We start from the raw sequence: 72,089 nt of genomic DNA on the forward strand, positions 1-72,089 counted from the left end.
CCGAGATATATTGCCATGCAACTTTCTACTGTTTTGTTTACTATGACACGCTTCATAATTGTGATATTGCTTTGCATGATCATGTAGTTGACATAGTATTTGTGGCAAAGCCACCTTTCATAATTCTTTCATACATGTCACTCTTGAGTCATTGCACATCCCGGTACACCGCTGGAGGCATTCATATAGAGTCATATTTTGTTCTAAGTATCGAGTTGTAATTCTTGAGTTGTAAGTAAATAAAAGTGTGACGATCTTCATTATTAGAGCATTGCCCCATGTGAGTAAGAAAAATAAAAGAGGCCAAAGAAGCCAACAAAAAAAGAGGCAAAAGAAGCCAAACAAAAAAATGAAAGAAAAAGAGAGAAGGGGCAATGTTACTATCCTTTTTCCACATGTGTGCTTCAAAGTAGCACCATGATCTTCATGATAGAGAGTCTCCTATGTAGTCACTTTCATATACTAGTGGAAAATTTTCATTATAGAACTTGGCTTGTATATTCCAACGATGGGCTTCCTGAAATGCCCTAGGTCTTCATGAGCAAGCAAGTTGGATACACACCAACTTAGTTTTCTTTTGAGCTTTCATAAACTTATAGCTCTAGTGCATCCGTTGCATGGCAATCCCTACTCACTCACATTGATATCTATTGATGGGCATCTCCATAGCCCGTTGATACGCCTGGTTGATGTGAGACTATCTCCTTCTTTTTTTGTCTTCTCCACAACCACCATATTCTATTCCACCTATAGTGATATATCCATGGCTCACGCTCATGTATTGCGTGAAAGTTGAAAAGGTTTGAGAACATCAAAAGTATGAAACAATTGCTTGGCTTGTCATCGGGGTTGTGCATGATTTGAGTATTTTGTGTTATGAAGATGGAGCATAGCCAGACTATATGATTTTGTAGCGATAAGCTTTCTTTGGCCATGTTATTTTGAGAAGACATAATTGCCTTGTTAGTATGCTTGAAGTATTATTGTTTTTATGTCAATATTAAACTTTTGTTTTGAACCTTATGGATCTGAACATTCATGCCACAATAAAGAAAATTACATGGATAAATATGTTAGGTAGCAATCCACTTCAAAAAATCTGTTTTTATCATTTATCTACTCGGGGACGAGCAGGAATTAAGCTTGGGGATGCTTGATACGTCTCCAATGTATCTATAATTTTTTATTATTCCATGCTATTATATTATCTGTTTTGGATGTTTTATATGCATTAATATGCTATTTTATATTGTTTTTGGGACTAACTTATTAACCTAGAGCCTAGTGCCAGTTTCTATTTTTTCCTTGTTTTCGAGCTTCGCAGAAAAGGAATGCCAAACAGAGTCCAAACAGAATAAAACTTTCACGATGATTTTTCTTGGACCAGAAGACACCCCGAAGACTTGGAGTTCATGTCAGAAGAGCCGCGAGGCGGCGGCATGGGGGGAGGGCGTGCCCTAGGGGGGGGGCTGCCTTGCCGCCTCCTCGGGACTCCTTTGACCTAACCCTTGGTCCTATATATTCACATATATTCCCAAACCACCAGAAGCATCCACGAAAACACTTTTCCACCGCCACAACCTTCTGTTCCCGTGAGATCCCATCTTGGGGCCTTTTCCGGCATCCTGCCGGAGGGGGATTCAATCACGGAGAGCATCTACATCAACCCTATTGCCCTTCCGATGAAGCGTGAGTAGTTTACCACAGACATACGGGTCCATAGCTAGTAGCTAGATGGCTTCTTCTCTCTCTTTGATTCTCAATATCATGTTCTCCTTGATGTTCTTGGAGATCTATCCGATGGAATCTTCTTTTGCGGTGTGTTTGTCGAGATCCGATGAATTTTGGATTTATGATCAGCTTATCTATGAATATTAAATCTTCTCTGAATTCTTATATGCATGATTTGATATCTTTGTATTTTTCTTCGAACTATCGGTTTGGTTTGGCCAACTAGATTGGTTTTTCATGCAATGGGAGAAGTACTTAGCTTTGGGTTCAATCTTGCGGTGTCCTCACCCAGTGACAAATTAGGGGTAGCGAGACACGTATTGTATTGTTGCCATCGAGGATAAAAAGATGGGTTTACATCATATTGCTTGAGTTTATTCCTCTACATCATGTCATCTTACTTAAGGCGTTACTCCGTTCTTTATGAACTTAATACTCTAGATGCATGCTGGATAGCGGTCGATGTGTGGAGTAATAGTAGTAGATGCAGGCGGGAGTCGGTCTACTGGACACGGACATGATGCCTATATTACATAATGATTGCCTTGGATATCGTCATAACTTTGCGCTTTTCTATCAATTGCTCGATAGTAATTTGTTCACCCACAGTATTATTTGCCTTCATGAGAGAAGCCTCTAGTGAAACCTATGCCCCCTGGGTCTATCTTCCATCATATTAGTTTCCTACTATTTTGCAATTTTTTATTTTCGGATCTATACACCAAAAAACCAAAAAATATTTACTTTATCTTTTGTTTAGTTTTATCTATCTCTATCAGATCTCACCTTTGCAAGTGACCATGAAGGGATTGACAACCCCTTTATCGCGTTGGGTGCAAGTGTTTGATTGTTTGTGCAAGTATTGGTGATTTGCGCGTTCTTCTCCTACTGGATTGATACATTGGTTCTCTAACTAAGGGAAATACTTATCTCTACTTTGCTGCATCACCCTTTTCTCTTCAAGGGAAAAACCAAGGCAAGCTCAAGAAGTAGCAACCACCAATCCAGCACCATAGTGAATTGATATGGAGGATCATCACCAGGGGGAAGGGCCACTTGGCCCGCCACAAGAAATAATAGCTGCAAAGAACATAAAAAACATATATTACAAAGAAATAATTCAATAAACATGTAAGATGATCGATTTGAAAGCTATCATTTGATAGAGTTGAAAGACTCAACCATATTTACCCCATAAAACTCCCTATCTTGGAAATAGAGTGGGAAACTCAAAGTGAAAAGTGAATTTGGGACAAACCAACTACAACCCATGACGGTAAGGAAGTAAGGAACCAACGGAGAAGACGATCGACCGAGAGGAAAGGGAGAAGGTGGCTATCGCTGGAAGAGCACCGAGGAGGAACAAAAGAAGAGGCGGCGCCGACGTGGGGGTATGAAGAAGGCTGGAGGAAACAGACCAGACGGGGGCAAAACGAGGGAAGGAGACGGGTGGAGGAACAAACGAAAAGGTAGAATAAGAAATCTAAAAAGTTTAAGGACTAAAGTGAAAAAGAAAAAAAAATAGAAAATGAGAAAGTGAAAACCGGGAAGCACTCAAGGTCTCCTCTCCTTACAACAGGTGTCGAACATAGAGCACGGCATAATAGTCTATCGTCTCATCACGACGCTATACTTGTTGCGCTCGGGCGCTACCCCAAGTGACCCCCGCTAGGGGTACCCCTTAACTAGCGATTTCTTCGATGATTTGGGTAGTTATATGTCGTAGTCCCTTTCAGCGCGTACGTATGTTCCTATGAGCCAGCCCATGTAGGCTCTTTTTTCAGACCGGTTTTGGGAACCTTCCAGAAGCTTCCGACCAATTTATTTCACCCAGTATTTTCTTTATTTCACCCAGTATTTTGTTTTCCTCTTTTTAGATTTTTTTCAAATTTTTGAACTTTATTAAATTCATGGACTTCTTTCAAAATTTGTGACTTTTTTCAAATTCATGAACTTCTGCAAATTCCCGAGCATATTTATGAATCCACGATTTTTTTTCAAATTCAAAAACTTTTTCAAGTTCGTAAACATTTTATCAAATTCATCACTTTTTCAATTTTCACGAAATATTTTCAAATTCCTAAAAAATTCAATTATACAAAAGAAATCGAGTTCATGAACATTTTTTTAGGATTGGTGAAGTATTTGTTTTCAAATTCGCAAACTTTTTACAAGTTCATGAACATTCAAAAAATTCTTCACGGATTTGATAAATTTTCATTAATTTGGTTTTTTTTGTGAATTCAAAATATGTTCATGGATGTTAAAAAGTTCACGGTTTTGGAAATTATTTATGTCTTCAAAAACTGTTCGTGACTTAAAAAATGTTGACGCATTTCAAAGTTGATCATAAATTCAAAATGTTTACTAATTTTAAAAATGTTCAGGACGTTGACAAATGTTCTGAATTAAACAAATGTCACAAATTTGAAATGCTATATGTCCTTAAAAAAATCAAAAGGACAAAATAAAACAGACTGGAAAAAGAAAAGGATAAAAAGAGAAGGAACGAAAAGGGAACAGATTAAAAACTGAAAAAACCTGTTAATAAAGAAGGGATGGAGAAAACCTTTTAAAATCGTCCCAAAACCAGGCAGATCTATGACCAAACAAGCTCCACTTCTCGGGACCTCCTAGTGGAGGCATTCTGTGTCAAACAGTCACGCGACGCACGCACGGAACCCCCGACTGGGCCGGCCCAATAGTGGGCGCTGCGATGTTAATGTTAAGAAAAATGCAAGCGTGCCAATCCGCTATTTCCTAGCCCAATTTCTTCTCTGTGTTTTAATTCCGCAAAAAGAAAGAGACGCTCTTGTGGTGATTCGAACCCGCGCGCCTCTGACAAAGTCTTGTTGGAGTAACCACTGCACCTTCCCAGCGGGATCTCTACAATGAGAACTTTTTCTTTTATTTGTTATATATTCTCCTGTTTACCTAGTTTCCTCCCTTTTTTCATTTTTTGTTTTCCTTTTTTTCCTTTTCCGTTTTTCTGTTTTCTTTTTTATCCTGGTTCATTGAATTATTTGCAAACTTTTTCTTTTGAAATTCCATGAACTTTTTTTCAAATTTGTGAACTTTTTCCCAAATCTATGAACTTTTTTTAAAATTTGGTGAACTTTTTTTAAATTCGATGAAATTATTTTTAATTTCTATGAACTTTTTTTCAAAATCATAGACTATTTTCAAATTAGATGAACTTGTTTTCAAATTCAATGAACTTTTTTCAAAATTAATGAACTTTTTTTTCAAAGAACAAAAAGTTTACGTTTAAATTCAATGAACTTTTTCGAATGTTTTGTGAACTATTTTTCGTTATTGATGAACTTTTTTCAGAATCATTGAACTTCTATTGAATAGGGCAAAGTATTTTTGCATGTTCAGAAACTTTTTCTGAAATCTGTGATGTTTCAGTTTTTTTAAAGGAAATTATGTAACAGCGGCTTTAATAGCTTTTAAAGGTTTCGTGCTGTACTTAATCACTTCTAACCGCACGTCCGAGTGGTTAGCCGAACACAGTACGCTGTGTGGGTTGTGAGTTCAATGGCCCGCAGTGGCGCTATTTCTGGATAGTGTTCGCGCTTTTTTTGTGCGGTGCCCCTTCGTGGGACGGCCCGCCACGCGCTGTAGCGAAAGCCGCGTCTCCTAATCGGCGCCTGCAGCGCCGACTAGGAGCTCCCTGCCAATCCTGCCAAGATTCGACCAGTGCACCTCCATGTGGCGTAGGAGAGGAGCTAACCCATAGATCTCAAAAGCGTTGGTGCTAAATGTGAAGCGTGCTAATATAAGAATTAGTACCAACAAAGAATCCGGACAGTTTTTTGATTTTCTCAAACTTTTCTTTGAAATTATGAATTTATTTAACAAACGAGCAATGTTTCAAAAATACAATAATTTTTTGAACAACTCGGACAAATTTCCGAATTTCAAAAAATCAAACAAAACGCATGAACATTTTTCGACAGATTGTTTTTGACATTCCTGAATATTTCCCGAAAACCCAAAAATTTATAGAATCTTGAGAACAAAAACTTGATAATGGGAACAATTTTTCAAAAGCACAAACATGTTTTGTAATTCTCAAACATTCTTGAAAAACTCACACAATTATTGAATTGTGAGAGTAATATTTGATAATGGGAACATATTTTGAATTGCTGATTAATTTTTGAAAACCACAGACATTTTCTTAAATTTCCTAATATTTTTTGAAAGCACGAACAATATTTGAATTCGTGAGATAGTTTTAAATATTTGAACAACAACGTCACTAGCCACCATAATTACCGAGATTAGATATCTAAAATGGCAGCCCATTGTGTATCAACAATAAGCTGCAAACAGATAAATTTCTAGTTTTCTCAGAATTTGTGAACAAAAATTCAAAATAGGAATTATTTTTAAAAAATTGAAGGAAAACATTCTGAGCATTTGTATATAAATAACTTTTTTAAAAGGAATGAATAGAAAAGAGAAAAATAAACAAAGAAAATATAAAAACGAAAAAATGGAGTGCAAAAAGAAAAACGAAAAATAAAAAAATAAAAATAAACAGAAAAACATTCGGAAACCTTCTAGAAGGTTCCTAAAACCAGAAAAACCGGTTGGAAACCTCCTAGAACGCTCCCAAAACCGGGTGGTGCTGGTTTTTAGGCATTTTTTACTGATAATTGGGCCGGCCTATGTCGCTTGTTGGTCGATTGCTCTGTGCAAATCAGCTACAATCGAGAGCAACTAGTTAACGAGCGCTCCCTCGGGAGCCTCGCAACGATCAGTGCCATTTGGCGCGCGCTCAGCCATTCGCCACGTGTCGCGTTATGGACGCTTCCTCCGGATTTTATTATTTTTATTTTTACGCGCGCGTTTTCTGCTTTTTAAACTTTTTTTTTACGTTTTGGTTTTCCCCCGGTCTTCCTTAGCTTTTCGATAATTTTTTTTTTGAAAAAGAAAATGTTTGCGCGAAAAAACGCGTCTTCTTTTTTTTTCTTTCGCGAAAGTCACGTTTTTTCTTCCGCGAGAGGCATGGATGTGCTTTAGCGAGAGTCACGGCCGTGCCTTTCGGAAACAGGAAAAAAAAACACGTTTTCTGTTTTTTTCCTTTAGCGGAGTCACGGTTTTGCTTCCGCCAGAGGCACGGTTGTGCTTTCGCGAGAGTCACGGCCGTGCCTCTCGGAAAGGGAAAAACAAAATGCGTTTTCTTTTTTTTTTCTTTCGCGCGAATCACGGTTTTGCTTCCGCGAGAGGCACGGTTGTGCTTTCGCGAGAGTCACGGCTGTGCCTCTCGGAAAGGAAAAAATACGCGTTTTCTGTTTTTTTTTCTATCGCGAGAGTCACGGCCGTGCCTCTCGGAAACGAAAAAAAAAACGCGTTTTCTGTTTTTTTTCTTCCACGAGAGTCACGGTTTTGCTTCCATGAGAGGCACGGTTGTGATTTTGCGAGAGGCACGGGCGTGCCTTTTTCGGAAAGGGAAAAAACTGTGCTCCCGGTTCGGTTTTTTCACCCGGTTTTTTAGTCTGTTTTTTAAGAAATGTTCGTTAAAACCTATCAACATGGTATCTAGTTTTGAAGATCTCGACGCGAGGAATCCAATGGTGAAAACGGTTCGAGATTTGGACGCACGGTTTAAGAGATAAAACTTTTGAATAAACGGATCTACGAAAAAAGGAAAAACTCCCAGGTTGCGACAAGTGGCGCGCTGCATGTGCATCACTTGTCGCGACATGGAAAAGTGGAGTGTTCTTTGCAACGAGTACTCCTTAATTAGTGATTTGGGCTACAATCTGCTGCAGATAGGATTTTCCCACTTCTCCAACTAACTCCCGCTAATATAGGCCAGTCCGCTAGACATGGTTTGAGGAAAGTACAACCGTTTTATTATTTGATCAACCATCAGCAGAAGCAAATACAAGGGGTACACTAATTACTAAGACCGAGGAAATCGCAATTAATACAAAAACAACTAATTGGAAAGAAGGGGTGCTCCTATACCCTACTGTTTCCTGGCCTCGGCACATTTTCAATTTTTGACCATCAAAAATATTGCGGGTGCTGGGTTTCGAACACAAAACCTCACTGTTTACTTCAAAACGCAGTTAACAACTAGGACAACTCACATGCCGTGCCTACAAATGCTTCCTTGCGATTTTTATTCTGTATCTTCTGGAATCTATTTTTTTACGAGTTTTTTGGCTGGTTTTTCATTGGTTTTTACTCGGTTTTTTTTGTTTTCTTTTTCATTTTTATTTTCTTTTCTTTAAAGTATATGAACTTTTCCAACTATGAAACTTTTTTCCAAATCGATCAACTTTTCTGAAATTCATACAAAAAATCAAAATCCGGTGAACTAAATTTGAATTAGTGTACTTTCCTAAAATTGATGCAATTATTTCAAATTTGTGCAATTTTTAAAAAGTAGATGAAACAGTTTTGAATACGTTTGTTTAAAAAGATAAAAATGGATGAACTTTTTTTGAATTCGTGTTTTTTAAATATAGACAAACTTTTTAAAATTCGTGAACTTTTTTATCAAAATCGACAAACTTTCTTCAAATCCATGATTTTTTTTCAAAATCTGGTGAATTTTTTAATTCCAAATCGATGAACACATTTCAAGCTAGTGAACTATTTTTGAAAATTGATGAAAACTTTTTCAAAAAATGATGAACTTTTTTTTTCAAATTTGTGAAGTATTCTTCAAAACTGATGAACTGTTTTCCTAAATCGTTGAACCTATTTCAAAACTGTGAACCTTTCTTTAAAATTAATGAACTTTTTTCAAATTCTATGAACCTTTTTTAAATGCATGATCTTTTAGCTCGTGAACTTTTATTAAAATGTACCAAATTACTCCAAACTTTTTCAAATCAATGTACTTTTTTCCTAATTCTTGAACTTTTCTAAAGTTCACAAACATTTTTTATTTCCGCAATTTTTTCCAATTTCTATAAACCTTTTTTAAAATCCATGGTTATTTTCACTAGTTTTAAGAATTCATTTTTTATTTTATGCTTCATTATTATATAAATTATGTTGGGTATATAATAGTATATGTTGACTTAAGAAAGGGTCAAATAGTGATGTTTCCTTCCAATGGACAATTAAATTAGCACGACCTAGTGGTTATTGGCTACAGCCAACCATGTCCCATCTATGGTTTGAGTCCTGCTTTCCACCAATAAATGTGAGTAATTTGACCTGTTTCCTTTGTTGCTTTGCGTTTTCTGTGTTTCGGAGCAGCTTACTGGGCCGGCCGCTACATGCCTCCTATGAGCACCAATTGGTGTAAGAGGCACTGCAGGCGCCGAACAGGAGGGGAGCTCCTACATGTCTCCTGTTTCAAATTCGATGAACTTTTTTCAAGTTCACAAACTTTCTCTAATTTTACGAACTTTTCTTTTGAATTCATGGTTTATGCGAATGCGTTTTCACATTCATGTTTTCTTTATTCAAATATATTTTATAGTGGGTATATATTAGTTTATCTTTAATGTTTGTACTGAATGAAAGATCAAAGAGCACTGTTTTCCTTAAGAAATCAAGTAACTGACATTGCTGCAGTGGTTAGCGCGTGTTGCGTCGACTTGGGCTTTTGTAGTCCGAGTCCCACTTCGCGTCCGTGCAGGCACCCGCTTCACGAACCGGCGCCTACAACGCTCAATAGGAGCTCTCCTCCTATATGGCGCAGCACGCTCCAGGGAGCGGACGCGCGCGCACACCCCACTGCCCCCCACGCACCAATTTTGGGTCGGGCCATGAGCGGCAGCGGTGAGCCCCCTATTTTCTTGTTTCTTTTTTTCTTTTTTCTTTTTTTAGATAATTCAGGACTTTGAAAACTTTCCAAAATATTTTTTTTTGCAAATTTCATAAAATTTCATGGAGCCAAAAAATGTCCCTGACTTCGAATAATGTTCAAGAATTTGAGAAAAATGTTGATGATTTTAAAAAAATGTCCATGAATTTGGATATTGATGAAAACATTTATTATAAGGACAAATTTTGAATTTGATGAACATTTTTTTGTTCACTAAATTCCAGGGGGCGCCCTACGCGCCATATAATTAGGATCCACCGAACAGGAGCCGCCCCTTTACTACAGCAGTCATGCCTGGGCCTGGGGAACGACATGCGGGCTGGCACACTACGGCCTGTATAGGAGGATACGTGCCGTGCTGGGCACATTTCTGTGTCGTGACGTTCTGGTTGTGATGGAGGCCCAATCCACACACTACATGATAGAAGCCCACGATTTTACTTTCATCGGGTTGTTGTTGTTCCTCTTCCTCTGTCTCTCTCTCCTTCGTGGTGTCGTCGCCTCTCATCCAAGCTTTAGCGAGGGAAGGGATTCAGGCCGTGATGGTGGGGAAAGGAGGCGAGGCCGCGGCGTCGGCGCAGCACAAGGAGGAGCACGAGGAAGACGGCGACATGGTTGGCGTGGTGAAGCTGATCAGCGCCGAGGGTTTCGAGTTCGTCATCGACAAGAAGGCAGCCATGGTCTCCAACACCCTCAGGAACATGCTCACCTCACCTGGTATCCTTCCTACCCTTTGCTCCATCCGTCCATCCATCGATCAATCGATCTGTATTACTAACTAATCGAATTGAAATCGATGAGCGTTAAGGTGGCTTCGCGGAGACGCGCGAGGGCGAGGTGAGGTTCCCGGAGATCAGCACCGCGATCCTAGAGAAGATCTGCCAGTACTTCTACTGGTCGCTCCACTACGCCAGGTAAATCCCTTCCTTCAGATTCGCCTTCCCCCCTCTGTACGTCCAGATTATCAATCAAATAAGCTTAATTTTTGTTTGTGGGGATAAATTTGCTTAATAACTGCTCACCCTAAGTAGTGTCGATACATCAGCCCCAATTAGATAACTCTGTCTGTGCAAGCAAGGCCGTGAAACAATCAGATTTAGGTGCCTGTGGCTTGCACTTGTTTGTCCTCCCAACCATCGTCCTGTTTTATTTGTTTATTTATCGATTGCTTGAACTAAGATCCATCACAGAGTGCTCTTACAAATCTTGCCAACAATCATACGGCCTGTCTGGCTCCCATTCATGTATGTTGCAGGTTTCTTTTGTTTAAATGTTTCGTGTGTAAATGTCCAGAACTTCAGAATAAGTGCGATGACCTAGAAAGCATATTTGTGTCCGAAAATTTAAAGTTACTTATTGTTTGCTCGTTCGTTACTGTAAACGAACCAAATTAAATGCTTAGGGCATCTCCAACGGCAAACATGATGCCCCACTTGTCGGGTAATCCAACGGTATCCCTCAATTGTCCGCCACTTTGTCCAATGGAGAGAGGAGAGAGAAGGGGAAGAGAGGAAAAGTGGGTTTATTGTGGGGTCAGAGTGGCCCTATGCTGAGTTGGCGGTGTCTGCGGACATGTCCGGACTCCCCTACTCCGCCCCTCGATCTGGGGGACGTCCGGACAGAAGTAGGGGATACCGTTGGTGGGCTTTTTTTTACGGACAGGCCAGTCCGGACATAAAGAGGAAATAATAGCTTTTTATGACTTCTTTTCAGAATTTTGAGAAAAAATCTCTATATATGATTTGTTTACAGAATGATATTTAGGAGCAGAACCAATTGAATGGTTCCCATGTATTCCCTCTCTTAACTTTTATGGTTCATCAAACTTGGTCGGTGGTTAAACTTATGAAGCATGTGAAGTTTATGCTCCAGCATCCCAGTCAATTATTTCATGCTTACAAATGGCACACTAGGTGTTTTGTGGAATACATCACACAACTTCAAAATAACAGATATCAGAATATTTACCATCCAGGCATTTACCTTAGACTATACTATATATCATGCACATGAGTTGCCCATATACTTTCTTTTCTGTTGCATTCCTCGTGCTATTATTTGTCTTTCCTGTCTTATTAGTGGGTCACTGGTCATGCATACATCTCAGGATTTCTGGTGTTATTTTTACTGTAACTAAATTATGACTTCTTGGATTATTTTGTCATTTGTGGTGGCAAAGCAAGAATTTAACTGTGTGTAATATGATGTTTTCTACTCCCTCCGTCCCATAATATAAAGAGCGTTTTTGACACTAGTGTAGTGCCAAAAACGCTCTTATATTATGGGACGGAGGGAGTAACTCTTAATCCTTTCTAATTGCTTACTGCTTTTGTGAACAACTTCTCCATTCACATGTCCATTTGAGTAAGAATCATTTTTTGTTCTGGAATGAAGGTCACATGCTCTGTATCATTTGTGTGAAGTCACCTCTTATACACTACTACAACAATCACGACACGCCAACAACACATGCAGCTTTTGCATCAAGCTACAAATACGATATGGTTCCTACCACCTAAGCTACTCTGTCTCTGTTGTAGCTGTACCAAACCTAGAAATTTTTTGTTAACCGAGGTGTTCATGGAATGATATAACTCAATAACTGTGCAATGTAACCTTAAATGTTTTCTGCCTTACGTCTTGATAGGTCCTCTTAACTTTTAATCCAGAATTTGTCAGGGTAAATTCAGTTGTGTCTTAAGTTTTTCATCTGATTATGAGGCACTTAAGTTTTGTTTTATTTTTACTACAGAGGTTACCTAGAGTTGTATGCTGACTATCGTTCACAAGCTGTATTGTTCTGAAGAATTCTGCTGAAAACTGGATAGTCTACCAGGGCGCGGGGGCAGGTTGTACCATAGAGTTTTCGGTAGAGCAGGTTCTGTGCCAGGAAAAACGGCATTCCTCCAAATATCCAGCACTTACTCGTGCTTTCCAAGCTAACTAACAGTTGTTACTTGAGTTAGTGAAAAAAGGCGTGCTTAGGCACTAGACAACAATAGGATGCCTAGTGCTTAATAATGCTAGGATTGTGCTTAGGCGAGGCAATTTAGCCTTGCAAAACAGACAATTAATAGCACTTTTTTCCTCGGTTGGAGTAGAATGCATGCCCCTTGCACTTGGTTCTCTGTTCAAATGAGATTTTGATGAAAACTCCATATTAACATTTGGTGTGTACAGGAGAAGAGATTTTCCCGTGATTAGAGGAGAATTTGGTGTGTTTTTCACATACTCCCTACAAACAACAAACAACAACAACAAAGCCTTTAGTCCCAAACAAGTTGGGGTAAGCTAGAGGTGAAACCCATAAGATCTCGCGACCAACTCATGGCTTTGGCACATGGATAGCAAGCTTCCATGCACCCCTGTCCATAGCTAGTTCTTTGGTGATACTCCAATCCTTCAGGTCTCTCTTAACGGACTCCTCCCATGTCAAATTCGGTCTACCCCGACCTCTCTTGACATTCTCCGCACGCTTTAGCCGTTCGCTATGCACTGGAGCTTCTGGAGGCCTGCGCTGAATATGCCCAAACCATCTCAGACGATGTTGGACAAGCTCTCAAAATTCTTGTCTTAAATTTGTCTAGATGTAGATGTATCTAATATTAAAACATGACTTGATACATCCGTATTTAGACAAATTTAAGACAAGAATTTTGGGACGGAGGGAGTATATTGCAGATTCCACCTTGACTTTTGGTAGTGCCTTGCATTAAGAAAGAGAAGCAGTGTACTGATAAGCCGTGTATTAAGTGGTGTGTTTAGTTGTACTAGTAGTGAATGCGACGTTTGCGTATCTCATCCGTTGCGTTTCTTTGACGACTCCATTGTTTTGTTTGTAGTGGGAAGGAGACGGCGGAGTTCCCGATCGAGCCAGAAATAACGCTGGAGCTGATGATGGCTGCAAACTACCTCGACACTTAGCCTGGAAAATTGCATGGTTGTTGGCAAGATGAATCCATCGTCCATTTGGGTTCATTCAGTAGAAAATGCGATGTTCCACCATTGTGCTTGCCTTGTCTCAGTACATGGGTTTATAGTAAACTAAAACTACTAAGGTTGCGATGGATGTATTGCGCAGTTAGTAGCATGAATCTGTCGTTACTGGACTTACAGCTTGGCCGGGATCAGATCTTGTTGTTGTGTCATATCAATCAAAACTGAGGCGCGACCAGATCTTATCAGCTGTATCATCTGTTGGACTGTGATCAGCTGCGCACATGTCGCTTGTTTCTACATCGCACTCACAAAGATTCCACGCAAGTGATGCAACTGGATTACATCGATTTGTCTAGACCATTAGCCAGCGCAGAACGTTGTGACCTGGGGCGGCTGCTACAACTCTCATCCAACGTTATTAATACTTGTTGCGTCTCATAGTGGTTCTTGCCGTCATGGGCATGACAGTGATCCTACCAGTTCTTCCTTCTGATAGTAGTTTTATCATCACAGTTGATGTCGATGCCGCAACGCACAAAAACTGTTGTATGCACACATGATTGGAAATGTGATGTAGCCGCATTAGAGCATCTCCAGCCGTTGGAGCCCCCAAGAACACCACCGAACCAAAAAAGTTGGTGTCTTCAGAGGCCAAATGCTTTATCTGGCCGAAATAGGAGTGCATGGGGAGGGCATCTTCCCAGCCACACCCCACCTCAACAAAAAGTTTGTGAGAAAAATGATTAAGTGGGCCAAGAAAAAAGACATGTGGGGGATTCGTTGAAACTTCCGCCGACGCCCCCAAGAGCCCTCCAACGCGCTGGGTTTCGCCTGGGTTTGACGGCGCCGATGCTATTTTGACGTCCTAGAGGAAGTGGCTGGGTCATTTTTCGGCAGAAAGCGTCGCCGAGTCTAAAAAGGTGTCCTGGAGGCGTTCTGAGGGGCGGGTGAAGATGCTTTTAACATCACAAGAAAAGCCATGACACCGTCTTCCTCTCCTCCAACTAGCCATGAATCAATGCTTGTCATACTTTTGGATCAATCTAATGTAATGTCCAATGGATATGATATAAGATGTACAAGTAGTCATCAATTAACGCTTCCCTCTTGATGCTAGCTTCTTGGGAGGCGTGGAATGAGTGCAACACAATTTTTTTTTTGGAAATTCCTCTTCCATCCCGAGCCTAATTATTTGTAGGATTAAGGATGAGGCGAACTTGTGGGTCGCGCTTAAGATGGCAACGGGTACACAACCCATCGGGTTTTGCTTGCCCAAAACCATCCCCATAAGAAAATCGCAAGTTCGTCCCCGTCCCCGTCACCATGCGCAGGGCTAGTTTTTTGCCCGTCCCCTAAATCCGTCAGGTTTTCTAAACTCACGGGGAACCCGTCCCCACGAGCAGTCAACGAAGACAGCAACATTTGAAAGAAATACATGAGCGTATTACAGCAGCAGGCGACGGCTGGGGGACCTAGGTTTAGGTTTAGATGTTGTGTTGTGCGGGAGAGAGAGACTTGAGGAACGAGTGACACTGCAGCGATCGAGGAAGAGGTTGGTTTGTACTCCAGGGCCTCGACACTGGGGGGCTTGGCTACTCGGGCACTGTGGCTTTGGGCCACGTGAGTCAAGATGGATCAATGCATTCTAAAAGCTGTATTTTGATGGGTATTGTCGGGTTTCAGGTTCGGGCAGTATTGAAATGGGTTTAAACCCGCGAAATATGTCGGGTTTTATAATGTACCCACCAGCAGCCCCGCGGGGATAGAAAGTCGTCCATCCACGCCCCCTAATAGGGTAAAAACCCGCGGGGATGCGGGTTTCGGGGCCCCATTGCCACTTGAGTTGTAGCTAGCCCTAAACACTCGAGTTCGATCATGCCGTGATAGTAGTCTTTGAAGTCTCTAGTGGTTCCTTTTCTTGTAATACCTTCTTAGTGTTGGGGAACGTAGTATTTCAAATTTTTTTCCTACGATCACGCAAGATCTATCTAGGAGAAGCATAGCAACGAGCAGGGAGAGTGTGTCCACGTACCCTCGTAGACCGAAAGCGGAAGCGTTTAGTAACACGGTTGATGTAGTCGAACGTCTTCGCGATCCAACCGATCCAAGTACCGAACGCACGGCACCTTCGCGATTTGCACACGTTCAGCTCGGTGACGTCCCTCGAACTCTTGATCCAGTTGAGGCCGAGGGAGAGTTTCGTCAGCACGACGGCGTGGTGACGGTGATGACGAAGTTACCGGCGCAGGGCTTCGCCTAAGCACTACGACGATATGACCAAGGTGTAAAACTGTGGAGGGGGGCACCACATACGTCTAAAGATCAACTTGTGTATCTATGGGGTACCCCCTCCCCCGTATATAAAGGAGGGGGGAAGAGGAGGCCGGCCCTAGAGGGGGCGCGCCAAAAGGGGGAGTCCTACTTGGACTCCCGGTCCAAGTAGGATTCGGTCCCCCCTTTCCTATTCCAACTAGGAGAAGGAAGGGAACGAGGAAGAGGGGAGAAGGAAGGAGGGGGGCGCCGCCCCTTCCTAGTCCAATTCGGACTAGTCCATGGGGGGGCACGGCCACCCCTTGACGCCCTTCTCTCCTTTCCCTTATGGCCCATTAAGGCCCAATACTTCCCCCGGCGAATTCCCGTAACTCTCCGGTACTCCGAAAAATACCCGAATCACTCGGAACCTTTCCCGATGTCCGAATATAGCCTTCCAATATATCGATCTTTACCTCTCGACCATTTCGAGACTCCTCGTCATGTCCGTGATCTCATCCGGGACTCCGAACAAACTTCGGTCATCAAATCACATAACTCATAATACAAATCGTCATCGAGCGTTAAGCGTGCGGACCCTACGGGTTCGAGAACTATGTAGACATGACCGAGACACATCTCCGGTCAATAACCAATAGCGGAACCTGGATGCTCATATTGGCTCCTACATATTCTACGAAGATCTTTATCGGTCAAACCGCATAACAACATACGTTGTTCCCTTTATCATCGGTATGTTACTTGTCCGAGATTCGATCGTCGGTATTATCATACCTAGTTCAATTTCGTTACCGACAAGTCTCTTTACTCGTTCCCTAATGCATCGTCCCGTAACTAACTCATTAGTCACATTGCTTGCAAGGCTTATAGTGATGTGCATTACCGAGAGGGCCCAAAGATACCTCTCCGATACACGGAGTGACAAATCCTAATCTCAATCTATGCCAACCCAACAAACACCTTTGGAGACACCTGTAGAGCATCTTTATAATCACCCAGTTACGTTGTGACGTTTGATAGCACACAAGGTGTTCCTCCGGTATTCGGGAGTTGCATAATCTCATAGTCAGAGGAACATTTATAAGTCATGAAGAAAGCAATAGCAATAAAACTCAACGATCATAATGCTAAGCTAACGGATGAGTCTTGTCCATCACATCATTCTATAATGATGTGATCCCGTTCATCAAATGACAACACATGTCTATGGTCAGGAAACTTAACCATCTTTGATTAACGAGCTAGTCTAGTAGAGGCATACTAGGGACACTTTGTTTTGTCTATGTATTCACACATGTATCAAGTTTCCGGTTAATACAATTCTAGCATGAATAATAAACATTTATCATGATATAAGGAAATAAAATAATAACTTTATTATTGCCTCTAGGGCATATTTCCTTCAGTCTCCCACTTGCAGTAGAGTCAATAATCTAGTTCACATCGCCATGTGATTTAACACCAATAGTTCACATCGTCATGTGATTTAACACTCTATAGTGCACATCGCCATGTCACCAATACCCAAAGGGTTTACTAGAGTCAATAATCTAGTTCACATCGCCATGTGATTAACACCCAAAGAGTACTAAGGTGTGATCATGTTTTGGTTGTGAGAGAGGTTTAGTCAATGGGTCTGCCACATTCAGAACCGTATGTATTTTACAAATTTCTATGTCTGCAATGCTCTGCACGGAGCTACTCTAGCTAAATGCTCTCACGTTTAATATGTATGCAGATTGAGACTCGGAGTCATCTAGATCGGTGTCAAAGCTTGCATCGACGCAACTCTTTAGGATGAACTCTTTATCACCTCCATAACCGAGAAATATCTCCTTAGTCTTCTAAGGATAATTTTGACCGCTGTCCAGTGATCTACTCCTAGATCACTATTGTACTCCCTTGCCAAACTCAGGGCAGGGTATACAATAAGTTTGGTACACAGCATGCCATACTTTATAGAACCTATGACTGAGGCATAGGGAATGACTTTTCATTCTCTTTCTATTTTCTACCGTGGTCGGGTTTTTGAGTCTTTACTCAACTTCACACCTTGCAACACAGGCAAGAACTCCTTCTTTGACTGTTTCATTTTGAACTACTTCAAAATCTTGTCAAGGTATGTACTCATTGGAAAAACTTATCAAGCGTCTTGATCTATCTCTATAGATCTTGATGCTCAATATGTAAGCAACTTCACCGAGGTCTTTCTTTGAAAATATCCTTTCAAACACTCCTTTATGCTTTTCAGAAAATTCTACATCATTTCCGATCAACAATATGTCATTCACATATACTTATCAGAAAGGCTGTAGTGCTCCCACTCACTTTCTTGTAAATACAGGCTTCACTGCAAGTATGTATAAAACTATATGCCTTGATCAACTCATCAAAGCGTATATTCCAACTCCGAGATGCTTGCACTAGTCCATAGATGGATCGCTGGAGTTTGCACACTTTGTTAGCACCTTTAGGATTGACAAAGCCTTCTTTGTTGCATCATATACAACTCTTCTTTAAGAAATCCATTAAGGAATGCAGTTTTGACATCCATTTGCCAGATTTCATAAAATGTGGCAATTGCTAACATGATTTGGACAGACTTAAGCATCGCTACGATTGAGAAAATCTCATCGTAGTCAACACCTTGAACTTGTCAAAAACCCTTTTCGACAATTCGAGCTTTGTAGATAGTAACACTACTATCAGCGTCTGTCTTCCTTTTGAAGATCCATTTATTCTCTATGGCTCGCCGATCATCGGGCAAGTCCACCAAAGTCCACACTTTGTTCTTATAGATGGATCCCATCTCAGATTTCATGGCCTCAAACCATTTTGCGGAATCTGGGCTCATCATCGCTTCCTCATAGTTCGTAGGTTCATCATGGTCTATTAACATGACTTCCAGAACAGGATTACCGTACCACTCTGGTACGGATCTTACTCTGGTTGACCTACGAGGTTCGGTAGTAACTTGATCAGAAGTTTCATGATCATCATCATTAGCTTCCTCACTAATTGGTGTAGGAATCATTGGAACTGATTTCTGTGATGAACTACTTTCCAATAAGGGAGCAGGTACAATTACCTCATCAAGTTCTACTTTCCTCCCACTCGCTTCTTTTGAGAGAAACTCCTTCTCTAGAAAGGATCCATTCTTAGCAATGAATGTCTTGCCTTCGGATCTGTGATAGAAGGTGTACCCAACAGTCTCTTTTGGGTATCCTATGAAGACACATTTCTCCGATTTGGGTTCGAGCTTATCAGGTTGAAGCTTTTTCACATAAGCATCGCAGCCCCAAACTTTAAGAAACAACAACTTGGGTTTCTTGCCAAACCACAGTTCATATGGTGTCGTCTCAACGGATTTAGACGGTGCCCTATTTAACGTGAATGCAGTTGTCTCTAATGCATAACCCCAAAACGATAGTGGTAAATTGGTAAGAGACATCATAGATCGCACCATATCTAATAAAGTACGGTTACGACGTTCAGACACACCATTATGCTGTGGTGTTCCAGGTGGCATGAGTTTGTGAAACTATTCCACATTGTTTTAATTGAAGGCCAAACTCGTAATTCAAATATTCGCTTCTGCGATTAGATCGTAAAAACTTTATTTTCTTGTTATGATGATTCTCCACTTCACTCTGAAATTCTTTGAACTTTTCAAAAGTTTCAGACTTATGTTTCATCAAGTAGATATACCCATATCTGCTCAAATCATCTGTGAAGGTCAGAAAATAACGATACCCGCCGCCAGCCTCAACACTCATTGGGTTGCATACATCAATATGTATTATTTCCAATAAGTCAGTTGCTCGCTCCATTGTTCCGGAGAACGGAGTCTTAGTCATCTTGCCCATGAGGCATGGTTCGCAAGCATCAAATGATTCATAATCAAGTGATTCCAAAAGCCCATCAGCATGGAGTTTCTTCATGCGCTTTACACCAATATGACCTAAACGGCAGTGCCACAAATAAGTTGCACTATCATTATTAACTTTTCATCTTTTGGCTTCAACATTATGAATATGTGTATCACTACGATCGAGATTCAATAAACCATTTATATTGAGTGTATGACCATAGAAGGTTTTATTCATGTAAATAAACAAATATTCTTTGACTTAAATGAATAACCGTATTGCAATAAACATGATCCAATCATATTCATGCTCAACGCAAACACCAAATAACATTTATTTTAGGTTCAACACTAATCCCGAAGGTAAAGGGAGTGTGCGATGGTGATCTTATCAACCTTGGAATCACTTTCAACACACATCATCACCTGACCCTTAACTAGACTCTGTTTATTTTGCAACTCCCGTTTCGAGTTACTACTGTTAGCAACTGAACCAGTATCAAATACCGAGGGGTTGCTATAAACACTAGTAAAGTACACATCAATAACATGTATATCCAATATACCTTTGTTCACTTTGCAATCCTTCTTATCCGCCAAGCATCTAGGGTAGTTCCACTTCCAGTGACCATTTTATTTGCAGTTGAAGCACTTAGTTTCAGGCTTAGGTCTAGCTTTGGGTTTCTTCACGGGAGTGACAACTTGCTTGCCATCCTTCTTGAAGTTCCCTTTCTTTCCCTTTGCCCTTTTTCCTGAAACTAGTGGTCTTGTTAACCATCAACACTTGATGTTTTTTCTTGATTTCTACCTTCACTAATTTCAGCATCGCGAAGAGCTCAGGAATTGTTTTTGTTATCCCTTGCATATTATAGTTCATCACAAAGTTCTAGTAACTTAGTGATAGTGACTAGAGAACTCTGTCAATCACTATCTTATCTAGAAGATTAACTCCCACTTGATTCAAGCGATTGTAGTACTCAGACATTCTGAGCACATGCTCACTCGTTGAGCTATTCTCCTCCATCTTGTAGGCAAAGTACTTGTCAGAGATCTCACACCTCTCGACATGGGCATGAGACTGAAATATCAATTTCATCTATTGGAACATCTCATATGCTCCGTGGAGTTCAAAACGTTTTTGAAGTCCCGGTTCTAAGCCATAAAGCATGGTGCACTAAACTATCAAGTAGTCATCATACTGAGCTTGTCAAACGTTCATAACGTTTGCATCTGCTCTTGCAATAGGTCTGTCACCTAGCGGTGCATCAAGGACATAATACTTCTGTGCAGCAATGAGGATAATCCTCAGATCACGGACCAAGTCCGCATCATTGCTACTATCATCTTTCAACTTATTTTTCTCTAGGAACATATCAAAAATAAACGGGGAGCTAATCGTGAGCTATTGATATACAACATAGATATGTGATAACCTACAAGTATAGGGGATCGCAACAGTTTTCGAGGGTAGAGTATTCAACCCAATTTATTGATTCGACACAAGGGGAGCCAAAGAATATTCTCAAGTATTAGCAGTTGAGTTGTCAATTCAACCACACCTGGATAACTTAATATCTGCAGCAAAGTATTTAGTAGCAAAGTAGTATGATAGTAGTGGTAAACAGTGGCAAAAGTAACAGTGATAGTTTTGTAGTGATTGTAACAGTAGCAACGGTAAAGTAAATAAGCGAAGAACAATATGTGAAAAGCTCGTAGGCATTGGATGGGTGATGGATAATTATGCCGGATGCGATTATTCATGCAACAGTTATAACATAGGGTGACACAGAACTAGCTCCAATTCATCAATGTAATGTAGGCATGTATTCCGAATATAGTCATACGTGCTTATGAAAAAGATTTTGCATGACATCTTTTGTCCTACCCTCCCGTGGCAGCGGGGTCCTATTGGAAACTAAGGGATATTAAGGCCTCCTTTTAATAGAGTACCGGACCAAAGCATTAACACATAGTGAATACATGAACTCCTCAAACTACGGTCATCACCGGGAGTGGTCCCGATTATTATCACTTCGGGGTTGCCGGATCATAACACATAGTAGGTGACTATAGACTTGCAAGATAGGATCAAGAACTCACATATATTCATGAAAACATAATAGGTTCAAATCTGAAATCATGGCACTCGGGCCCTAGTGACAAGCATTAAGCATAGCAAAGTCATAGCAACATCAATCTCAGAACATAGTGGATACTAGGGATCAAACCCTAACTAAACTAACTCGATTACATGATAAATCTCATCCAACCCATCATCGTCCAGCAAGCCTGTGGAATTACTCACGCACGGCGGTGAGCATCATGAAATTGGTGATGGAGGATGGTTGATGATGACGACGGCGATGGATTCCCCTCTCCGGAGCCCCGAACGGACTCCAAATCAGCCCTCCTGAGAGAGATTAGGGCTTGGTAGCGGCTCCGTATCGTAAAACGCGATGAATCCTTCTCTCTGATTTTTTTCTCCCCGAACACAAATATATAGAGTTGGAGTTGAGGTCGGTGGAGCACCAGGGGCCCACGAGGCAGGGGCACGCCCAGGGGGGCAGGCACGCCTCCCACCCTCGTGGACAGGGTGTGGCCCCCCTGGCCTTGATTCTTTCGTCAGTATTTTTTATTATTTCCAAAAATAATCTCTGTGAAGTTTCAGGTCATTCCGAGAACTTTTGTTTCTGCACAAAAATAACACCATGGCAATTCTGCTGAAAACAGCGTCAGTCCGGGTTAGTTCCATTCAAATCATGCAAGTTAGAGTCCAAAACAAGGGCAAAAGTGTTTGGAAAAGTAGATACGACGGAGACGTATCAAATCCCCCAAGCTTAAACCTTTGCTTGTCCTCAAGCAATTCAGTTGATAAACTGAAAGTAATAAAGAAAAACTTTTAAAACTCTGTTTGCTCTTGTTGTTGTAAATATGTAAAGCCAGCATTCAAGTTTTCAGCAAAGATTATAAACTAACCATATTCACAATAACATTTAGGTCTCATGTTTACTCATATCAATGGCATAATCAACTAGCGAGCAATAATAATAAATCTCGGATGACAACACTTTCTCAAAACAATCATAATATGATATAACAAGATGGTATCTCGCTAGCCCTTTGTGAGACCGCAAAACATAAATGCAGAGCACCTTTAAAGATCAAGGACTGACTAAACATTGTAATTCATGATAAAAGAGATCCAGTCATAGTCATACTCAATATAAATTAATAGTAATGGATGCAAATGACAGCGGTGCTCTCCAGCTGATGCTTTTTAATAAGACGGTGATGACTCAACATAAAAAGTAAATGGATAGGCCCTTCGCAGAGGGAAGCAGAGATTTGTAGAGGTACCAGAGCTCGATTTTTGAAATAGAGATAAATAATATTTTGAGTAGTATACTTTCATTGTCAACATAACAACCGTGAGATGGCGATATCTTCCATGCTACACACATTATAGGCGGTTCCCAAACAGAATGGTAAAGTTTATACTCCCCCTCCACCAACAAGCACACTCCACTGCTGGTCCGAAACAACGGGTACCGTCCAACTAACAACAATCCTGGGGGAGTTTTGTTTGCAATTATTTTGATTTGATTTTGCTTAAAGCATGGGACTGGGCATCTCGGTGACCAGCCATTTTCTTGTGAGTGAGGAGCGGAGTCCACTCCTCTTGAGAATAACCCGCCTAGCATGGAAGATACATACACCCTGGTTGATACATGAGCTATTCGAGCATACAAAACAGAATTTCATTTGAAAGTTTGGAGTTTGGCACATACAAATTTACTTGGAACGGCAGGTAGATACCACATATAGGTAGGTATGGTGGACTCATATGGAATAACTTTGGGGTTTAAGGGATTGGATGCACAAGCAGTATTCCCGCTTAGTACAAGTGAAGGCTAGAAAAAGACTGGGAAGCGACCAGCTAGAGAGCGACAACAGTCATGAACATGCATTAAAATTAATGAACATTGAGTGCAAGCATGAGTAGGATATAATCCACCATGAACATAAACATCGTGAAGGCTATGTTGATTTGTTTCAACTACATGTGTGAACATGTGCCAAGTCAAGTCACTTGAATCATTCAAAGGAGGATACCACCCTATCATACCACATCACAACCATTTTAATAGCATGTTGGCACGCAAGATAAACCATTATAAACTCCTAACTAATTAAGCATGACATAAGCAACTATAATCTCTAATTGTCATTGCAAACATGTTTATTCATAATAGGCTGAATCAGGAACGATGAACTAATCATATTTACAAAAACAAGAGAGGTCGAGTTCATACCAGCTTCTCTCATCTCAATCAGTTCAAATCGTCATTATTGCCTTTCACTTGCACGATCGAATGATGTGTAAAATAATAGTAGTGCACGTGCATTGGAATAAGCTGGAATCTGCAAGCATCTGATAAACAGGAGAAGACAAGGCAATATGGGCTCTTGGTTAAATCAACAATAATGCATATAAGAGCCACTTTAACATTTTCATTATGGTCTTCTCCTATCGACCCCCAAAGGAAAGAAAAGAAATAAAACTATTTACACGGGAAAGCTCCCAACAAACAAAAGAAGAACAGGAAATATTTTTGGGTTTTCTTTTTAATTACTACTACAAGCATGGAAAGTAAACTAGCTAAAAGCTACAACTATTTTTTTTATTTTTTTATTTTTCTTAAGGTTTTTCAAACACACAAGAAGAAAGCAAGAAAAAGAAAATAAACTAGCATGAATAGTACAATGAAAGAGTATGAGCACCGACAACTAGAATGAGTGTGTGAACATAAATATAATGTCGGTGAGAAATACGTACTCCCCCAAGCTTAGGCTTTTGGCCTAAGTTGGTCTATTGCCACGGCTGGCCTGGCGGATATCCAAAGTTATAGTTGGGGTCGTACTGAGATGCAGCGGCTATTGCATTGTGGGTTGTAGCTTGGAGGCGAGCTGCCCTCGTCCTCCTCTCGTACTCATTTGCCTCCTCCCTGGTTATGACATATCTCCCCTTTTCCTGAAAGTCAAAGAGAGTAAGAGCAGGGAGGACAATATTGACGGCGTGACGCATGTCAAAGATTAGTCGGTACTGGAGAGGTGGTTCATTCCTCTCAACAAACTGATGGTGAACCATGGCATTAAAATCTAGATAAGAAGGAGGCAATTCCATATCATAATCACGAATAGGTATACCAAGAAAATTAGCTAGACGGGTTGCATAAATTCCGCCAAAGAAATCTCCATTAATTCTATTATTATGCAACCTACGTGCAACAATGACTCCCAAATTATAATGTTTATCTCCTAACACAGCACTCCTGAGAACACTGAGATCAGGGACACACATGTGACATGCTTCATCCTTACCATTGATGCACCTACCTATGAAGAGAGCAAAATAATGTATAGCAGGAAAGTGAATGCTCTCTATGGTAGCTTGTGTTATATCTCTAGACTCCCCCACAGTTATACTAGCAAGAAAATCTCTAAACTCAGATTTGCGAGGCTCACTAGTGCTACCCCATTGTGGAAGTTTGCAAGCAGTATTAAAATCCTCTAAATCCATAGTATAAGAATTTTCATAAAGGTCAAACAGGACAGTTTGAGAATTGCGTGAAGATGAAAATTCAAACCTTCTCACAAAGGAATCAGTGAGATAGTGGTACTGACGGCACTTATCTGCCTCGAAGCTCACAAGATCAGCGCTACGCACATATGCGTTAAATTCTTCCTTGATTCCTGCTCGATCCATAAAGTCCTCTGACGGCCATTCACAAGCCTGCACTTGAGCTTCCCTCGGTGGTTCATCGTCCGCATCGCGTATTGCGAGCCTGGGTCCTTGCTTCCTTGAAGGATGTAACGCCCCGGATGTAACTTCCATATTTGTGACTCCAACTCTTGCCATTTTTGGCTATGTGTTATGATATTCCCTTCGTGGTCGGGTTTTGTCTTTCGTTTTGTATTTTGTTCATGTCATGCATCTCATATCATGTCATCATGTGCATCTCATTTGCATACGTGTTCGTCTCATGCATCCGAGCATTTTCCCCGTTGTCCGTTTTGCAATCCGGCACTCCCACATGCACCGGCGCACCCCTCTTGTCTCTTTTCGTGAGCGGGTGTTAAACATTCTCGGAATGGACCGAGGTTTGCCAAGTGGCCTTGGTATACCACCGGTAGACCACCTGTCAAGTTTCGTTCCATTTGGAGGTCGTTTGACGCTCCAACGGTTAACTGGATAACTGCAAAGGCCTTTTGTGTGCTGCAGCAAAAACCCCTCCAAACAACCCAATAACCCACCTAAGTCACTTCCATGCTCTCGGGCGTTCCATCACGATCATGTGGGCGAAAACCGCACTCCATTTGGAGTCTCCTAACTCCCTCTAGCTATAAATAGGTGATCCTCCCGGAATTTTCGCGCAGATCAAACCCTACCCCTTCCCCTCTCCACCGCCGGACGCGTCCGTCCGCGCTGGACAGATCGCCGCCGCCGCTCAGCAACAATCCCGCGCCGCCACTTGTCGCGCCGTCGCCTCCCACCGCGTCGCCTCCCGCGGCCCGTCGGGGCCCAGGCGGGGCCCGCCCGGTTCGATCCGGCCGCGCCGCCGCCCCTCGTCCTCCCGCTGTCGCCCGCGCCCCGAGGCGTTCCCCGCCGCCGCCTCGTCGCCTTCGCCGGCGCGCCCCGCCGCCGACCGCCGTCCGCCACCTCGACGTCCTCGCCCGCGCCGTCGCGGATCCCGCGCCTCGCCGGACCTCGCCGGCCGCCGCCGCTCCTCCTCGCCAGATCCCGCGCCCCCTCGTCTCCGGTGTCTCCCCCGAGCCCTCTCCGGCCGTCCCCGTCTGAACCCCGGCGAACCTCGGCTTCCGTGCCAGATCTAGATCGGAGAAGGTTGACCCCGAATTTTCCTCCAAGTCCCGAAGTTTTCACTTTATATTGCTTTGTTCATCGCATCATATCTCATTGTATACTGCTCCGTTTTGCGTGCATGATATACCAAAATGTTCATCACGAGATGCTCTTCATTTTGTTCCGTTGTGCCATGCTCGTTTGAGTCCATCTTGATGCCCAAATCTCTGGTACAAGAGTGCTATATGATGTTTACTGCTGTTACTTATCAGAACTTGATGCTTTGTTATTTTTGTTGCATTTGATGTGTGCATCTTATGGGCATGAGCTCTATAGGTGTTTTGTTCTATGTCATACCATCTTTACAGAGGTGTATGCCATGTATTTTTGTGATCTATGTGGTGACTAGCACAAGCATGCAAACTAGGCTTCGTGATGTTTCTGTTTTCAGGGACTTAGGATTTTTGCTAAGTCTGTTACTGCTGTTATTTTGTTGCCATATATCCATGTGTCTACAGTGAGATCCATGCTTCTTTTGGGCATGTTCAGTAAGGATGTTTTGTAGATATAGTTGTGCTCTATCCATCCATGCCCCTGTTTGCAATTATGGAGTGCCCTAGCATGTCTTAATCTTGCTCTACTTTTACTATAAAATATTCCTGGCAGATTGTTTACAAGATATTCAATTTTGCCAAGGTTGTTGTAGTTGATCCATACATGCTATGAACTTTCTCTTGCCATGAATAGTTTCTTTAACATTTCATCTTGCTGTAGGTATGCTTGTTTTGTCATGCATTGCTTTGTGATGAGTGAGTCAAGCTCACAAAGATGCCTTCATAATTCTGTTAATGCCATGCTCTGTTTTCTGCTAAGTCTGAAACCTGTTAATGAAACTTGCTATGTTTACATGGGTGCCATCATATCTTCTGTGCCTTTTTGGCTTATGGTAAATAAGGGACTTTTGTTCTATGCATTTAGTAGATTCATGCCATGCCTTGTGTTGCTATGTTAAGTTTCTGTAGCATGTTGTTTGCTTGCTCTGAACATTACTACCTGATGCTGTTTAAGCCATGGTCAGTATTTTCACCAAGTCTGTGAAGCTGATATCTTTTGCATTTTTGCCGTGCTTGTTTGAACCTGTTGTTGTGTGATCTAGCCGTAGCTCAGTGTTCATCTTTTGTCAAGCATCTCCTGTAGATCACTGTCATATGTTTTGTTGCTATGTTGGGGTGCTGTAGCATAGTTACTTGATGTATTCTAAGTGCTATCATTCTGTTAATCGCAGAATCGTGTCATTCTTGTTTTGCTTGCCATTTGCAAACCGTGCATCCGTTTCCGGTGATCTTTATATCGATTTCGACCGAAATCATCTCATCTTTCCAGTGGCATACTTGGTTTGCCAAGTTGCTGCCTTGTTCATCCTTTTTTTCCGGAGCACGCATATGCATCGCATATCATATCTCGCATATCATGCATGTATTGCATCATGTTGCTTGTGCATTTCCCGTGATTGATTGTGGTTCTATTGCTTGTGTTCTTGCTGTGGGTAGAGCCGGGAGACGAGTTCGTGAACGAGGAACCTGTCGAGTACGCTTACGAGGATCAAGCTTTCGACAACTCTGAGAACCTTGCAGGCAAGATGACCATACCCTCGAAATCACTTTTATCTTTGCTTTGCTAGTTGTTCGTTCTATTGCCATGCTGCGCTACCTACCACTTGCTATATCATGCCTCCCACATTGCCATGTCAAGCCTCTAACCATCCTTTCCTAGCAAACCGTTGTTTGGCTAAGTTACCGCTTTTGCTCAGCCCTTCTTATAGCGTTGCTAGTTGCAGGTGAAGTTGAAGTTGGTTCCATGTTGGAACATGGATATTTTGGAATATCACAATATCTCTTATTTAATTAATGCATCTATATATTTGGTAAATGGTGGAAGGCTCGGCCTTATGCCTGGTGTTTTGTTCCACTCTTGCCGCCCTAGTTTCCGTCATACCGGTGTTATATTCCTTGATTTTGCGTTCCTTACGCGGTTGGGTGATTTATGGGACCCCCTTGACAGTTCGCCTTGAATAAAACTCCTCCAGCAAGGCCCAACCTTGGTTTTACCATTTGACCACATACCACCTATACTTTTCCCTTGGGTTTTCGCGAGCCCGGGGGTCATCTTTATTTTAGACCCCCCCGGGCCAGTGCTCCTTCGAGTATTGGTCCGAACCGAGCTGCCTGCGGGGCCACCTTGGGGAAACTTGAGGGCTGGTTTTACTCGTAGCTAGTCTCATCCGGTGTTGCCCTGAGAACGAGATATGTGCAGCTCCTATCGGGATTTGTCGGCACATCGGGCGGCTTTGCTGGTCTTGTTTTACCATTGTCGAAATGTCTTGTAAATCAGGATTCCGAGACTGATCGGGTCTTCCCGGGAGAAGGTTTATCCTTCGTTGACCGTGAGAGCTTATAATGGGCTAAGTTGGGACACCCCTGCAGGGTATTATCTTTCGAAAGCCGTGCCCGCGGTTATGAGGCAGATGGGAATTTTTTAATGTTTGGTTGTAGAGAACTTGACACTTGACTTAATTAAAATACATCCACCGTGTGTGTAGCCGTGATGGTCTCTTTTCGGCGGAGTCTAGGAAGTGAACACGGTTTGAGTTATGCATGAACGTAAGTAGTTTCAGGATCACTTCTTGATCATTTCTAGCTTCGCGACCGTTGCGTTGCTTCTCTTCTCGCTCTCTTTTGCGTATGTTAGCCACCATATATGCTTAGTGCTTGCTGCAGCTCCACCTTTTTACGCCATCCTTTCCTATAAGCTTAAATAGTCTTGATCTCGCGGGTGTGAGATTGCTGAGTCCTCGTGACTCACATATTCTACCAAAACAGTTGCAGGTGCCGACGATGCCAGTGCAGATGACGCAACCGAGCTCAAGTGGGAGTTCGACGAGGAACGTGGTCGTTACTATGTTTCGTTTCCTGATGATCAGTAGTGGAGCCCAGTTGGGACGATCGGGGATCTAGCATTTGGGGTTATCTTATTTTCATTTGGATTTGACCGTAGTCGGTCTATGTGTGGATTTTGGATGATGTATGAATTAATTTATGTATTGTGTGAAGTGGCGATTGTAAGCCAACTCTCGTTATCCCATTCTTGTTCATTACATGGGATTGTGTGAAGATGACCCTTCTTGCGACAATACCTACAATGCGGTTATGCCTCTAAGTCGTGCCTCGACACGTGGGAGATATAGCCGCATCGTGGGCGTTATAAAGGACCTCCTTGGTACATTTTCCTAAACATATTTCTTCCTTTGAAAAATTTCTGAAATTTTTAGTAACTTCAAAATAAGAGTGAACCAAACTCAGCAAAATTGATAGCAGCTACTCCCACAAGTGCCTAGAGACTATATCATGCATTAGAACTACTTGGAACTATATAAATTTGACATGCAAGCTCAAGAACAGGGTCACCTAGGCAGCAAAAAATTGCAATGAATAAAGCACTAGAACAAAAACAAATTGGACCATTGGAGGAGTCACATACCAAGGAACAATCCCCCAAAGCAGTTTTGTGAGAGGAGCTTTGAGCAAGGAGATCGAAAATGCCAGCAAAATGAGCTAGAACTCGTGCTTGAGCTGGTTGGTGATTTTTTTGGGAGGAAGAAGGAGTGTGTGGTGTCTGGAATAAATGAAGGGGAGTCACCATGGGCCCACGAGGCAGGGGGCGCGCCTAGGGGGTGGGCGCGCCCTGGACCCTCGTGGCCAGGTGCTTGCTCCCCCTGCTGTGTTCTCAGTGCCAGATATTCTCAAATATTCCAGAAAAAATCATATTTCAATTTCGAGGCATTTGGAGAACTTTTATTTTCGGGGTATTTTTTATTGCACGGATAATTCAGAAAACAGGCAGAAAATACTATTTTACTTTATTTCTTCCAAATAACAGTAAGTAAAAGGAGGGTACAGAAGGTTGTGCTTTCTAACTTCATCCATCTCATGCTCATCAAAAGGAATCCACTAACAAGGTTGATCAAGTCTTGCTAACAAACTCATTCCGAGTCACATGAAACCGGAGAATTTTTTAATAACACTAAGTTACCTCAACGGGGATATGCACGTCCCCAATAATAAGAATATCATATTTCTTCTTGACAGTAGGTAGAGGAAATTCAAAACCTCCAAAAACAATCGATGGAATTTTTCCAATAGAGTTGATACTATGGGCTTGAGGTTGTTTCTTCGGAAAGTGTACCGTATGCTCATTACCATTAACATGAAAAGTGACATTGCCTTTGTTGCAATCAATAACAGCCCCGGCAGTATTCAAAAAGGGTCTTCCAAGAATAATAGACATACTATCGTCCTCGGGAATATCAAGAATAACAAAGTTCGTTAAAATAGTAACGTTTGCAACCACAACAGGCACATCCTCACAAATACCGACAGGTATAGCAGTTGATTTATCAGCCATTTGCAAAGATATTTCAGTAGGTGTCAACTTATTCAAATCAAGTCTACGATATAAAGAGAGAGGCATAACACTAACACCGGCTCCAAGATCATATAAGGCAGTTTTAACATAGTTTTTTTTAATGGAGCAAGGTATAGTTGGTACCCCTGGATCTCCAAGTTTCTTTGGTATTCCACCCGTAAAAGTATAACTAGCAAGCATGGTGGAAATTTCAGCTTCCGGTATCTTTCTTTTATTAGTAACAATTTCTTTCATATACTTAGCATAAGGATTCATTTTGAGCATATCAGTCAAACGCATACGCAAAAAGATAGGTCTAATCATTTTAGCAAAGCGCTCAAAATCCTCATCATCCTTTTTCTTGGATGGTTTAGGGGGAAAGGGCATGGGTTTCTGAACCCATGGTTCTCTTTCTTTACCGTGCTTCCTAGCAATAAAGCCTCTCTTATCATAACGGTGATTCTTTGATTGTGGGTTATCAAGATCAACAGCAGGTTCAATTTCTACATCGTTGTTATTGCTAGGTTGAGCATCAACATGAACATCATCATTAACATTATCACTAGGTTCATGTTCATCACCAGATTGTGTTTCAGCATCAGAAATAGAAATATCATTGAGATTCTCAGGTGTGTCAACAACAGGTTCACTAGCAGCATGCAAAGTCCTATCATTTTTCTTTTTCTTCCTCTTAGAAGGACTGGGTGCATCTAAATTATTTCTCTGAGAATCCTGCTCAATTCTCTTAGGGTGGCCCTCAGGATACAAAGGTTCCTGAGTCACTTTACCTCCTCTAGTTGCAACTCTAATAGCAAAGTCATTATTCTTACTATTCAATTCATTGAGCAAATCATTCTGAGCTTTGAGTACCTGTTCTACTTGAGTGGTAACCATAGAAGCATGTTTACTAATGAGCTTAAGTTCACCTCTAACTCTAGACATATAATCACTCAAGTGTTCAATCATATAAGTATTGTGTTTCAATTGTCTACCAAAATAAGAATTAAAATCTTCTTGCTTAACCATAAAATTATCAAACTCATCTAAGCATTGGCTAGCAAACTTAGTAGGAGGGATTTCAGCTTTATCATATCTATAGAGAGAATTTACCTTTACTACCTGTGTCGGGTTATCAACACCATGTATTTCTTCAGCAGGCGGTAAATTAAGACCATGTATTTCTTCAACAGGAGGTAAATTCTTAACATCTTTAGCTTTAATACCTTTTTCTTTCATAGATTTCTTTGCCTCTTGCATATCTTCAGGACTGAGAAATAGAACACCCCTTTTCTTCGGGTTTGGCTTAGGAGTTGGTTCAGGAAGTGTCCAATTGTTTTCATTTGTCAACATATTATTCAATAGAATTTCAGCTTGATCAACTGTTCTTTCCCTCAAAACACAACCAGCACAACTATCCAGGTGGTCTCCGGAAGCATCGGTTAGTCCATTGTAAAAGATATCAAGTACTTCATTTTTCTTAAGAGGATGATCAGCCAAAGCATTAAGTAATTGGAGAAGCCTCCCCCAAGCTTGTGGGAGACTCTCTTCTTCAATTTGCACAAAATTATATATTTCCCTTAAAGCAGCTTGTTTCTCATGAGCGGGGAAATATTTAGCAGAGAAGTAATAAATCATATCCTGGGGACTACGCACACAACCAGGATCAAGAAAATTAAACCATATCTTAGCATCACCCTTTAATGAGAACGGAAATATTTTAAGGATATAGTAGTAGCAAGTTTTCTCATCATTAGTGAATAGGGTGGCTATATCATTTAATTTAGTAAGATGTGCCACAACAGTTTCAGATTCATAGCCATAGAAAGGATCAGATTCAACCAAAGTAATTATATCAGGGTCGACAGAGAATTCATAATCCTTATCAGTAACAAAGATAGGTGAAGTAGCATAAGCAGGATCATATTTCATTCTAGCATTCAGAGATTTTTGTTTCAGCTTAGCTAGTAATTTCTTAAGATCACTTCTATCATTGCAGGCAAGAAAGTCTCTAGCAGTTTCTTCATCCATAACATAGCCCCCAGGCACAACAGGCAATTCATATCTAGGGGGAGAATCTTCATCATCACTTTCATCAATATTATCAGTTTCAATAATTTCATTCTCTCTAGCCCTAGCAAGTTATTCATCAAGAAATTCACCTAGTGGCACAGTAGTATCAAGCATAGAAGTAGTTTCATCATGAGTATCATGCATAGCAGAAGTGGCATCATCAATAACATGCGACATATCAGAATTAATAGCAGAAGCAGGCTTAGGTGTCGCAAGCTTACTCAAAACAGAAGGTGAATCAAGTGCAGAGCTAGATGGCAGTTCCTTACCTCCCCTCGTAGTTGAGGGATAAATTTTGGTTTTCTCGTCTTTCAAGTTCCTCATAGTGACCAGCAGATATAAATCCCAAGTGACTCAAAGAATAGAGCTATGCTCCCCGGCAACGGCGCCAGAAAATAGTCTTGATAACCCACAAGTATAGGGGGTCGCAACAGTTTTCGAGGGTAGAGTATTCAACCCAAATTTATTAATTCGACACAAGGGGAGCCAAAGAATATTCTCAAGTATTAGCAGTTGAGTTGTCAATTCAACTACACCTGGATAACTTAATATCTACAGCAAAGTATTTAGTAGCAAAGTAGTATGATAGTAGTGGTAACAGTGGCAAAAGTAACAGTGATAGTTTTGTAGTGATTGTAACAGTAGCAACGTTAAAGTAAATAAGCGAAGAACAATATGTGAAAAGCTCGTAGGCATTGGATGGGTGATGGATAATTATGCCGGATGCGATTATTCATGCAACTGTTATAACATAGGGTGACACAGAACTAGCTCCAATTCATCAATGTAATGTAGGCATGTATTCCGAATATATTCATACGTGCTTATGGAAAAGAACTTGCATGACATCTTTTGTCCTACCCTCCCGTGGCAGCGGGGTCCTATTGAAAACTAAGGGATATTAAGGCCTCCTTTTAATAGAGTACCGGACCAAAGCATTAACACATAGTGAATACATGAACTCCTCAAACTACGGTCATCACCGGGAGTGGTCCCGATTATTGTCACTTCGGGGTTGCCGGATCATAACACATAGTAGGTGACTATAGACTTGCAAGATAGGATCGAGAACTCACATATATTCATGAAAACATAATAGGTTCAGATCTGAAATCATGGCACTCGGGCCCTAGTGACAAGCATTAAGCATAGCAAAGTCATAGCAACATCAATCTCAGAACATAGTGGATACTAGGGATCAAACCCTAACAAAACTAACTCGATTACATGATAAATCTCATCCAACCCATCACTGTCCAGCAAGCCTACGATGGAATTACTCACGCACGGCGGTGAGCATCATGAAATTGGTGATGGAGGATGGTTGATGATGACGACGGCGACAGATTCCCCTTTACGGAGCCGCGAACGGACTCCAGATCAGCCCTCCCGAGAGAGATTAGGGCTTGGCGGCGGCTCCGTATCGTAAAACGTGATGAATCCTTCTCTCTGATTTTTTTCTCCCCGAACACGAATATATAGAGTTGGAGTTGAGGTCGGTGGAGCACCAGGGGGCCCACGAGGCAGGAGGGCGTGCCCAGGGGGGCAGGCGCGCCTCCCACCCTTGTGGATAGGGTGTGGCCCCCCTGGCCTTGATTCTCTCGCCAGTATTTTTTATTATTTCCAAAAATAATCTCCGTGAAGTTTCAGGTAATTCCGAGAACTTTTGTTTCCGCACAAAAATAACACCATGGTAATTCTGCTGAAAACAGCGCCAGTCCGGGTTAGTTCCATTCAAATCATACAAGTTAGAGTCCAAAACAAGGGCCAAAGTGTTTGGAAAAGTAGATACGATGGAGACGTATCAATATGCAAAACTACCAAGACTAAGTTCATGATAAATTAAAGTTCAATTAATCATATTACTTAAGAACGCCCACTTAGATAGACATCCCTCTAATCATCTAAGTGATCACGTGATCCATATCAACTAAACCATGTCCGATCATCACGTGAGATGGAGTAGCTTTCAATGGTGAACGCCACTATGTTGATCATATCTACTATATGATTTACGCTCGACCTTTCGGTCTCAGTGTTCCGAGGCCATATCTGCATATGCTAGGCTCGTCAAGTTTAACCCGAGTATTCTGCGTGTGCAAAAATGGCTTGCACCTGTTGTATGTGAACGTAAAGCTTATCACACCCGATCCTCATGTGGTGTCTCGGCACGACGAACTGTCGCAACGGTGCATACTCAGGGAGAACACTTATACCTTGAAATTTAGTGAGAGATCATCTTATAATGCTACCGCCGTACTAAGCAAAATAAGATGCATAAAGGATAAACATCACATGCAATCAATATAAGTGTTATGATATGGCCATCATCATCTTGTGCCTTTGATCTCCATCTCCAAAGCACCGTCATGATCACCATCTTCACCGGCTTGACACCTTGATCTCCATCGAAGCATCGTTGTCGTCTCGCCAACTATTGCTTCTACGACTATTGCTACCGCTTAGTGATAAAGTAAAGCAATTACATGGCGATTGCATTTCATACAATAAAGCGACAACCATAAGGCTCCTGCCAGTTGCCGACAACTTTTACAAAACATGATCATCTCATACAACAATTTATATATCATCACGTCTTGACCATATCACATCACAGCAAGCCCTGCAAAAACAAGTTAGACGTCCTCTACTTTGTTGTTTGCAAGTTTTACGTGGCTGCTACGGGCTTAGCAAGAACCGTTCTTACCTATGCATCAAAAACCACAACGATTTTTCATCAAGTGTGCTGTTTTAACCTTCAACAAGGACCGGACGTAGTCACACTCGATTCAACTAAAGTTGGAGAAACAGACACACCCACTAGCCACCTGTGTGCGAAGCACGGCGGTAGAACTAGTCTCATGAACATGGTCATGTAATGTCGGTCTGGGCCGCTTCATCCAACAATACCGCCGAATCAAAGTATGACATGCTGGTAAGCAGTATGACTATTATCGCCCACAACTCTTTGTGTTCTACTCGTGCATATAACACCTACGCATAGACCTGGCTCGGATGCCACTGTTGGGGAATGTAGTATTTCAAATTTTTTGCCTACAATCACGCAAGATCTATCTAGGAGAAGCATAGCAACGAGCAGGGAGAGTGTGTCCACTTACCCTCGTAGACCGAAAGCGGAAGCGTTTAGTAACGCGGTTGATGTAGTCGAACGTCTTCGCGATCCAACCGATCCAAGTACCGAATGCACGGCACCTCCGCGATCTGCACACGTTCAGCTCGGTGACGTCCCTCGAACTCTTGATCCAGTTGAGGCCGAGGGAGAGTTTCGTCAGCACAACGGTGTGGTGACGGTGACGATGAAGTTACCGGCGCAGGGCTTCGCCTAAACACTACGACGATATGACCGAAGTGTAAAACTGTGGAGGGGGGCACCGCACACGGCTAAAGATCAACTTGTGCATCTATGGGGTGCCCCCTCCCCCGTATATAAAGGAGGGAGGAAGAGGAGGCCGACCCTAGAGGGGGCGCGCCAAAAGGGGGAGTCCTACTTGGACTCCCGGTCCAAGTAGGATTCAGTCCCCCCTTTCCTATTCCAACTAGAAGAAGGAAGGGAACGAGGAAGAGGGGAGAAGGAAGGAGGGGGGCGCCACCCCTTCCTAGTCCAATTCGGACCAGTCCATGGGGGGGGGGGGAGGCCACCCCTTGAGGCCCTTCTCTCCTTTACCGTATGGCCCATTAAGGCCCAATACTTCCCCCGGCGAATTCCCGTAACTCTCCGGTACTCCGAAAAATACCCGAATCACTCGGAACATTTCCGATGTCCGAATATAGCCTTCCAATATATCGATCTTTACCTCTCGACCATTTCGAGACTCCTCGTCATGTCCGTGATCTCATCCGGGACTCGGAACAAACTTCAGTCATCAAATCACATAACTCATAATACAAATCGTCATCGAACGTTAAGCGTGCGGACCCTACGGGTTCGAGAACTATGTAGACATGACCGAGACACATCTCCGGTCAATAACCAATGGCGGAACCTGGATGCTCATATTGGCTCCTACGTATTCTACGAAGATCTTTATCGGTCAAACCGCATAACAACATACGTTGTTCCCTTTGTCATCGGTATGTTACTTGTCCGAGATTCGATCGTCGGTATTATCATACCTAGTTCAATCTCGTTACCAGCAAGTCTCTTTACTCGTTCCGTAATGCATCATTCCGCAACTAACTCATTAGTCACATTGCTTGCAAGGCTTATACTGATGTGCATTACCGAGAGGGCCCAGAGACACCTCTCCGATACACGGAGTGATAAATCCTAATCTCGATCTATGCCAACCCAACAAACACCTTCGGAGACACCTGTAGAGCATCTTTATAATCACCCAGTTACGTTGTGACGTTTGATAGCACACAAGGTGTTCCTCCGGTATTCGGGAGTTGCATAATCTCATAGTCAGAGGAACATGTATAAGTCATGAAGAAAGCAATAGCAATAAAACTCAACGATCATAATGGTAAGCTAACGGATGGGTCTTGTTCATCACATCATTCTCTAATGATGTGATCCCGTTCATCAAATGACAACACATGTCTATGGTCAAGAAACTTAACCATCTTTGATTAACGAGCTAGTCTAGTAGAGGCATACTAGGGATACTTTGTTTTGTCTATGTATTCACATATGTATCAAGTTTCCGGTTAATACAATTCTAGCATGAATAATAAACATTTATCATGATATAAGGAAATAAAATAATAACTTTATTATTGCCTCTAGGGTATATTTCCTTCACTTAGCTAAAAAGATAAGGCAAAACTTCTCCATCTGTTTCAAAAAGGAAAAATAACCAATGCTTGCAAAGTTTTATATCTGCGAATATTGCTTGCTTTTTTTTAGTTGAATATAGTATAAACAATTCTACACAAGAACATGGGAAGGTTTGGTGCTACCACTGTTGGTAACGATCAATGTCAAAAAGGAAAACGACGTACAACAGAACAAAACTAGTCATGAATTAATGCATGTCAAAAAGGAAAACGACATACAACAGAACAAAACTAGTCATGAATTAATGCCTGCGAAATTACTTCAATCTTGTGTGCAAACATATTTTTTTAGTCAAATCTGATGAACAGAACATTACTGCATATAATGAGACAAACACAAGAACTTGTTTATTACTCTCTCCGTTCTTAATACAAGTCTTTTTAGAAATTTTAATAAAAAATTATATATAAAGCAAAATGAGTGAATTTACACTCTAAAATATGTTTAAAAAATTATATTTAGAAACAGAGGGAGCGAAATTCGTGAGGAAACGAAAAGGAAGTGAGGCGAAGGGGGCGGAAAGCCACACACACGTGGACGCATCTAGTCCGGGTGTGTGTGATGACCGAGTGACACACAGAACACATATATATTCAGCCAGGAGGAAGCAGAGGAGGCGGAGGAGGAAAGCTCCAAGGGCGGCCAGCCAGCCAGATACAACATACAGCACCGAGAAAGATTCTTTCCCCCTTCCTCCTCCTCCTCCTGCCATCCGCCGCCGGCCACCCAACAATGGCGGCCACCCCGCTCGACTCCGCCTGGGAGGTACGCGCCCGTCGTTCCGATCTCTGTCTCCCCTCCCCGCTATACGTGCCGATCTTGACGGATCTCTCCTCTCCCTCTCCGTCGCCGTCTCCGGCCTTGCTGTCGGGATCAACGAATGCAGTGGCTGATCACCAACTTCAGCGAGTTCCAGCTGGCCACCGTCGTCACCTTCGTCCTCCACGAGAGCGTCTTCTTCCTCTCCGGCTTCCCCTCCCTCCTCTTCGAGCGCTTCGGACTCTTCGCCAAGTACAAGATCCAGGTCTGCTCCTACCCATCTCGCACGCCTCTTGATTGATTGATCGATTTGATCCATCCATTAGATAGACGTGCCTAGGCCCATCTTGCGCGTCCAATGTGTGTGTGTGTATACCTTCGAAATTTCGCGACACGAGATAGCATGGTGGGAGAACAGTCATGGAAGATAACGAATCCTGTTTGGAACCTATGATTGGACGTTTTTCTTTTTCTTCTTTTGTAAAAATTTCTCTATCATGACAAGCAAGACTGACGAGTAAGACAGCCGAACCAGAAAGGGATGCGTCTGATTTCTTTATATTGCGTCGTACTTATACGAACCAAACACGAGTAGGCAACACTCATTTTCGTTTGGCTCTCTTCCCTACTGTTTGAGAAGCTATTTCTGCCTTCTGCTATTAGATTTTTAAAGTGATGCATTACGCCTCGCGTCCAAATCAAACTGCGTGCTGAGAGAAGGAAAATAAGGATGAGAAACACTGGTGACATGGCTCAGTTAAACATGCATCGGAAGACTTATGGATTTTCACTGTAGATGCTGCACTAATACTTGAACCTTCTATTTCTTGATCAAGCTATAATAAATTCCTGCCCCGAGGTTATGATTTCAAAATATGGGAATAAAAGTTCCAAGCTGAAAAAATCCTTGGGACTTTGGAATGCTTTAATTCTAAGCACTCTGGGAATCGATCTCTGCATCTTTATCAGGACAAACAAATGCCTAAGTAGTGAGATACAAGATGCAAGTCTGCTCTTAACTATGTCACACGCTTCTTGATTCATCCTTCCACTAGATAGACATATATAGTTCCATCTTCCATGTGAAATGCATGTGTACCACACATGGTGGGAGAACTGTTAAATGAGATAACACGGGAATAGACAGGGAAGGTAACCAAACCTTCTTCTAAGCTGTTAATGGATGTTTTTCTCTTACATAACTTTCTCTATATGGCAAGTAAGACAGCCCAAGCAAGGAAGAAATGTATCTGATTTATTTCGATATATGATACTATATGAACCAAACAACACCAGGCACCAGCTGTTTCCATTTCACGTTCTTTGCTCCTATTTAAGAAACTATTTCTGACTTTTGATGCTAGAGATTCAAAGTAAAAACTTACACCTCACAACCAAATCAAAATGTCTTCCGAGGAGAAGGAAAATAAGGACGGGATACATTTGGTCAGCTAGGCGTGTGTCTGTGGTCATCGAAAAGTCTTTCTCATAACTTTCTCTATCAAGGAAGTGATGTATCTGATTTATTTCAATTGTATGGTACTGAGGTGAACCAAACAACACTAGGCACCGCCCGTTTTCATTTCATGTTCTGTGCTCCTATTTAACAAACTTAATTTTTAGTTTTTCTTTTAGAGATTCAAATTCAGACATGTTGTATGATACTGATATGAACCATACAAGAGTAGGAAACACTCATTTTCGGTTAGTTTCTTCGCTCCTGTTTAAGAAGCTATTTCTGCCCTCTGCGGTTAGAGATTTATAAAGTGATATATTACATCCTGTGTCCAAATTAAACTGCCAGCTGAGACAAAGAAAATGGAGATGACAAATACTTGGTCAGCAGTGGCGGAGCAAGGTTTGAAGTTTGTATGCGACTTCATTTGACATTACAAATAGATTTAGATGACCAAAAGCTGTGTGATACAACTCCAAACATAAAATGCAATAAAACATGAAGTCATAAAAGTTGCTGGCATTGGCACCCGCGACAGAAGATCCTACTTGCAACATGTAACCATTTTTGTATGCATTTAGATATCAGTTGGGTGCGTCCACCCTGTTGCCTCTTGTACTGTTGTTATAGTCGTGACACTACTCTAGCTCCTCTGTCAATCACTGTTGTTTGTCCCTCTTGTTCCATCTTGGGGTGCTGGTGAGTTCAGTATGTGGCGGCGTGGTGGCTGTGGCATGCATCGTGTGGTGCGGGTCGAGATTCGGGCTGGCCAAAGACTTAGCAAGAACAGGCGATTGCAGCTTTTGGTTTGGCATACCGAGTAGACACAAGTGTAAATGAAGTTGGTGGTGGACACATAACGTATTGGCCCAGGCCTGCCGATGAATAAAGGAGGCGTCCCCTCCTTCCTTACATGGATCACATACGCCACTTCACCTTCATACCTGCAGATCAAAGCTTACATTTGGTGTTCCCATGGTGTCATAGCTAAGGGTATGAGGAGGTGTGCTTCCTTAGTTAGCAACCTGGAGACCTAGGATGGATACCCCTGCTTGCCCCTATGGTGGCACCGCCCATGGGTCACAGGGCTCAGCTAAACTTTTGTGTCTCTGGACATATTTTTTTTCACCGCAGATGTAGGAGCGCTGCTTGAATATTGCATATTTTTACCATAATATAACTTCCTGCCCAAGGTTATATTTAACATACAGAAATAGAAGTTCCAAGCTAACAAATCTTTGGAATATGAGTGCTTTAATGCTAAGCCGTTCCGGAGTCAAATGCTGCATCTTTGTAACGCTCCCAGATTGGCTACCAGGTATAAGGCTGCTTCGCCTGGCTACCAATTGGGATCTATACTGGTCCCACAGACCAACAGTGTGCGTCAGATTCATGCCAAGTCTTAGTGGTCGGGCCTCTGCTGTGAAGGCATCATAACGTATCTCAATTTTCTCATTAGCTGCTGCCATAAATTTTCCATGACAATGCCTCAAAACTGCTCCAACTGCGCCTTGTAGCAAGTCCGCATCAAATGCTGCATCCACATTGAGCTTTACATAATCTTTCCTCGGTTTCATCCAGCCCCCAGTTATAACTTTACTCTTCGTGAGCAAGCTAGACCAAAATTTGCAGCAAGGACTTTCACAGATAAACAAACCTGAGCAGCAGATAGACATTGTTCACCGTGGAGGAATTTCCTGTGTTCCCACCATAAGTACCAAGTTTTGGCTTGACTGCCTCATCACACAAACCTCTTCATCGGGATGCACCGCAAGTACTCTAGTATAGCTTCACCAGCTCGGTCCACATGACAAGATCTCACAATGACTTCATCAAGACCTAACAAGGTCCATACTTCCATGGCCACAGAACGATCAAATAGGAGATGTTTTATAGTATCAGCATCGCCCTTGCAAATTGGACACTGAGCCTGCACTTTTATATGTCTGCCCGTAAGAATCGCTCGACAAGGGATGGCACCGAGAAGGGCCCTCCATCACACAAACCTCTTCATTCGGGATGCACCGCAAGTACTCTAGTATAGCTTCACCAGCTCGGTCCACATGACAAGATCTCACAATGACTTCATCAAGACCTAACAAGGTCCATACTTCCATGGCCACAGAATGATCAAATAGGAGATGTTTTATAGTATCAGCATCGCCCTTGCAAATTGGACACTGAGCCTGCACTTTTATATGTCTGCCCGTAAGAATCGCTCGACAAGGGATGGCACCGAGAAGGTCCCTCCATACAAAGATCTTTACCTTTGAAGGACAGCGAAGGTTCCAAACTGTTCCCCACTACAACTTGAATCTGAAGCATCCACATTAGCATTTGACAACTTATGTCCAAACTGATATTCCCACTCTGCATGGTACGCTCATCGGACAAAAAATGTTCCCTTTTGTTGAGATTCCAAGCCAAGAAAACATCCATTTCATATGTTGGGAGAGGGATCGCCAAAATCCTTTGAGCATCTTACCTTCTACTCATCAAAATATAAGGTAAATCACGAGCAGGATTTGATAAACATTTATTTACACAATCGCATTATGGGCAGGTAAGTCTAGAATATTTATATCCCGTTGCAACGCACAGTCATTGTCCTAGTCATTTAAAAACATATATGCTTGCGTGATTACGCTAGAGCTATATTAAGCTGCTAGGTATCTCTACTATTAAAAGGGAGTTTGTTCGTTTTGCTCTCGTCGCTTCCACCCCTCTTTTTTCCAAACCATGTGATAACCCCCCTTTTTTTCCAAACCAACCTGCACCTCCTTGTTTTTTTTCTTTCAAAACCACGTGATAACCCCCATTAATTTATTTCCAATCCGACCCCCACCTCCTCGTTTTTGCGAAAGAAATCCCTTGCAAAGCAATTAATGGATTTTTTTCCCAAACTACATGATAACTCCCATTAATGTATTTCCAAACCAACCCCATGTCCTTGTTTCTGGGGAAAGAAATCCCTTGCAAAGCAATCAACATAATTCAAATAAATTGCCAATAGCAAGAAATCCCTTGCAAGCAAACAACAAAATCAATTCATGTACTTGTATGTACACAATCTCAATCACATCATATCTTTCTTTACCTTTGCATATGGACTCCCTCCCCACATCATATCTCAATCTCAACCCAATCAAAAATTTCCTATGTTGAACCACTAGAACAAAGTTGCCCCCGTTGCAACACACGGGTATTTAGCTAGTCATACTAATTGCATTATTGGTAATAGGAAACTGACGCTGCATTTTGAATATAATAGCTCTTCTGCAAATTTAGACTATCCTTACTGTTTCTTTTTTGTGCTAGCCAAACTGAAGGGCATACTGTCTGACCAGTTTTACAGCAGAATCTCCTCGCTAAGAACATTAGTTTTATATAATATTCTGAATGGAGGTATGTGGTGTTGTGTTCTGTATAACACAGTCTACATTTCGATTGGACTAAATTTACTCCAATAAACTAAATTGAACTTCATTGAGGGAAACTCGGCCTCCGTTTGCTTGTCGAGCTGTAAGGGAAACTCGGCCTCCGTTTGCTTGTTTCAAGCTGTAAGGAAATGTTTGTAGTCGGTGCCTTGTTCTTTTCTCTTAAAAATGTTAAGAGTTTTTTCTGTAGGAGAGGTTGTTATACTTTTGTTTGGTTTTAGTAATGGAAGTAACTTATCATCCTGGCTCTTAAGAAACATGCATGTGACTGGGCTTGTAGTGCATGTTACTGATTTTGTTCCCAGTTTACTTTCCTCAGAACAGTTTCTGCTTTCCAGTGTGCGCTAGTTTACTTTCCTCAGCGAAATCTATCTTGTAGTGCATGTTGGGCTAAATCTTCTATCGATGTCCGCATCAAATTTACTTTCCTCGGAGAAATCTATCTTGTAGTGCATGTTACTGATTTTGTTCCCAGTTTCTGCTTTCCAGTGTGCGCTAGTTTAATTCACTCCTTTTTATTTTCCTGTGATGAAATATTTGATTCATTGGAGCTATTTAATTCAGTGAACATTTGTATGTACCTTCCTTATGTAACTGGTTTCCTAAACAAGTGTGTGTGTGCATGTTTGCAGAAGAAGAGCAACACTTCTGATTACCAGAACAGATGCGTCATGCGTCTCATTCTCTACCATGTCTGTGTGAATTTGCCAGTCATGATTTTCTCCTATCCTGCCTTTAAGTTCATGGGGCTGAGGAGCTCTCTTCCTCTGCCACACTGGTATTAAATTTTATTTCCTTCTTAAGTCCAACAAAAGTATAATTTGAGAATGCACACATGAAAGCAGCAGGATAACTAAAGACTCAAGTGGAACTGGAAATTGCTTAACTTGCTAATGCTACCTGATGCAGGACGGTCATTGTATCTCAAGTTCTTTTTTATTTTATACTCGAAGATTTCATATTCTATTGGGGGCACAGGGCTCTGCATACCAAATGGCTATACAAGCATGTCCACAGTGTGCACCATGAGTAAGTGATATTTCTTCATTAATCCGTATTTGGTATTACTTACTACATTGGTTTGTTACCATTCTAACTTTTAACACGATAAAATGTGAGCAGATATGCTACACCATTCGGCTTAACTTCGGAATATGCACACCCTGCTGAAATTTTGTTCCTGGGATTTGCCACGGTTGTTGGTCCTGCCCTGACCGGCCCTCACTTGTTCACCCTTTGGCTGTGGATGGTTTTGAGGGTGTTAGAGACGGTTGAAGCTCACAGTGGATATCACTTCCCTTGGAGCCCATCAAACTTCCTGCCACTGTATGGAGGGTAAGTAAACTAGAATTTGCAAATGTGTTGCCTGATGGTAGGGAAGTTCTATTTTTCCATTTGATAGGTTGCGTTTAACCGAGTTGTGAATATTTTCTCATGAGCAGCTCTGACTTCCATGACTACCATCATCGTGTGCTGTACACCAAGTCAGGAAACTACGCCTCTACTTTTGTTTACATGGACTGGTGAGTATACATGTTTGCCTTTGCTGTGTTGAATATGCGTGGTAAGCTCCCTCCCTTTTACATGACATGCATCCTCTTAATCTTGTTGTTGCGTTAGGTTGTTTGGCACAGATAAGGGTTATCGCAAGACAAAAGCCATCGAAGGGGAAGAAGGGAAGCATTTGTAAATTGTGGAGGCTACTCTCTCTTTTCTCTGAGTCAACTCATCAGAACTAGTTTTTGATCTCTTGTATTGGTGATAACATTGTGTTCATGGGAGGAGATACACGCGGCATCGATCCTAGGCATGGGCCGTCGCTCCTACATGTCGTTGAGTCTCTGTTCTCCCATATTTGCTAGCATGATGAGATCATGTGTTGTGTAGGCCAACTTATATAATTTGTGGTGAATTAAATATGTTGTGCTCTGTTGGGGTTTGTTTTGGACATATGCCCATGACAAGCTAAGTTTTCTCCCATATTTGAAGCAGCAATAACTTGTCAGATTAGTTGTTTTGCAAGTCGAGTAAATAACCGAGATGAGATTTGTCTGTGCTTTATTTGTTTTGCCTCAGTTTCCCTTGCAAACTCATCGGGAGCATGGTGCAAGTGATTACTGGCAATCTGAATCATCTTAATAATCAAACAAAAATTAGCTTCTAGCCATGGATGCAGCTTCTCACGGTTACATGTGCATTGTCATAGCTTGGCTGCTATTGTGCGTCCTCCATCGACGCATATGACCTGGCCCGTGATGTACCCGGCGCCGGGCATGCAGAGGAAGGCGACGACCGCGGCGACTTCGTGGGGCTTGCCGAAGCGGCGCATGGGCACCCGCGCCGTCTCCATGTCGGCGAGCCTCCGTGCCATGGTTGGGTCGGTGGCGAGCGTGGTGGTGGAGATATCGGTGTCGATGCCGCCCGGCGCGACGCAGTTGACGCGGATGCCGTGCGTCGCCCACTCGGCGGCCAGGCTCCTGGCGAGCTGGTGCATGGCCCCCTTGGTGAGCGAGTAAACCGAGAGCGCCGGGTAGGCGATGTAGCCGGTGACGGAGGAGATGAGCAGCACGGAGGAGGCCCCGGCCTGGCGGAGCAGCGGGTGCGCGAGCTGGGAGAGGTGGAAGCAGGGGTCGAGGTTGGTGGCCATGAGACGGGCGTACTCCTCCGGCGTGGTGTCCGCGGCCGCCTTGTAGAGGGACAGGCCGGCGTTGTTGACGAGGATGTGGAGTTTGCCGTGGAAGAGGTCGCGGACCGTGGCGACGAGGGCCTCCCTGTCGCCGCGCACGGAGACGTCGCAGACGGAGGCGGTGACCAGCTGGTGGAGGCCCTTGCTCTGCCATCGCCGCCGGCATTTGTCCAGGCCGGCGGCGTTGCGTGCGCAGGTGTGCACCTTGGCGCCGAGCCCGGCCAGCTCCTCCACGATGGCAAGCCTAGGCACGTACAAAATGAATCGATCGATTGATCAATGCGTGCACCACCGACTAACTAATCGAGTGTGCAAAGCCACGAAATGAAGCATAATTGAACATACCCGATCCCCTTGGTTCCTCCGGTGACGAGCGCCGTCATGCCGGCGAGGTTCCACCGTTTACTCATCGTCTCCTGTGAAGAATCCGATGTGACACCTGCCATCGTGAAATATATATCAGCTATAGCCACTGATCGACCCTGCATTACTAGCCAAGTTATATATATTTGTGTGATGGATCGATCGCCCCAATGACCTAGCATCCATTCATCTTGTTGGACATCATGCTTAGTTACCACACTCGGTATTGGAGTCCCCTCCAAGTTCGTGCACTGCCAAGGAAGATAGATATTTTCGATGCATATGCCCCCAGCCTCCTGCTCGGCTGCTTTTTGTTAATTGCTTTCGGCAAATGTTCATCTAAACTAAAGAGTAATGTTTCCGGCCCTACGTGGTCCCATTTTTTTAAACAAGGGACCTGGCACCCGAATTCCGTTAATATTAAAATTTACAGTGGTTTCCCTACAGATGAACACGTGGTCTCATTGCGTAGAATAAGATACACTTGTGAATATCTCTTTGATGCAATTTTCACCTATTTGGATGTCTGGCCTGCATCCAAATCTTGGCCTCCATGGAATTTAAAGCACTATTGGGCCTGACTCTGCTGAAACTTTCGAATCGGTTGTCTCCACTGAGTCAGGCCCGAGCGATGCAAGGTAGCGCATGTGGCTACATGCGGCTTTACACGCTTCCCTCCTTCCACTCTCCCCTCCACCAACACTCACTCTCCCAAGGCGGTGCCATAAATCCCCTCACCCCTTTCTCACCACTCACTCTCCCCTCCTTCCACTCTCTAACCGGCAACGGTGAGCATCATAGGAGGCAATATCTGGACTACGAGCACCGACCTTTCATCACTGCTTCATCTCCCCTCCACCAACACTTTGTCAATGATGGTAAGCCCCGCCTTTCTGATTTAGGTTTTGATTTGGGGTGTATTTAGGGGCATGGGTTTAACTTCACACATTCGATTAAGGCTTCGATTTGGGGTGTCGATTAAGAGCATGATTTGGTTGTCCATATTGATGTTCATTTAGGGTGTCGGTTAAGGGGTTGATTTGGGGGTTCATATGGACCGATTTCGGTGTTGAAGCCTGATCAAATTTGGGCCACAACATATAGATAGATTTTTTCAGTCCCCATGTACATATGTAGTCTATGTAGGGTCAGATTTTTTGTCATTTACCATGTCAATATAAGGTTAGATTTGATTCAGTTGTTTAATGTAGTGCTCTACTGAGAAGCTCATCCTCGTCAATGCTGCTGAGGGCAACTGCTCGAAGGGCAAGGTGGTGGCAGAGGGCAACTGCTCAAAGGGAAAGGAGGTAGAGGAGAGCAGCGTTGCCAAGAGGCCTCAGGCGAGGTCGAGAAATTATGGCCATTTCCATGAATAGTTAAGTCATCGCACTTCTGCAAGGTCATTCTAGCACCTAAGTTGGAGTGCCTGCCGATCCCCAGTGACTTTAGTAAACACATGCGCACCATCCCACCAGAAGTCGTTCTAAGGACGAACACCGTCAGCGCCTAAAGAATCATGCTTCGGATAGTCAACGACAGGCTCACCCTTGATAAAGGGCGGTCCGACTTCGCCATAGCTCACCAGCTGCAGATCGGGTACCTTGTCAGTTGTCACCTTCAAGATGCTGACTCCTGACACCTTCAAGGTGATCTTCCTCAGCCTTTCTGACAACGAGGTGGTGGCCAGGTGCAAGAAGTACGTCGGGGCATTTGCATCAATTCGTTCATGTGTTTTCGTTAGTAGTGACTATTTGTTGTAGACTTTGTGTGGTTAATCCCTATGGGCTTGTTTGTTTAAGAATATTGTTATCATGACCTCACCATTGAAAGCACAAGTGCTCCCTGGGTGATTTTGGTAATTAATGTCAACATATCTCTTGTTGGACTAATGCTTCTATCTAGTATGTTTCAGATAAGTTCAACAATGGAGTGGCATGGACTAGAGGATGTGGAACCCCTTCAAAATGCTAAGGACAAAGGAATGGCTCAAGCTCAAAGCTCAGGTCTCTACATTTTTCATTTTAAGTGATGCAAGATCACATTGAGTCCATAGGAAAAGCCAATACTATTAAGAGGGGATGATGTGTTGCTTAATGGCTTGCTTGCTCAATGTGCTTAGTGATATGCTCCAAAATCCTCAACTACTTTCACACATCCACATATGTCCCAAATCAAAAGTCAAACTCGGCCCCACCGAAACTTTCTATCCGGCGCCACCGAGTTCAGTTGACATAGCCACTGCCAGAAACCCTAATCTTTTCGGTCTCACTGATAGGGATCTCGGTCTCACCGAGATGGGATTGTAATCTCTCTGTTTCCCTTCGTAACGTTTCGGTCAAACCGAGATGAGCGATCGGTCTCACCGAGATTGCAATGCAAACTCTCTGTTTCCCTTTCGTAACGTTTCGATCCAACCGAGATATGCAATCGGTCCCGCCGAGTTTGCTTGGCCAACTCTCTGTTTTGCTTATTACCCAAATCGGTCCCACCGAGTTTGTGTAATCGGTCAAACCGAGTTGAGGCTTTACCCTAACCCTAGCACATTGGTCCCACCGAGTTGATCATATCGGTCCCACCGAAATGCCTAACGGTCACATTATGAACTAAACCGGCATAACCGAGTTTCATGATTCGGTCCCACCGGGTTTGGTAAATTGTGTGTAACGGTTAGATTTTGCGGGGAGGCTATATATACCCCTCCACCCACTCTTCATTCTTGGAGAGAGCCATCAGAACATGCCTACACTTCCAACATACATTTTCTAAGAGAGAACCACCTACACTTGTGTTGAGGTCAAGATATTCCATTCCAACCACATAAATCTTGATCTTTAGCCTTCCCCAAGTTGCTTTCCACTCAAATCATCTTTCCACCAAATCCAATCCTGTGAGAGAGAGTTGAGTGTTGGGGAGACTATCATTTGAAGCACAAGAGCAAGGAGTTCATCATCAACACACCATTTGTTACCTCTTGGAGAGTGGTGTGTCCTAGATTGGCTAGGTGTCACTTGGGAGCCTCCGTCAAGATTGTGGAGTTGAACCAAGGAGTTTGTAAGGGCAAGGAGATCGCCTACTTCGTGAAGATCTACCCGAGTGAGGCAAGTCCTTCGTGGGCGACGACCATGGTGGGATAGACAAGGTTGCTTCTTCGTGGACCCTTCGTGGGTGGAGCCCTCCGTGGACTCGCGCAACCGTTACCCTTCGTGGGTTGAAGTCTCCATCAACGTGGGTGTACGATAGCACCACCTATCGGAACCACGGATAAAAAAATCTCCGTGTCTCCAAATTGCGTTTGCACACTCCAATCCCATCCCTTTACATTCTTGCAACTTGCATGCTTTACTTTCCGCTGCTCATATACTCTTGTCATGCTTGCTTGATATGTATTGTGAATGTTTAAACTTGTGCCTAAACTCCACATCAACTTAAGGAAATTAAAAACTTCAACTTTTCCTCTTTGAGTCTATTCACCCCCCTCTAGACACCTCTTCTCGATCCTTTCACACATGCGCAAGATTTTGTCAAAAGTCCATTTGGAGGTTGAGGCGTTGGTGTAGTATCCGTGGTGATGTCCATGGGGTGCTCTGCACCAGAACCTCACCTCACTTTGGGCTTATGCGCTAGTTCTTCGAGTAGAGCTTCAAAGAGATGGTGGTGACATGCCTGACTGTGGATGATCTATCCTCCGACCTTGCCTAGACTCGGATTAGTTCAACATACAAATGACCAAAAGTGATGAAGGTGTGGCAGAGGGCCTGGTTTTACGCCCCTGATCTCCCTGAAGGAGTGGAAGTTGCTGGATTGTCCCATTTTGAGAATATCCCTTGTTAAGAGCTAGAATGGTCAGACCAAATATTCAGCGAGGACGAAAGGTAGATGCGGCGGACACTAGTAGAAAAATGACCTTATGTTCACCTCATTAGTCCCGGTTCATTTACGGACCGGCACTAATGTGACCATTAGTGCCGGTTCAACGGCTAGGCGGGCGGCACTCATTAGTCCCGGTTCGTGTTGAACCTCTAGTACCGGTTTGTGCCACGAACCGGGACTAAAGAGGTGGTGGCAGGCTGGGGCCCGGTTCATGGCACGAACCGGGACTAGAGGCTCACCTTTAGTCCCGGTTTGTATCACCAACCGGGACTAAAGATCATCCTATATAAACCCTTCGTCGAGCCCGAGCTCTCTATTCTTCCCCTTTCCTCTCCTCCCTGTTCTTCCCCTCTTCCTCGAGCTCATCCTTCATTTTGCCCAAAATTTGTCAAGATTTAAAGGCCCCCATCCATCCAAGTGATCACAAAGGTTAGCAACTTGTCCTTTCATCTCTCATTGCTAGATTAGCTCTTGCAATGCTCTATAAGTATAGTGATTTGTGGGTTTTAGTTTGGGAGGAATTATATGTGGTAGTTTATTTGATTTATATGCAATTTGAGCTCAAAATAACTCTTAGTTTGCATATGTAGGTGCGGTTTACTTAGTGCTTTCCCGTCTCCGTCCTAACCACCATCGATCGCCCGCACCGTCCCGTCGCCAGCACCACCTTGTGGTGAGCCTCTTGTTCTTATCTTTTTTATATAAAAAAATCATGTTTGTGTGATTTAGATATATAGTTACTTGTATAATTTTCTTACCCGTACGTTGTTTGTTATACATAGTGGCATGGTTTTGATATCCGTCCCCGTCGGCCCTCGTCCGGTTTATGATTCGGATGTGGTATATTCTCTTTTATAACTATTTGTTGCATTTCGTGTTTATGACAAATTATGCCCATCAAGTTGACATATAGATATTTTTATCTAGGAGGTATGTGAACCGGAAATTCCAACCGACCCTCTTGTCGAGAGGTTAAATTTAGTTGAAAAAGAAAACGAGTATTTGAAAGAAAAATTGAAAAGAATTGAAGAAGAGAAGATGAAACTGGAGTTGTATGTTGCCGATGTCGTCGATGATCACAAGATCAAGATGGAGAAAATGCGCTTGAAGATTAGAAAGATTAGAAAATATGCCATTGATAGTGAGGCTTGGTATCATTATGCTGTTGGATCAATTGTTACCTTAGTTGCTATCTTGATCGCATTTGTTGCATTTAAATGCTTTAGCTAGATAGTTTGTATGTTGTTTTATGCGAATAAGTGTGTATGAACTTTATGTATGAACTTGTATTAATTTGGTCTTTCGGTGCTGTGTAATGAAGATGAGTCGGCAATGGATGTACGATGACCGATGCTCTCCCCAGTTCATTAATGGCGTGCGTACTTTTTTGCTTACGGCTGAGGCAAACAAGCGGGCAGATGGTTTTATGTGTTGTCCATGTGCTGGCTGTAAGAATGATCGGAATTACTCTAAGTCAAAACCATCCACGTCCACCTGTTTGAGTTGGGTTTCATGCCCCACTATAATGTTTGGACCAAGCACGGAGAAAGAGGGGTTATGATGGAAGACAATGAAGAATAATAGGACGACGACATCTATCCTAGCCATGGGTTCCCTGAATACGATGGTACAACAACGGGGGAAGAAGCTGAGCTGGCAATGCGGGAAGAAGCTGAAGAAGAGGCATCAGATGAGCCCGCTGATGATCTTGGTCTGGCCATTGCGATGCAAAGAGAAACTTCACAAGTGAAAAGGAGAGGCTGAAGTTGCAGCGCATGTTAGAGGATCACAAGAAATCGTTGTACCCAAATTGCGAAGCTAACAAGAAAAAGCTGGGCACCACACTGGAATTGCTGCAATGGAAGGCAGAGAATGGTGTATCTGACAAGGGATTTGGAAAGTTGCTGATAATGTTAAAAAAGATGCTTCCAAAGGACAACGAATTGCCCGAGAGTACGTACAAAGCAAAGAAGGCTGTCTGCCCTCTAGGATTAGAGGTGCAGAAGATACATGCATGCCCTAATGGCTGCATCCTCTACTGCGGTGAGTACGAGGATTTGAATGCATGCCCGGTATGCGGTGCATTACGCTAGAAGATCAGCCGCGATGACCCTGGTGATGTCGAGGGCGAGCGCCCCAGGAAGAAGATTCCTGCCAAGATGATGTGGTATGATCCTATAATACAACGGTTGAAATATTTGTTCCAAAACAAAAAGCATGCCAAGTTGATGCGATGGCACAAACAAGACTGTAAGAAAGACGGGAAGTTGAGAGTACCCGCTGACGGGTCACATTGGAGAAAAATCAAGAGGAAGTGGAGGGACTTTGCAGATGACGCAAGGAACGTATGGTTTGGTCTAAGCGCAGATGTCATTAATCCTTTCGGGGAGCAGAGCAGCAATCATAGCACCTGGCCTGTGACTCTATGTATGTATAACCTTCCTCCTTGGTTGTGCATGAAGCGGAAGTACATTATGATGCCAGTGCTCATCCAAGGCCCTAAGCAACCCGGCAACGACATTGATGTGTACCTAAGGCCATTAGTTGAAGAACTCTTACAACTGTGGAATGAAAAAGGTGTACATGCGTGGGATGAGGACAATCAGGAAGAATTTGACCTACACGCGTTGCTGTTTGTGACCATCAATGATTGGCCTGCTCTCAGTAACCTTTCAGGACAGACAAACAAGGGATACCGCGCATGCACGCACTGTTTGGATGATACCGACAATATATATTTGGATAATTGTAAGAAGAATGTGTACCTGGGACATCGTCGATTTCTTCCGAGCAGGCATCCCGTAAGAAAGAAAGGCAAGCATTTCAAAGGTGAGGCAGATCACCGGACGAAGCCTCGCCACCGTACTGGTGATGATGTACATGATATGGTCAAGGATTTAAAGGTAATCTTTGGAAAGGGTCCTGGCGGACAATCTGTTCCGAATGACGCTGACGGACGCGCACCCATGTGGAAGAAGAAATCTATATTTTGGGACCTACCCTATTGGAAAGACCTAGAGGTCCGCTCTGCAATCGACGTGATGCACGTGACGAAGAATCTTTGCGTGACCCTGCTTGGCTTCTTGGGCGTGTATGGGAAGACAAAAGATACACCAGAGGCACGGGAGGACCAGCAACATATGCACGGAAAAGACGGCATACATCAGGGTCATGCCAGCTACGCTCTTACCAAAGAAGAGAAGGAAATCTTCTTTGAATGCCTGCTCAGTATGAAGGTCCCGTCTGGCTTCTCGTCGAATATAAAGGGAATAATAAATATGGCAGAGAAAAAGTTCCAGAACCTAAAGTCTCATGACTGCCACGTGATTATGACGCAACTGCTTCCGGTTGCATTGAGGGGGCTTCTACCGGAAAACGTTCGATTAGCCATTGTGAAGCTATGTGCATTCCTCAATGCAATCTCTCAGAAGGCAATCGATCCAGAAATCATACCAAGGTTAGAGAATGATTTGGTGCAATGTCTTGTCAGTTTCGAGTTGGTGTTCCCACCATCCTTCTTCAATATCATGACGCACGTCCTAGTTCACCTATGCGAAGAGATTGCCGTTCTGGGTCCTGTATTTCTACACAATATGTTCCCCTTTGAGAGGTTCATGGGAGTCTTAAAGAAATATGTTCATAACCGTGCTAGGCCAGAAGGAAGCATCTCCAAGGGCCATGAAAATGAGGAGGTCATTGAGTTTTGTGTTGACTTTATTCCTGACCTTAAGCCGACTAGTGTTCCTGAATCGCGGTATAAGGGCAGACTGGATGGAAATGGCACGCTAGGACCGAAACAAATAATATGTATGGCGGGCATTCTCTCACTCAAGCACACTACACAGTTCTACAACTGCCTTGGTGGCTCCGTATATCGAGGAACACAAGAATATTCTATGCTCCAAACACCCGGAGCAGTCTGACGACTGGATTACACGTGAACAAACGGGGACTTTTGCCGGTTGGTTGCAGACACGTGCCATGCATGACAACGTTGTTGAAGATGACCTCTACTTGCTATCCCAGTTACCATCTTTGAATATAATGACTTTCAAAGGGTACGAGATAAATGGGAATACATTTTACACGATCACGCAAGATAAAAAGAGCACCAACCAAAACAGTGGCGTCCACTTTGATGCAGCAACCAAGGGGGAAAGGACACATATTATGGTTACATAGAGGAGATATGGGAACTTGACTATGGACGTGGTTTGAAGGTCCCTTTGTTTCAGTGCAGATGGGTCAATCTGACATGAGGTGGGGTAACGGAAGACCCGCAGTACGGAATGACAACAGTGGATCTTTACAATCTTGCGTACGCAGACGAACCATTCGTCCTAGCCAATGATGTGGCGCAGGTTTTCTATGTGAAGTACATGTCTACCAAGCCGAGAAAAAGAAAAGATAAGGAAGCGAATACATCATACGATGAGCCAAAGCGCCACATAGTTCTTTCAGGGAAAAGAAACATCGTGGGAGTGGATGACAAGACAGACATGTCAGAAGATTATGAAAAGTTTCATGAAATTGCTCCCTTCATAGTGAATATTGACCCGAGCATCCAATTAAATAATGAAGATTGTCCATGGTTACGGTGCAAAGGGACACACGCGTAAGTTTTACACCCAAAGATCCCACTCTGGGATGTGACCGGCTTCACTGTCATCACTTTCTTCTCTAGTGAGTTTCCGGACTTATATATCTGGAAAGTCCCACTTTGGACAAACCATAGGCAATCTTTGTAATAGTTAGGGTGCTTATGTGTTTTGGCATTTGAAATGTGTACTTTTGTGCTTCGGACAAACGTCATCAATTTTCAACCCTTTCAGACTTCATTTGCTATTTTTCATGCATTTACTGATTGTTTTTGAGCTGAATGACCCTGAAATTGAAAAGCACTACAAATGAACTCTGAAAAGGTTGAAAGTTCGCATGGTATCATCATTTCACCCACATAGCATGTGCTAAAAAGTTGAGAGGGTTACGGCAAAAACTGGATGCACTTCGTGTACAAAATGGACAATCTCTTTCGAAGTATCAGGGTTTCGGCCGAAAACTCATCTGTTACAAAGGCATTTCATTTTTTAAAACTTATTTCAACTCCAGACTTTTTGTGCGTTTAGTATGCACCATTCAAAGCCACGTCATCAGTTTTCAACCCCTTTTTTTTACTTCATTTGCTATTTTTCATGCATTTACTGATTTTTTAGCTAAATGACCCTGAAATTGAAAAACACTACAAAATGAACTCTGAAAAGGTTGAAAGTTGGCATGGTATCATCATTTCACCCACATAGCATGTGCTAAAAAGTTGAGAGGGTTACGGCAAAAACTGGATGCACTTCGTGTACAAAATGGACAATCTCTTTCGAAGTATCAGGGTTTCAGACGAAACTCATCTGTTACAAAGGCATTCCATTTTTAAACTTATTTCAACTCCAGACTTTTTGTTCGTTCAGTATGCACCATTCAAAGCCACGTCATCAATTTTAAACTCTTTCAGACTTCATTTGCTATTTTTCATGCATTTACTGATTTTTTGGGCTAAATGACCCTGAAATTGAAAAGCACTACAAATAAACTCTAAAAGGTTGAAAGTTGGCATGGTATCATCATTTCACCCACATAGCATGTGCTAAAAAGTTGAGAGGGTTACGGCAAAAACTGGATGCACTTCGTGTACAAAATGGACAATCTCTTTCGAAGTATCAGGGTTTCGGACGAAAACTCATCTGTTACAAAGGTATTTCAATTTTTTAAAATAACCTAAGAATTACCAGATTGAATATAATGATAAAACACACTAATATTAAACAACGGAAAAAAGAATCATTGAAAAATCTATTTTTAAAGTAAAGTTATTCACAAACTAGTGATTCACACAAGATTCAAATAATTCAAATTTAAGCTATCCAAATTTGAAAACTACTGGAACTAAAAGAAAGTTTATATTTTTTTTACCTAAAGAAAAAAGATTCACAAAGAAACTCTAAATAAAGCAAAAAAACTCAGAAACAAAAGAAAATAAATAAAGTAGAAAACAAAAAACAGAAAAATAAATAAACTAAAAAAAGCCCGCCTACTGGGCCGCCACGACCTGCATATGACTAAAAACCCAACCTCTAGTTGGGCCAGGATGCAGGCCCGTACGGCCCAGTAGGCCCCACAGGGCAGCACAATTTGAATGGGCCCACAAAGGCCTGCTTAGAGAGGAGCTCGACACCGTAGCCGCGGCAGGGCTTATAAACCAGTGCGAGCTCCTCTCAACTAGCGAGGTGGGACTAAACTTTCGACACCGGGAAGCACATGCATTTAGTCCCGGTTGGTGGCTCCAATCGCCACTAAATGGGGGGGGGGGTCTTTAGTCGCGGTTGGAGCCACCAACCGGGACTAAAGGCCTGGCTTCCCGCCGCTTGGCCTGGCCAAAATTGATATTTAGTCCCGGTTGGTGGCTCCAACCGGGACTAAAGGCCTCCGCATATATATACACCACTTGAATTTTTTTTAGTTTCCCTCTGCTTCTTTGTCTCTTCGACCACTACGAATAGAGGAGATCGCCGCCGCCCCGACGCACCGCATGCCCCGTCGCCGTCGCCACCCACGCCGTCGCAGCCCCCGACGCGCCGCCCCCGTCGCGCCGCCCCCTCCTCGAACTCGCACGCCGTCGCCGTCGCAGTCGCCGACGACTCGCCTCGCCTCGCCGGCCGTCGCCCCACTGTGAGCCCCTGTCGCCATGGCCGCCCTCCCATCGATCGAGCCCGCACACACACACACACATACATGAACACACACACGCACACACACACACACACACACACTTTCTTATTTTCTTATTTTCTGTTTTTTAGTTTTTTATACTTTTAGTTATAGAAATGTTAGATGAATTAGATATATAAATGTTACATGAATGTTTTTTTTAAGTTTTTTATACTTTTAGTTATAGAAATGTTAGATGAATTTTAGATATATAAATGTTAATTAGATGAATCTTGACATTTTTTTCCACTAGATGATTAGATGTATATTGAAAAAAGTTTGAATGTTGCATATTTCAAGATGCAACATTTGATCCAATGTAACTAGATGCAAGAATTTTGACATACGTCAAAGTTTGATCATATGTCAAAGTTTGAATTTTGACATAGATGCAAGAATGACATAGATGTACATTTGAGAGGAAGTTTGAATTTTGACATCCAATGTAACTAGAATTTTGACATTTGATCCAATGTATAGCAATTAGTATTTCCAAAAGTCGCATATTTTAATGTTGTATTTGCAAAAGTTTGTTATGTATTTTCAATTAATTAGTATATGTATGTATAGTACAATAGATTCTCTTAGTCCTTTAATAAGGGATTTATCAAGAATGCGCCCATTATAAATGTGCACAAGTTGATCCATTTTTTTTCTGATATCATCTATCTATATATTCTTCTATATGTCACGTTGTCCGTCAAAGTATTGAAGAAATCCATGGCTTCATCATTAGCCGGAAGTAACAGGCGCATGATGGTACGAAGCTCTTCAAAGTTGTTTTGGAAGGGAGTTCCTGATAGAATAATTCACTTTTTGGTACGAATTTCAGCAAAGGCCTTCCAAATAGTGATATTCGGAAGGCTCTTGCTGAAGTTCGTACCAAAAAGCTAATTATCCTATCCAGGACTCCGTTCCAAAACAATTTGGAGAGCTTCATACCATATGCGCCTGTTACTTCCGGCTAATGATGAGGCCATGGTTTTCTTGAATCCTTTGACACTAGACAACATGACATATAGAAGGGTAGATGAGGTCAGAAAAAATACATACCATTTTCTACACATCCAGAATGACGCCATTTTGTTAAATCCCTTAAAGGTTAAGAGAATCCGTTATGATTCTAAATATTGTTCCTAGCCAGGGACTAAAGGTTCCTCGTATATTAAGAAATCACAATCCAAGCATTTAAAAAATGTTACATTTGCATAGAATTTGTTCTCGACGTTAACGATGCCCGACCCGCATCCTCGTCGTCGACCCGTTCACGACGACGTCCTGCTTCAGAGGCGCCATGTCCGGGACTGGGCTCCGCCGGGCTGACACTGGGAGGTACTACCTTCAGGGGCGCGCATCTTGGTGAGGAACCCGGGTCCCGTCGTCGACCCAGAGCTTCTTTGGTGGCGGGCACGTGGGCCACATTCGGTGCGGAGGCTGGCGTCCCCCACGGAGGTGGTACGCCATCGTGTTAGGGAGGAGGACGAGCACGTCCGTCGCTACATGGTTGCGTTGGACGTCAGGTTCTCCAATACCTGGCAGATTTTTCAGGGATCTCACCCGAGCTATGATCCTGTGATGGTTCCTCCTCTTTGGGTGTCCACCGCGAGTGAACTAGATTATTCGATAGTATTCGGTCTGTATTAGCTAGGGATGTATTGGAGATAATATTCGAGGTGATGTATTCGAGATTATATTATTCGATAACATTCGAGACAATGTATTCGAGATTATATTCGATGATGCATATCAATTATCTGGATTATTCGAGATGCATATTATCTACTATGATTTAGTTTTTCCTTATTGATTGCATGCATGCATTCTAATTTGAATACTAAATTGTTTTATCTTTCTTCTGGATTAGTTAAATAAAAGCTATGTACAATACCGGCAGAGAAGGAGAAGAGGCCCTGTTCGATATCATACGCTCCCCTCGCCCAGATGAGATTGAAGAAGATGATGGCTCACAATATCCGAACAATACTGGTGAGGGTATGATATTTGATGAAGATGAACGAATCGATGAAGAGGAGAACTATGATGACGAAGGAAATGTTGTTCTTGAAATAACAAAGACCGACGAGGTATATTTATATAAGCATGCATTTGGTGATCATCACATGTTTTAATTGATTTTTATATATATTAAACGAATCGATCTTTCTTCTTTTTGCCCTCCAGATCAAGCAAATCTTCTACAAGCAGCAGGACAGTTCGAGGCCCGGCCAAAAAGTTGAAGGATGGCGTAAAGTACAACATCGATGCCGTCAAACCTAATGGCGAACGCGCGAACCTAAGAAGAATGCGAGCAAATTCATTCATCAATACGGAGTTATTGTCAGGTACCAAATCCCGATCCATTCAAGAATGGAAAAAGCCAGCAAAGGAACATCCAGATGTTACTTTTGTCGACCAAAGAGCAAAAGATCGGCTTTGGGAATCTCTCATGTCACATTTCACCCTACCAGATCATTTCAAAGATGAAGATCTTCAGAAGTCAAGAACTGTGCTCTTAGGAAGATGGCGATAGCATTCAACAACCACAAGAAAAATATATGGGCCTCGTACGTGAAAGGAGGAAAACAGACTCCAGAATTCAAGGGAACACTAGGGAAGGCAAGAGATCACTGGGACGCTTTCGTGAAATTCAAGGAATCAGAAGTAGCTCAGGAATGGTAGAGAATAAACAAGATTAATGCCGCGAAAAAGCAGTGGCACCATAAGCTGGGGTCAGGTGGCTACGAGGTGGCCCGGCCTAAGTGGTATCTCGCTGAGCAAGAGATGATGGATGCAGGGGTCACTCCAGTTACATTGAGCTGGCCCCCAAGTCCAGGACTTGGTTCTATGCACATGGGGGGCGTTGGACCCAAAGACAGGCAAGGTTTTGGAGCGGGCAAGTCTTAAAGGAGCCGACCTTAGTTTACTTGTTGTAATAGAAGATGCTCGAACGGGGGTGTTCATGCCCAACAGAGAGAACAACGAGCTTACGCGCGCCCTGAAGAATCCTGAACACCCGGGAAGAACACGAGGCAAAGGCATTGTTCCGTGGTTTGAGCAGTTTGCGGACTGGAACGCCGACTACAGAAGCCGTGCGAGAAAGAAGAAACAGGAGGAGCAGAAGAGGAAGCTGGAGGAGGAGTAGAGGAAGCAGGAAGCAGACCGCCTTCAAGGCCTAGAAGCAAGCACGCGGAGTTGGCACTCGCTTTCCAGCGGCAGCAGCAGCAGATTGACTCACTTAGTCAGGAAAGGGGGTCTCAACAGCGGTAGCAGCTAGCGGATCCAGCATTGGATAGCACCGTCCCATCCATGCTGAGAAGCAGCGTGGGTTCCGCCTCGGGCTATGATGCACTGCTGGATAGATACCCTGTGGATGATATCATAGATACAACAACTTGTGAGATACACTTTAAAATGAAGAACATATCCATGAAGGTGGCGGACGGAGTTGCTTATACAAATCCCCCTGAAGCAACCTTCCATTGCAATCCGATTCCAGCTGGCTATGCTCGTGTCGGGGTTGATGAAGTGGTGGTACAATATTCAAGGCTAGAGCTTGACATTCCTGGAGGTGATGACGAACGCACACTGGGAGAGGCCATACATCATATCATTCTATGGAGAAAGGATTGCATTTCTTTCCAACGCTACCGACACCGCGTCAGCCGGCTCCTCCTCCAAGTCAGCCACTGCATCATCAGACTCCCGCTCCTCCAAGTCAGCCACCGCGTCAGCAGACTCCTGCTCCTCCAAGTCCACCAACGCATCAGCCCACTCCTCCTCCTCCAAGACCGGCACCGCGTCAGCCCACTCCTCCTCCTCCAAGTTCGGCACTGCGTCAGCCGTCTCCGCCACCTAAGCAACAGCGGAAGAGAGGCGCCGCAGCTATGGCGGCTAGCGGTACAACAACAGGCAAGAAATTCAAATATGGTCCAAGCCTCAAGCCTCTTCCGAGGTTGCCTTATGACCCGACTGACGCGGAAAATTAAGCCGAAGTGAGGGCCCAACTGAAGGCCCATTTTGGACCAAAACTGCCCCCACCGCTAGAGGAGAAAGTACCTGAGCATGTCGTTCAACACTTTGTTGATATGGCTAAAGCACCAGCTCCCAAGCATAGGGACTCAGACTATGAGCACCAAATCAAGAAGTCATATCAAGCACAACAAAGGAAGGAGTCGAGCTCGAGCTCGAGCCAAGCAGCTGCCAAAAAAGTGGGAAAACTGTTCCCCAACTGGGAGAACAGGCGGTGCAATCGACCCCCCCCCCGCTCATTGTACCAACACATGTGAGTACCGGCGCCGATCAGCTGGTAATAACCGACGATCATAGATGGCAGGTTGAAGAGGCCGGTGTCACTATAGAAACATTTAAAGAGGAGGAACTAAAATGGAAATATGCCCGCGGCGAACCTATGGTCAAGCCTGAGGAGATCCCGCGTCTATCAACAAGAATGTATGAATTGCATCAATGGTACATGAGAGAAGTAAAGACTACCGATCGAGAGTCCCTCATGGTGAAAGTCAAGGAAGAGCATTACTACCATGCAAAAGATCTGTGGGTGGAGTTTCAAGAAATGTTTCAGTTATTCAATCAAGACGCACTCGACAAATCTATCGTCAGTTGCTATTGTCTGTAAGTGATTTTTTTCTGTAATTTAAGTCTCTAGCTAGCTGTTTCATTACCTGTAATTATCCTCACTATATTATTTTCTGTGGTATTATGCAGAATGAAGCTGTATGAAATGAAAAAAGCTGGACGCTATGGCATTGGGTTCATTGACCCAAATACCATTAATGAAAATACATGGTTACAAGAATATGATCGACCATACACAGACAAAAGCTTGCTACAGTTCTTAAAGCACCTAAATACCCAACCAAAAATACTACTTACAACTTCGGGTGAGTGACACTGTCTTGTACGACTACAAATTCTGTTTTTGCTTACTAGATGTTAATAAGTGTAGTTGATGAGTTATGCACTTGCCCGCTTAATTATACATGCAAACGTGTGCGCACGCAGTTTCCACTGGATCTTGTTAATCATTGAAGTTGACGAGGGAAAAGTTCAAGTACTGGACCCACTATTTAAAGATACTAATGAATACTCAATCGTGAAGGGGATGGTCGATAGGTAATTTTAATCATTATCGCACTAGCTATGTCAGCCTCTTTAGTTCATTTCCTGATATCAACTAATTAATAACTCATTTATTCATTTTCTTTGCCGGCGGGCAGGGTTGGGAAAAGTTCATCAAACAGGTTGAGGTCCCATGGAAACAAAAGCTGAAATGGGTGCGACCCAAGGTAATTAATTAAGCAGCACTAGCTAGCTACCATCTCTTTAATTCTAGTTTCAATACCATTATCATGCTTGATTAATTATTATCTGATTGTAAGACCATGAGGCAGGCGCCGGGGACTAATCTATGTGCATACTACGTTTGCGAGAACATTTGCATTATGACGTCTGCTACCTCTTGAGCTTGCGTTGGTTTTTCCCTTGAAGAGGAACGGGTGATGCAGCAAAGGAGCATAAGTATTTCCCTCAGTTTTGAGAACCAAGGTATCAATCCAGTAGGAGACTACGCAACAAGCCACCGAATACCTGCACAAACAAACACCAACTTGCAACCAACGCGACAAAGGGGTTGTCAATCCCTTCGTGGTTATTCGCAAAGTGAGATTTGATAGAGATGATAAACGGTAAAGTAATATTTTTGGTATTTTTGGTTTTATAGAACGGAAAGTAAAGATTGCAACGAAAGTAAATAGGAAACTAGAGATTGTAGATCGGAAACTTATATGATCGAAAATAGACCCAGGGGCCATAGGTTTCACTAGAGGCTTCTCTTAAGATAGAAATTATTACGGTGGGTGAACAAATTACTGCCGAGCAATTGATAGAAAAGCGCAAAGTTATGACGATATCTAAGGCAATGATCATGAATTTAGGCATCACGTCCGTGTCAAGTAGACCGAAACATTCTGCATCTACTACTATTACTCCACACATCGACCGACTCCTGCCTGCATCTAGAGTATTAAGTTCATAAGAACAGAGTAACGCACTAAGCAAGATGACATGATGTAGCGGGATTAACTCAAGCAATATGATGAAAACCCCATCTTGTTATCCTCGATGGCAACAATACAATACGTGCCTTGCTGGCCCTACTGTCACTGGGAAAGGACATCGCAAGATTGAACCCAAAGCTAAGCACTTCTCCCATTGCAAGAAAAACTAATCTAGTTGGCCAAACCAAATCGATAGTTCGAAGAGACTTGCAAAGATATCAAATCATGCATATAAGAATTCAGAGGAGATTCAAATAATATTCATAGATAAACTTGATCATAAATCCACAATTCATCGGATCTTGGCAAACACACCACAAAAGAGTATTACATCGAATAGATCTCCAAGAACATCGAGGAGAACTTTGTATTGAGAATCAAAGAGAGAGAAGAAGCCATCTAGCTACTAGCTATGGACCCGTAGGTCTGAAGTAAACGACTCACGCTTCATCGGAGAGGCAATGGTGTTGATGTAGAAGCCATCCGTGATCGATCCCCCTCCGGCAGGATGCCGGAAAAGGCCCCAAGATGGGATCTCACGGGTACAGAAGATTGTGGCGGTGGAAAAGCGGTTTCGTGGCTCCCCTGGATGTTTTTGGGGTATAGGAGTATATATAGGAGGAAGAATTAGGTCAGGGGAGCTACGAGGGGCCCACAAGGTCGGGGGGCGCGCCCTCCACCCTTGTGGCCGCCTCGAGGCTCCTCTGACTTGCACTCCGAGTCTCCTGGGTGTCTTCTGGTCCAAGAAAAATCATGGCGAAAGTTTTATTCCGTTTGGACTCCGTTTGGTATTTCTTTTCCGCGAAACTCTAAAACAAGGAAAAAACAGAAACTGGCACTCGGCTCTAGGTTAATAGGTTAGTCCCAAAAATCATATAAAATAGCATATTAGTGCATATAAAACATCCAAAACAGATAATATAATAGCATGGAACAATCAAAAATTATAGATACGTTGGAGACGTATCAAGCATCCCCAAGCTTAATTCCTGCTCGTCCACGAGTAGGTAAATGATAAAAACAGAATTTTTGATGTGGAATGCTACCTATCATATTTACCCATGTAATTCTGTTTATTGTGGCACTAATGTTCAGATCCATAAGATTCAAAACAGAAGTTTATAATGACATAAAAACAATAATACTTCAAGCATACTAATAAAATAATTATGTCTTCTCAAAATAACATGGTCAAAGAAAGCTTATCCCTACAAAATCATATAGTCTGGCTATGCTCCATCTTCATCACACAAAATATTCAAATCATGCACAACCCTGATGACAAGCCAAGCAATTGCTTCATACTTTTGACGTTCTCAAACCTTTTCAACTTTCACGCAATACATGAGCGTGAGCCATGGACATAGCACTATAGGTGGAATAGACGGTGGTTGTGGAGAAGACAAAAAAGAGGGAAATAGTCTCACATCAACTAGGCATATCAACGGGCTATGGAGATGCCCATTGATAGATATCAATGTGAGTGAGTAGGGATTGCCATGCAACGGATGCACTAGAGCTATAAGTTTATGAAAGCTCAAAAAGAAAACTAAGTGGGTGTGCATCTAACTTGCTTGCTCATGAAGACCTAGGGCATTTGAGAAAGCCCATCGTTGGAATATACAAGCCAAGTTCTATAATGAAAAATTCCCACTAGCATATGAAAGTGATATCATAGGAGACTCTCTATCATGAAGATCATGGTGCTACTTTGAAGCACAAGTGTGGCAAAAAGGATAGTAACATTGTCCCTTCTCTCTTTTTCTCTCATTTTTTCTTTTTTTGGGCCTTCTCTTTTTTATTTGGCCTTTCTCTTTTTTTCCTCACACGGGACAATGCTCTAATAATGAAGATCATCACACTTCTATTTACTTACAACTCGATACTAGGACAAAAATATGACTCTATGTGAATGCCTCCGGCGGTGTACCGGGATGTGCAATGAATCAAGAGCGACATGTATAAAAAATGATGAACGCTAGCTTTGCCACAAATACGATGTCAACTACATGATCATGCAGAGCAATTTGACAATGATGATGCGTGTCATAATAAATGGAATGGTGGAAAGTTGCATGGCAATATATCACGGAATGGCTATGGAAATGCCATAATAGGTAGGTATGGTGGCTGTTTTGAGGAAGGATATGTGATGGGTTTATGGTACTGGCGAAAGTTGCGCGGTACTAGAGAGGCTAGCAATGACGGAAAGGTGAGAGTGTGTATAATCCATGGACTCAACATTAGTCATAATGAACTCACATACTTATTGCAAAAATCTATTAGTCATCCAAACAAAGTACTAGGCGCATGCTCCTAGTGGGATATATTGGTAGGAAAAGACCATCGCTCGTCCCCGATCGCCACTCATAAGGAAGACAATCAAAAAATATCTCATGCTCTAACTTCGTTACATAACGGTTCACCATACGTGCATGCTACGAGACTCACAAACCTTAACACAAGTATTTATCAAATTCACAACTACTTACTAGCATGACTCTAATATCACCATCTTCATATCTCAAAACAACCATAAGGAATCAAACTTCTCATAGTATTCAATGCACTTTATATGAAAGTTTTTTATTATATCCCTCTTGGATGCCTATCATATTAGGACTAATTTTATAACCAAAGCAAATTACCATGCTGTTTAGAGACTCTCAAAATAATATAAGTGAAGTACGAGAGTTCATCATTTTTTATAAAATAAAACCACCGCCGTGCTCTAAAAAGATATAAGTGAAGCACTAGAGCAAAATTGCCTAGCTCAAAAGATATAAGTGAAGCACATAGAGCATTCTAATAAATCACGATTCATGCGTGTCTCTCCCAAAAGGTGTGTACAGCAAGGATGATTGTGGCAAAATAAAAATCAAAGACTCAAATCATACAAGACGCTCCAAGCAAAACACATATCATGTGGTGAATAAAAATATAGCCTCAAGTAAAGTTACCGATAGACGAAGACGAAAGAGGGGTTGCCTTCCCGGGGCATCCCCAAGCTTAGGATTTTTGACATCCTTGAATATTACCTTGGGGCGCCTTGGTCATCCCCAAGCTTAGGCTCTTGCCACTCCTTATTCCATGGTCCATCAAATCCTTACCCAAAACTTGAAAACTTCACAACACAAAACTCAAACAGAAAATCTCATAAGCTCCGTTAGTATAAGAAAATAAATCACCACTTTTGGTACTGTTGTGAACTCATTCTTTATTTATATTGGTGTAATATCTACTGTATTTCAACTTTTCCATGGTCCATAGCCCACGATACTAGCCATAGATGCATCAAAATAAGCAAACAACACGCGAAAAACAGAACCTGTCAAAAACAGAACAGTGTGTAGCAAACTGAATATTTCGAATACTTCTGTAACTCCAAAAATCCTGAGAAAATAGAAAATTCTAGATAATTTGTTATTAATCTTCTGCAAAAAGAATCAATATTTTATCACGCTCCTGCTAAGAATAAGAATTGTTTCCGTGAGTGCAAAAGTTTCTGTTTTTCAGCAAGATCAAATTAACTAACACCGTAGGCTATCCCATAGGTCTTACTTGGCATAAACACTAATTAAAACACAAAACCACATCTAACCAGAGGCTAGATGATTTATTCAAAGCAAAACAGGACCTAAAAAGCAAGAACAAAAATAAAATTGGGTTGCCTCCCAACAAGCGCTATTGTTTAACGCCCCTAGTTAGGCATAAAAACACGAATAGATCTAAGTGTTATCATCTTTGGCATGCAATCCATAAGTGGCTCTCATAATAGATTCATAAGGCAATTTATTTTTCTTTCTTGGAAAGTGTTCCATGGCTTTCCTTAACGGAAATTGAAATCTAATGTTTCCTTCTTTGATATCAATAATTGCACCAATCGTTCTAAGGAAAGGTCTACCAAGAATAATAGGACATGTAGGATTGCAATCTATATCAAGAACAATGAAATCTACGGGAACATAATTCATATTATCAACAATAAGAACATCATTAATTCTTCCCATAGGTTTCTTAATAGTGGAATCCGCAAGACGCAAATTTAAAGAACAATCATCAAGTTCACGGAAACCTAACACATCACATAAAGTTTTCAGAATAGTGGAAACACTAGCACCCAAATCACACAAAGCATAGCATTCATAATCTTTAATCTTAATCTTAATAGTAGGTTCCCACTCATCATAATGTTTTCTAGGAATAGAAACTTCCAAATTAAGCTTTTCTTCATAAGATTGCATCATAGCATCAACGATATGTTTAGTAAAAGCTTTGTTTTGATTATAAGCATGAGGAGAATTCAACATGGATTGCAACAAGGAAATACAATCTATCAAAGAGCAATTATCATAATTAAAGTCCTTGAAATCCAAAATAGTGGGTTCATTGCTATCTAAAGTCTTGACCTCTCCAATCCCACTTTTATCAATTTTTGCATCAAGATCTAAAAACTCCAAATCATTGGGACACCTTCTAACTAAAGTTGACTCATCTCCAGTCTCATCTTTATCAAGATTAACATTGGAAAACAAAGATTCAATAGGATTCACATCAATCACTTTTAGATCTTCATCATTATTTTCATGAAAACTAGAAGAACACGCTTTTATAAACCAATTTTTCTTAGCACGCATCTTAGCGGTTCTTTCTTTGCACTCCTCAATGAATATTCTCATGGATTTGAGAGACTCATTGATATCATGCTTAGGTGGAATAGATCTAAGTTTCAAAGAGTCAACATCAAGAGAAATTCTATCCACGTTCCTAGCTAAATCATCAAATCTTAAGCAATTTTTCTTCAATCAAAGCATTGAAATTCTTTTGCGAACTAATAAATTCTTTAACACTAATCTCAAATTCAGAGGGCATCCTATTATAATTTCCATAATAATTGTTGTAGGAATTACCATAATTATTAGAGGAATTACTAGGAAATGGCCTAGGATTAAAATTACCTCTATATGCGTTATTAGCAAAATTGTTCCTACCAAAAAAATTCACATCCATAGATTCATTATTGTTTTCAATTAAAGTAGACAAAGGCATATCATTAGGATCAATAGGAGCACCCTTACTAGCAAACGATTTCATAAGCTCATCCATCTTTCCACTCAAAACATTTATTTCTTCAATTGCATGCACTTTTTTACTAGTGGAAGATCTTTCGGTATGCCATTGAGAATAATTAACCATAATATTATCTAGGAGTTTAGTAGCTTCTCCTAAAGTAATTTCCATAAAAGTGCCTCCCGCGGCCGAATCTAAAAGATTTCTAGAAGCAAAATTCAATCCAGCATAATTTTTTTGTATAATCATCCACAAATTCAAACCATGAGTAGGGCAATTTCTAATCATCAATTTCATCATCTCCCAAGATTGTGCAACATGTTCATGATCAAGTTGCTTAAAATTCATAATATCGTTACTAAGGGAGATGATCTTAGCGGGAGGAAAATACTTGGAAATAAAAGCATCTTTGCACTTATTCCATGAATCAATACTATTTTTAGGCAAAGATGAAAACCAAGTTTTAGCGCGATCCCTAAGCGAGAACGGAAATCACTTCAACTTAACAATATCATTATCCACATCTTTTTTCTTTTGCATATCACACAAATCAACGAAATTATTAAGATGGATGCGGCATCTTCATTGGGAAGGCTGAAAAATTGATCTTTCATAACAAGATTCAGCAAAGCAGTATTAATCTCACAAGATTCTGCATTAGCATCGGGAGCAATCGGAGTACTAATAAAATCATTGTTGTTGGTATTGGAAAAGTCAAACAAAGAAGACGAATGGAAGAGGGGCGAAGAAAAGGCGAATCTTTTCGAAAATCGTTTTAGAAGTAGGGGAGAGAAAAACGAGAGGCGAATGGAGAATAATGTAATGCGAGGGATGAGATTTTATGATGGGTACTTGATATGTCTTGGCTTGGTGTAGATCTCCCCGGCAACGGCGCCAGAAATCCTTCTTGCTACCTATTGAGCTTGCGTTGGTTTTTCCCTTGAAGAGGAAAGGGTGATGCAGCAAAGGAGCATAAGTATTTTCCTCAGTTTTGAGAACCAAGGTATCAATCCAGTAGGAGACTACGCAACAAGCCATTGAATACCTGCACAAACAAACACCAACTTGCAACCAATGCGACAAAGGGGTTGTCAATCCCTTCACGGTTATTCGCAAAGTGAGATCTGATAGAGATGATAAACGGTAAAGTAATATTTTTGGTATTTTTAGTTTATGGAACGGAAAGTAAAGATTGCAAAGAAAGTAAATAGGAAACTAGAGATTGTAGATCAGAAACTTATATGATGGAAAATAGACTCGGGGGCCATAGGTTTCACTAGAGGCTTCTCTCAAGATAGAAATTATTACGGTGGGTGAACAAATTACTGCCGAGTAATTGATAGAAAAGTGCAAAGTTATGACGATATCTAAGGCAGTGATCATGAATATAGGCATCACGTCCATGTTAAGTAGACCGAAACGATTCTGCATCTACTATTATTACTCCACACATCGACCGACTCCTGCCTGCATCTAGAGTATTAAGTTCATAAGAACAGAGTAACGCATTAAGCAAGATGACATGATGTAGCGGGATTAACTCAAACAATATGATGAAAACCCCATCTTGTTATCCTCGATGGCAACAATACAATACGTGCCTTGCTGGCCCTACTGTCACTGGAAAATGACACCGCAAGATTGAACCCAAAGATTGGACATATATATACATGTGTGAATGGTCGTGCGAGAAATTCGATGATATATATATGATCGGTTCTACGAGAAATTCTATTTATATATATGCATAACGTGTACAATATGTAGTAGCGTAAAATATGTTTGAAATGAAAAATAATTAAATGGAAAACACAAAATTAAAAGCAAAATTAAACCAAAAACCCCTAAACCCCTAAACATTTTAGTCCCGGTTGGTGTAAAGGCCCACAGCCCCCCGGCGTGGGATCGTGCCACATGGTGGGCTTTTGGTCCCGGTTCGTATTGAACCGGGACTGGGGGGGGGGGCTTTAGTCGCCACCCTTTAGTGCCGGTTCCAGAACCGACACTAAAGGTCCGCACAAACCGGGACAATAGCCCGATTCTACACTAGTGGGACCAACAGATTGATCGGTGACAGATCAGAGCAGGCTAGATTGGTCGAGGAGATGTACTAGACAAGAGGGAGGGGAGGTAGATACAATAGAGGTGCAACATCGCTGCTCGTTGGTCGCGCCGTTGGTAAACAGATTCGGGGCAGCAGGCATGGTACCCCTGGCGGCGGTGTGGGGAGTTGCTTGAGATAGGGCGGTTCGAAATGGGTGTGTGTGTATGTGTGTGTGTGTGTGTGAGAGAGAGAGAGGTGACCGAGCCTTAGGTCGGGCCTACCTACCATAAGCTAACCCGACCCACCTCTCACTAGAGGCCCTGGCCCACCTGTCAGGATTTAACATGGCCCCACTTGTCGGGAGGTAGCAGTTAACGTGCTTGACCCGAGTGCGGTGCTCCGTTTGGGTTTTTGTGAGGATAGGGTGGATGAGAGGAGGGGGAAAGTGAGGAGAGTTAGATCCATGGAGGAAAATTGAGTACAACTAAGAAACCAGGGGCACGAAAATAGAAAACCCTAAACTCAATTCAAACTTTGCTTTGGTACACCCCCTTTAGAAAAGTTTAAGGATTTCGGTGCAGATTAAAGGTGGAGATTAGAATGTACTCCTTCAAAAAAATGGATAATATAGTCTTTTTTTCGAAATGACAGTTATCCTGCATTTATTAAGAAGAAAAGAGTTGCTTAGTTAATTAGGGAAAACCGAGTGAAAACCAAATTGTACAGTTAATTATGAAGAACCGGGCAAAAACCATCATAACCGCTGAGCGGCACACAAGGTACCCCACACACACCACTCCAAAGAGGGTCTCATCAAGACAACATGCAGACGTCATCGTCATCACTCCTCCCCTAGAGGCGTCATCACCATCCCTAAACGCTGAGCAAACGACTCCGACTTCGTCGTAGGCAATCGTCGACCCAACCCAAACTGAAGAGGGCGTGTGAAGATGCATGAAGATCCACGCCAGACCCAGCCACCTGCGACCAGACGGTGCAACCCTGACTCTGACGGAGAACCACGAATGAGAATTAGGTACGACTGTCGCAGCAGAAGATCATCGAACGAACCACGTGCTGCCTGTCATCGTATACCACCGGGGCCCGCCACCGCAGCTTCGACTTCACAACAATAAACCAGCCGTGGCAATCCCGTGGACACGTCGGAGAAGAGTCGATTGTATCCAAATCAATCTACTCAATATGTTTGATCTGAAGACTAATATGATGATGCCTTTTTTAAGTAACTTTAAGATTCGTGGAAACTTTAGGAGGGGTGGGGTGGGGGGGGGGGGGGTGTTTCAGTGTTTCTGTACCGAAGCGAAACTCAATTCTGATAACCACACATTACCTTCCTATTTCCACATACTCATTGATGTACGATCAATGTAGTCACTATATCATATCCAAACAACGATTTCTTCATCTTCCTTGTGTTTTGATGTCTGTGACAGACTTCTACATGTTTCTGTTCACGTGCTTTTAACCGCAACCATATATCTAACTGAAGAGATCATACCTAGTCAGGGACTTCACGGAGCAAAGTACTGGTGGTAGAGCTGCTATCGTCCGGAGCTAGCTAGCTAGCACTACATGGATACAAACAATCTTTCGGTGCAAGGGGATGTCAGATAACAGCAACGCATGCCGGAGGAATCTTTGTGTTGCTGCTCGATCTGCTCCGATTAATATACAGTAGCTGATCGATCTTGTTGCATACAGCACGGAATTAAGAAGAGGAGGATCCGACCAAAGCCAATT

The 72,089-nt window shown here is 42.4% G+C and overlaps 3 protein-coding genes across 3 annotated transcripts; 2 read left to right on the forward strand and 1 right to left on the reverse strand.

Moving 5' to 3' along the window:
- The first annotated feature begins 9,961 nt into the window (after positions 1 to 9,961).
- Positions 9,962 to 13,772, forward strand: LOC123096731 (elongin-C). Its single transcript, XM_044518492.1, has 3 exons — positions 9,962 to 10,255; positions 10,347 to 10,452; positions 13,381 to 13,772. Exons 1-3 carry the CDS (start codon positions 10,081 to 10,083, stop codon positions 13,460 to 13,462), a joined length of 363 nt encoding a protein of 120 aa, XP_044374427.1. The 5' UTR covers positions 9,962 to 10,080; the 3' UTR covers positions 13,463 to 13,772.
- Positions 13,773 to 38,338: 24,566 nt separating this feature from the next.
- LOC123096733 (very-long-chain aldehyde decarbonylase GL1-11) lies at positions 38,339 to 45,523 on the forward strand. Its single transcript, XM_044518494.1, has 7 exons — positions 38,339 to 38,575; positions 38,697 to 38,834; positions 44,095 to 44,240; positions 44,372 to 44,491; positions 44,585 to 44,797; positions 44,905 to 44,985; positions 45,083 to 45,523. The coding sequence occupies exons 1-7, from the start codon at positions 38,543 to 38,545 to the stop codon at positions 45,150 to 45,152; spliced, it is 801 nt and encodes a 266-aa protein (XP_044374429.1). The 5' UTR covers positions 38,339 to 38,542; the 3' UTR covers positions 45,153 to 45,523.
- Positions 45,524 to 45,661: 138 nt separating this feature from the next.
- Positions 45,662 to 46,915, reverse strand: LOC123096732 (tropinone reductase homolog At2g29290). Its single transcript, XM_044518493.1, has 2 exons — positions 46,494 to 46,915; positions 45,662 to 46,392 (listed from the first exon to the last, which is right to left on the reverse strand). Exons 1-2 carry the CDS (start codon positions 46,691 to 46,693, stop codon positions 45,663 to 45,665), a joined length of 930 nt encoding a protein of 309 aa, XP_044374428.1. The 5' UTR covers positions 46,694 to 46,915; the 3' UTR covers position 45,662.
- Positions 46,916 to 72,089: the final 25,174 nt, after the last annotated feature.

This window comes from Triticum aestivum, chromosome 4D (assembly GCF_018294505.1).
Source record: "Triticum aestivum cultivar Chinese Spring chromosome 4D, IWGSC CS RefSeq v2.1, whole genome shotgun sequence".
In the NCBI taxonomy this organism is placed as follows: domain Eukaryota; kingdom Viridiplantae; phylum Streptophyta; class Magnoliopsida; order Poales; family Poaceae; genus Triticum; species Triticum aestivum.

What these genes read in the sequence shown, in the direction of transcription:
- LOC123096733 (XM_044518494.1), top strand. Translation starts at nt 38,543, where the DNA reads ATGGCGGCCACCCCGCTCGACTCCGCCTGGGAG. An exon ending in TCGCCAAGTACAAGATCCAG is followed by an intron (nt 38,835 to 44,094) that starts GTCTGCTCCTAC and finishes GCATGTTTGCAG; the next exon opens with AAGAAGAGCAACACTTCTGA. An exon ending in TCTCTTCCTCTGCCACACTG is followed by an intron (nt 44,241 to 44,371) that starts GTATTAAATTTT and finishes TACCTGATGCAG; the next exon opens with GACGGTCATTGTATCTCAAG.
- LOC123096731 (XM_044518492.1), top strand. Translation starts at nt 10,081, where the DNA reads ATGGTGGGGAAAGGAGGCGAGGCCGCGGCGTCGGCGCAGCACAAGGAG. An exon ending in GAACATGCTCACCTCACCTG is followed by an intron (nt 10,256 to 10,346) that starts GTATCCTTCCTA and finishes ATGAGCGTTAAG; the next exon opens with GTGGCTTCGCGGAGACGCGC. An exon ending in TGGTCGCTCCACTACGCCAG is followed by an intron (nt 10,453 to 13,380) that starts GTAAATCCCTTC and finishes TTTTGTTTGTAG; the next exon opens with TGGGAAGGAGACGGCGGAGT.
- LOC123096732 (XM_044518493.1), bottom strand. Translation starts at nt 46,693, where the DNA reads ATGCTAGGTCATTGGGGCGATCGATCCATCACACAAATATATATAACT. An exon ending in GGAGGAACCAAGGGGATCGG is followed by an intron (nt 46,393 to 46,493) that starts GTATGTTCAATT and finishes GTACGTGCCTAG; the next exon opens with GCTTGCCATCGTGGAGGAGC.